The sequence below is a fragment of the Manihot esculenta genome, chromosome 8 (genome assembly GCF_001659605.2).
Source record: "Manihot esculenta cultivar AM560-2 chromosome 8, M.esculenta_v8, whole genome shotgun sequence".
NCBI classification, from domain to species: domain Eukaryota; kingdom Viridiplantae; phylum Streptophyta; class Magnoliopsida; order Malpighiales; family Euphorbiaceae; genus Manihot; species Manihot esculenta.
The window spans coordinates 1,652,881-1,710,564 of NC_035168.2; the positions used below are offsets into that span (position 1 = coordinate 1,652,881).

Consider the following 57,684-nt stretch of genomic DNA (forward strand, 5'->3'; position numbering starts at 1 on the left):
TTGAACCTAAACACTCGACATTTTTAGCCACCAACGCGAATATTTTTAAAGTAAGTTTTTTTAGAGATTTTTAAAATTTTTTAAAAATTTCAATTTCAATCCATCAGGTCGAGAAATTTTTCCAAAATGGAATTGTTGTTTCAATTGAGTAAAAGTTTTCCAAAATAGATCTAAATAATCATTCAGGAATTGAATAAATCAAAGTTATTCAATAATTGAATAAATGAAAGTTATGTAATGCCTTCCAAGTAAAATAAAGCTAAACTTATCTTTTCATTCTTCCTCATTTATAGATGACAAAAAAAATGCTCATAATAAGTTAATCAACCAAGGGGATTTTCTTGCTCATTGAGTGGTGGTGAATTTAGGGAGCATAGGAGTGCTACTGGATGAATCAAATCCTGCACAAATTGAATTGGCTGCTCCTCTTGATTTTGAAACTCGATTTTGAGTACTATCATCTAAGTTACTAGCAACAGCTATTGTGAGGTTCTGAGGTTCTCAAATTTTGCATCTAGTTCTTCCTGTTAGGATTCATTGGCAACTTCTTTTTCAAGAAATCGAGTTCTTCCTGTCAGGATTCATTGGCAACTTCTTCTTCAAGAAATAAGACTAAAATTCTATCTAGTTGTTATTAGATTGAATTCCTAGTAATTCCGTTAATACCAAATTATTATGGTTCCTAGAATGGGATTTGGATATGGGAGGTTTGAGTGGAAAAATAGAGTTAATGGATGATGTGAAATCAAGTTTTTCTTTTTTGGACTATGATGAAAATTTGTACAAACTCGTTAAGAGGGAACTTGAAAATTTCTTAAGTACCCAAACAACTTTTGCTAAAATTCTATCATTTCTTTGTTATTAATTTACTTCACTTAAATAACAAAAAGAAAGATCTACAAAGAAGGAAACTCTAAAGTATGAACTAAACATGGAGGATAATCCTTCTACAATTAAGGAATTGAAAGCAGCAACTAATTGAGTGGAGAATATTGAGATTGCTAATAATACCATTAGTAGTTTAGTATTATTACAATAAAAAATATAATTCTATAAAAAAATAGTTTGAAAATTATAAATTAATTTTTAAAAATTGTCATTTTCTTTTCTTTTAAAAAAAATCCAATCTTTATATTAAAAAACATTGAAAAAGATAAAACCATATGTTAAAAGAAGTATTCATCAATTTTTAGGAAAAATTTAGTTAAAAATAAGACATTTTTGAAGTTGTTTATTATTGATATTAATAAATAAAATAATATAATTCTATTTGTTATTTATAAAATTAATAACTTAACTATAAATTTATATTAATTTAATAAATATTATTATTCCATTAATTGATTTGTAATGCTATATTACAATTCATATAAATATCTATAATTTTTAATTAATATATAAAGTGAATAACATTATAAAAAATTATTAATGAAACTCAATATATTTGTAATTATATTTTTGTTTTTATTTTGACATAATTTTTATGGTCTATAATTCATACCCATTATATTTTTATATTTATTAAAACAAAGAATAAATTTAATTAATTGATTTCAAATATCTATTATTAAAATTATTTATAAAATTTATAAAAATTTAACATTCATAATCTTCTTTTACTTAATTTACTTTAATTAAATGTTTATTTTATTATAATTCAATTAAAGTAAAAAAAGGTTCTTTGACATTATACTGAAAAATTAAAATAATAATTTTAATATGTGATACAACATAAATGTATTTTTAAAAATAAATAAAAATCTTTTTTTTTTCCTTTTAAATTGATTTGCATTAAAATTAATTTAAAAAAATTATAAAAATTGTAAAAATTTCTTTTCACATTGTAAATCCAAAAAGTTAAAATAATGATTTTAATATGTGATGTAATGTTATATAAATTTTTAAAAAAATTAAAAAAAAGCTATTTTCCTTTAAATTTATTTTTATACATTTGATTTAAAATTTAAAAAAATTAAAACTAATAAAATATTTAACTCTATTTAATTTTTTTAGAATTATAATATATCAGATTTAGAATTATAAAAATTTTTAATGAGAAAAAATAAATTCAATATCATTTATATATATATATATATATATATATATATATATATATATATATATATATATATATATATATATATATATATATATTGTTAATAGTGGTATAAAAAGATGGGTTAAATATTAGAATCAAGATAATTGTTTTTTTAAAAAAACAATTTAATAAATATTCAAATTTTTTCATAGGGTTAAGATGATAAAGTAATTTTCATGGCAATAGAAATAAACAGAAAATAAAAAATAATGTGATAATTTGTCATAATTGCAATAAATTATCTCAATAAAACAAATCTAAGTAAAGCAACAATTTAAAACTCTTGAAGAATCAATCTAACAGAATTTTAAAGATTATATTAACGATAATAAAAATCATTAAGTTTTTAAAAATCAAAATATTGTTAAATCCTCTGACAAGACAAGTAAGTTTACCTCATATATATACAAGTGATCTTGAAAGATTTTTTGAAAAAATAAAAAATAAAAGTAAAAAATTTAGTTGCTTGGATATATGTAGGAAGTTTTTAATTTTTAATATTTTTTTTTTTAGTTTTATTAGTTAGATTATGAAAGATTTTATTTGTTTTTTTAGTTTATTAGTTATTGAAAATTAATTATTTTATATACGAAAATTCATATAAAATTATATGTGTAAATAAAAGAAGTAGTAATTGTAAAAATATTGTAATACATTTTCTTATTGTAAATAAGATATTAATCAATATGCTTTGATGTGGAATAATGATGTTCAGTTACAAGTTTCTTATTTTTCTTCGAATTTTATTGACTGCACTATTGGTACTGGCTCTGCTCAATAGCGTTTTACAGGGTTCTATGGTTGTCCTGAACCAACTCGCCGCCACACTTCTTGGAACATGTTGCGTGAGCTATCTTCACGTAATGATTTACCTTGGTTATGTTGTGGGGATTACAATGATATTGCAGCGCCTGAAGAGAAGAGTGGGGTCCTCTTCGAGCTTCTCATCTTGTTTCTGGTTTTCGGAGGGCGTTGTTAGATTCTGGTTTGTCTGATATACAATATAATGGCTCATTTCTTTCTTATACTTATAGAGAGGGGACTCCATTTTGTTCTAAAGAAAGGTTGGATCGTGTCTGTTCTAATACAACTTGGAGTGATATTTTTCCAGATGCTTTATCTTCACTTTTGGTTGCTCCCGTGTCTGATCACAACCCTTTGTTAGTTGAAACTACTGCTCCTACTTGTCATATAGGGAGTAGACGTTTCCGTTTTGATAATTCATGGCTCGAGGATCCTGAGTTGGGTGAGGTTGTTTCAAAAGCATGGACAGAGGGGGTTCGGTTGGACTTTCTTGCTAGAAAGGATTTTATTGCCAATCGTATTGTGCAGTGGGGTCGGAACAGAAATAAATTGAAACGGGCTCAAAAAGATAATATTTCAAATACTTTGCTTGTGTTGATCCCTAAATGTGATAATCCGATGTTGGTGAAGGATTTTAGGCTTATCGCTCTGTACAATATGGTGTATAAAACTTTATCTAAAGTTTTGGCTAACCGTTTTAAGAGAGTATTGGATAAGATCATTTCCCCTAATCAGTCGGCATTTGTCCCCGGTCGTCTGATAACTGATAATTTTATTGTTGCTTTTGAAACAATACATGGTTTAAAGCAACAAACTAGGGGATCTAATGGTTTTTGCGCTTTGAAAATTGATATTGCTAAGGCATATGATAGGGTTGATTGGGCCTATTTAAGTGCAATGTTGTCTGCTTTGGGGTTCTCTACTACCTGGATAGGTTGGATGCGCATGTGTTTTTCAGATATTATTTACAAAATTGCTCTTAATGGTTCAGAGATTGGGCCAGTTATTCCAACGAGGGGGTTGCGTCAAGGTGACCCGATTTCACCTTACCTTTTTTTGATTGTTGCTAAGGGCTTGTCTTTGCTTATTCATAACAGAGAGAGTCAGGGGCTTATTCAGGGTTGTCCAGCAAAACAGGGTTGTCCCAGAATTTCTCACTTGTTTTTTGCTGATGATTCTCTGCTCTTTTTTAAGGGCACAGTCATGGAGGCCTCACAGGTGAAATCTCTTTTAGCAGTTTATGGAAAGGCGTTTGGGCAGTCTATTAATTTTGACAAGTCTGCTATCATGTTCAGTCCTTGCATTCGTGATGATATTTGCATTGCAGTTTCTACGGTTCTCAGTGTTCATCAACCTAAGGGTACTAGTACTTATTTGGGATTGCCTTTGCTGGTTGGAAGGAGTAAAATGCAAATCTTCAGTTTTCTGAAAGATCGGATATGGAAACGTATTAATAGCTGGAACAACAGATTTCTCTCACGGGCTGGACGTGAGGTCCTTATTAAAGCAGTTCTTCAGGCTATCCCTGCATACTGTATGAATGTGTTTTTACTCCCATTGACTACGTGTAATCAATTGCAGGTGATGTTGAACAAATTCTGGTGGAGGGGTGGTATGGATGATCGGAGAGGTATTAATTGGCTGGCGTGGGACCGTATGTGTGTTCAGAAAGGGGATGGTGGTATGGGTTTCCGTGATCTGCGGTGCTTCAATGCTGCGTTGTTGGGTAAGCAGGGGTAGAGGATTTTATCCGACACAAACTCTCTTCTATATAATGTGCTCAGAGCAAAATATTTCCCATCGGGGGATTTTATGTCAGCTTCGTTAGGTTCTAACTATAGCTATGTTTGGAAGAGTATTCACTCATCTCAACAACTGTTGGTGCGGGGTACTCGTTGGAGAGTGGGAGATGGTAGAAGCATTTTTGTTAAGAATAATCCTTGGTTGCCAAGTGATTCAAATTTTGTGCCGAATGATCCTATGTTCATTGATGATGCCATGCATGTTAGTGATTTGTTTGTGCCTGGAGAGTTGCGGTGGGATTTGGAGAAGGTGTTGAATATTTTTTCCATGGATGATGTGCAATCTATTCTAGCTATTCCTTTGCCACTTAATCCTAGACCGGATAAGCTTATTTGGCATTTCGAGAAGAGGGGCTTTTATACGGTCAAAACAGCATATTATTGTGCGCTTTCTATGCTTAGTCGGCATCTAAGGGTGGATACATCGGACTTGTGGAAGAAGGTGTGGGCTCTTGATGTCCCTCCAAAGGTTCGGGACTTTATATGGAGATTGTTTCGTGGTGTTTTGCCTACTCGCGATAATTTGGCTAGGAAAGGTGTCGACGTTCCATTGGGGTGCTTGTTTTGTGATGCGAATGAGTCTATTGACCACTTTTTCTTTTCTTGTCCCATGGTCGGAGAGGTCTGGAGACTAGTGGGTGTTGCCTTATCCAATTCTTGGTTGTCATTTCAAGACTTATTCCTTCATATCCATGTGAGTTTTGGCAGGGAACGTGCTTCAAGATTGGCAGTTCATGCATGGAAAGTTTGGCATGCAAGGAATGAGTTAGTGTGGAATAATAAGGTGTTGACACCTCAGGCTATCCATAGTGCTGCCAATACTTTTTATACAGATTATCTTGATTGTGGTCTTGATAAGCAACGTGCACCAGGTTCAGGTTTTCCCTCTAATAATGCAGGTTCGGCTTCTAGTGCATCGGATTGGCTAACTTATGTGGATTATGCCACTTTCTCAACTTCGAATTTGTTTGGATTTGGTGCTGTGTTCGAAGATGCTGAAGGAGTTTTTTCAATTGCAATTTCTGATTATACTGAGGGTCGTGGTTCTCCTACTATTGCTGAGGTATTGGCCTTGCGTCAATGTTTAATGTATACTTGTGATGCGTTCCTGCTGGCTGGAAGTATTTTCATTGATAGTCAGGTTTTATTTTTCGACATTCGCTCTAATTTGAAGGACTTTTCTGAGTTTGGCGTCATTATTTTAGATTGTAAAGATATTCTGCTTCTTTGTCCAATTATTTCGTTATGCTGGATTAGACATAGTGCGAATAAGGTTGCTCATATGTTAGCAAGACAGTCTATTCGTTTTGATCGTTTTAAACTATATGTCTGAGTGTCTGTTTGAGCATTATAGTTTAAGATAATAATATTTATTTTTTTAATTTAAAAAAAAAAACTAAAGATTATAAAATTAAAATAAATAAAAATGTATATTATATGATATTTAACCTGTGAACAATAAATCACTCCGTTTTTAGATTTTCCATCTGTAAAAGTGTGACTCCAGTATGATACTAGTGGCATGTTTTTTTTTTTTTAAATTAAATTCTGGTCACATGGAACACTCGTGTTTCCTATCCTTTCGCGGAGCTTTTCAATATCTAACCGTCCAATCAAACAACACTTCAAGTCTTCACACTAGAGACTCCACCGAAATTACGAAAAACACCTCCCCCATTTCTCTAAATTTCTTTTACGTATCCACGCCTTATCAGAGCCCTCTTACTTGTTCTCCCTCACCAGTCGCAATTACTCTTCCAAAATCAAACAAACAATGGAAGACGAGAGCTCAGAGACCAGAAAGCGAGCGAGGGTAGCCATTCTCGAGCTAGCCAACATGATCAGCGTTCCCATGTCTCTCAACGCCGTCGTGCGTCTCAACGTCGCCGACGCAATCTGGCAAGGCGGAACTAACTCTCCGCTTTCTGCCTCTGAGATCCTCGCACGTATCCATCCCTCTGGTGGCGATCCTGAAAATCTTCAACGCATCCTACGTATGCTCACCAGCTACGGCGTCTTTGCGGAGCATCTTAATGCCGATGCTATTGAGAGGAAATACTCTTTGACCGAGATCGGAAAAACGCTTGTCACCGACGGTGAGGGCCTCTCATATGCGCCTTACGTTCTGCAGCACCACCAGGTATCATTATTTGCTGTTTAGCCTACTGGTGTGTTATCTTCTTCCCTTTATTTTTTTTCGTTTTCTTTAAAAATCAGCAGATAAATTAAATTTTAAAAATAACAACACATTTTTATAATAAAAATGATGGATGCTTAATTAAGCTTAGTTACATGATAAATCCTATACTGAAATGAATTTAACACCATTATATTAGATATTTGCATATAGAAATGTATATTTATCTTTTGTGTTTTAATTGATTTTATATAAATTTTAATATAATTATTTAATTTAATAGTTATTACTTTTATTATTATATGAAGTGAAATTAATTATACTATATGTAACTTTACAAAACAGGGTAATATAAACTCAATTTAATTTAGTGACAATTTTTTTATAACTATTAAACTATATATATATATATAAATTTAAATATTGTAATCCAATAATAATTAAATTTATTCGAGATTATAGTAACAATAACTTGATTAATTATTTGTTTATAGGATGCATTAATGAGGGCATGGCCATTAGTGCACGAGGCAGTGCTGGACTCCACAACAGAGCCATTCGTGAAGGCAAATGACGAGCCTGCCTACGATTACTACGGGAAACGGCCAGAAATGAATGGTTTGATGCTGAAGGCCATGTCAGGTGTATCTGTGCCTTTCATGAAGGCGGTGTTGAAGGGCTATAGTGGATTTCAAGGGTTGGAGAGATTGGTTGATGTAGGTGGGAGTGCAGGGGATTGCCTTAGGATGATTCTCCACAAATATCCTATTGTTCAAGGGATAAACTTCGATTTGCCTGAAGTAGTTGCCAAGGCACCAAATATTCCTGGTATACCACTTTAACTAATCAAATATGAAAGTAGATTAAAAAATATATCATTATATCAACCTCTGTTTGTAATTGTTTTGTATGTTAAGAAGAAGAAACATATCGTTTGTTCGATGTAGCAAAATGTAAAACCATGTATTATTGCAGGTGTTACACATGTTGGTGGTGACATGTTCAAATCGATTCCTTCAGCTGATGGTATCTTTATGAAGGTGAGACTCATTTCATTCCCTAAAATATATTTCACCTAATTAGCTAATATTCGAATAAAATAAGGGGCAGTCTGGCCTATATTTGATCCATAACTGAATTATACATGATATATAGTTGAATCAAGGTATAAATAAATGATTGAATATGCATTTTTTATTATGTGGGATCTATTATTTATATTTTTAAAAAAATTATATTTTATGAGAGAATGTCTACTGTGGTTTAAAGGTGTGGTACCTTTCAGATTATATAGTAAAAGATATTGGTTCTATTATATTTCATTATCGCCTAGAATCTTTAAATAAGGAAGCTCCACATGCCTTTTGTTTGGCGAATCTGAAGAATGACCTACACAAAATAAACATGGGAAAAGGGAATTGTATCCTTTTTTATTCTACAGGTCGGTCAGTAGAACCTTTTTTTTTAATGATTTTGATGATGGTGGATTGTTACATGCATGCCACATATACCGATTACTCCCATAGTTGTATATATTCAACTTGAGATGATCCGCATCGCACGAGCTGCCTTATGGGCGATTTTCTATGTACTATGTGAATTAAACAGGGTTATGATGGGGATTCACAGCTTTGTAGCCATTGGGACCTTATAACTTTTTATAATCATCCTGTTAGTCTTTAAAAAAACAATTCGCCTTTAAATAGTTATTCATTTATTTTCTTTTATAATAATTATGTGTACTGAGTTATACCTATTCCAATTAGTTTGTGACATATACATGTGATTATTGGGCAGTGGGTATTGACGACATGGACAGACTATGAATGCAAGCAGATAATGGAAAATTGTTACAACGCACTTCCTGTAGGAGGGAAACTGATAGCTTGTGAGCCAGTGCTGCCAAAAGATTCCGATGACAGCCATAGGACAAGAGCTCTCTTGGAAGGTGACATATTTGTCATGACAATTTATAGGGCTAAGGGCAAGCATAGGACTGAAGAAGAATTCAAGCAACTGGGTCACTCGGTTGGTTTCTCTCATTTCCAAGCATTTTATGTAGACTATTTCTACTCTATCTTAGAGTTTCAAAAATAATTAATGACTTTTGCCTTAATTAGGACAAAATAAACGTATTAATTAAGTACTACTGGATTGTTTCTTAATTAAATATTTCTTGAACTACAATAAACTCCCTAATTGTTTAATGCATCACAGCTTGAATTGCAGAATTTTCAACTTCAATTCTTGGATTCCATATTAATCATGGTTTGTTGCTTATTTAAATATACAACTTTTTTGTTGTAATAACTTGTATTAGGTGCAAAAACAGAGATCCCCACATTCTTAAACTAAGGATTCAAGTAGAATTGGTTATTGGAGAAAAGAAGTGGAAGGAAAGTAAAGGTGTATATTTAATTTCAACAGATATCTTTTCTAAAGGAAAATCTTCAAAATTGTTATTTGTAAATTTCGGTAGAGAGATATATTGCTTCAACCTTGCATTAATCTAATGAAATGATTATTATCTTAAAAATAAGAATTTATCATGCCTGAGAGTCTAAATTACACCACTGTCATAACATTCGTTGGGGTTAATTAAATACGATGATTTATTATTAATACAAAATCAATAACAATTTATTATATTTAATGCACTCATTGAAGAAACCAATATATCATATCTAGTTGTAAGAATGCCTCGTTATCTGACATAAGAGAATCTCAGTAACTTTTATGCACTAGAGACGCTGCCCAGTTGCCCTGTGGTCTGATATGTCTGCCAGTAAAACTTTGTCATGGATTTTTCTTGTGGATCGATTGCAACTCAATATATAAATATAAGTTTCATCATATATTTTGTACTTTAATAAATTGTGTAAATTAAAAAAAAATCTAGTTTCTGACTTTCCTTATTTTGAATAGGTGAAAATGACTTGAAAACTGATTATCATGAATGGTAGTTAAGGATGAGGTTAATTCTTTTTATTGGTTTTTTAGGGTTGTTAGAATAAATTATTTGATTAGACACAAAATTATTAGTAAACCTCTAAATATTTTAACCTAGAATATTATTTGGATAGCTCGTGAATGAAAGATTTCTTCAGTTGGAAGTCACCAAATAAATCAGTGGAAATCTTAGCCAGGAAATGTAACAGTAAAGTTTTACCTCTCCATCAATTACAAATCTCAGTTATTTGAAAAATTGATAAGTAAAAAATATATATATTATATAGTTTTATTATAACGGTTAATTAGAATTAGATAGATGTTATTTATTCAATAATCATAACAAATTCATTTTATACGCAATAATTTATTTTTTTAACTTTTTTAATAGCTATTATTTAAAATTTTATTAATATTTAATCAAACGCTATGAAGTAATTTTTCGTAATTTACTCATTTAATACTTAAATACTAAGAGTTTTGGCTATATTAAAATACTAAACAGTAACAAAATTTTTTGAGTGGAAATTCTGCTAGGAAAGGACAAATTTATTATTCTGCCAAATTTCTTAGTTTATTATTCTTCTATTTACTGTAGACTGCATAGAAAGGATAGTTTATACTTGGGAATCTGAAACTAGGGACGCCTTTCAAAAATGGTCAGTTGAGAAATGAGAATTTATCGCTTAGTTTTATGTCTATCTAAACTAATGACTCTTCTGTCTCTTTATCTCACATGCATCGGAACTGGTGAATAGACATACTATTAATCAGAAAGTGTGTATAAATTCTGGAAGCCCATCATCATAGTCATCCTCATGAGAGAATATGGAAATAGGGTTTTGAAGATGAAGCCACTGATCTCCATCTATGTATGATATATTCATGTAGGGAGATGCTTCATATTCTGTTAGCTGCTTCCCATAAGATACTCTATATGCGTAGTTTGCTCCATCTCCATAACACTCGTACTCTCCAAAGAATACTGTCCTGCAATTCGACACAACCATTTGTATAAGATTTATAGAGCGAGAGAAATTAGGAAATGTATATATGTTAAATTTCATTTTGGTTTGAGATAGGAGTGTTATTATAAACCCTTGTCCACTATTTTTCTTTAAACTAATTTTAGAAATGAGTTAGATTCGGCCTATTTTTTAATATGATATCGAAATTTTTCATATTCATATGTGTATTCATATATGTTTCATATTTTAATTATTTAATTTTAAACAAGAATGAAGTGTGTTAAATTTTATATTGATTTAAAATAGGAGTAATGTTCCTATAAAATTTTAAACTCTCATTATTAAATTAAATTTTAGAGTGAATTAAATTCAATTTATTTTTTTAAGGTAGTAATAGAGTTTTCGCAGTATTTTATTCCCCAATTGTTTGATTGAAAGGAGTTATTAAATTGCATACTCCTTTCGAATAGGGGTAGTGTGGTTAGACTATACATATATATAAAGAGGGATGAATGAGTAGGATCAACCACAGACTGATCTCTAGAAGGGTCTCGCCAATCGTTCCAACCATCTGGGGAAACAACATTGGACATGTAAGATTTAGAAAAGACAACAGTAGCATATGCACCCCAAGCTCGACCAAGCCATACTTTCCCACTTCCAACTACGATGCATTTCACAAACGAAAACCCAGTTTGCTCGCTCATGGATTGCCTTGCTTGAGCTGTAACTGATCCACTTACTCCTGCTACTGGAGGTTTTGCTATTGAGTTGATGATGCAGCCCTGAGATGATAACTGCATGGTCATGTGCTGGAAGAAAATAAAAACAACGAAATAGAATTTTAACTGTTTTCTCACGTAATTATGATTTTCTAACCACTGAATTGATAGCTCCTCTTCGGAAAAAGAAAAAAGAAAAAAGATAGCTACTTTTTCTCCCTTTTCTTGAAAGAGACGCATCAAATCAACTTTTTAAAGTAAAGGAGAGAAAAAAATTAAATAATTTTTTGAAGGAAAAACAATTCATTAGTTTATTTTTATGTCAAACTCATTTGATTAAAATGAGTATATTTTATAAAACAAAACTATTAGTTATTCTATTAAAAAAATTATTAATCAATTTATTTTAGTATAGTTTATTCAATTAAATAAGATATATTTAAAATTATAAAAATTAAATAATATGTATAATTAAAATTAAAGAATCACATAATATAAATATTTAAGATAACTAACGGTTTCTTTAACTTAATGAATAAATGGCTTAATTTTATAAAATATATAATTATTTTAATTGAATAATTTCAGAAAAAAAAAATAATGATAGTGATTCTTGGTTTGTTCAAAATCATATAAATTTGCCACATAATCTCCAAATATTCAATGCCTTAACCTTTTTTTCTGTAAAAAATATTATTAACTGAACTTACTGGTAATTATTTACTTTGTAAAAAGAATAGTTAAATGTTTTGTTGACTTTGTACATGCAAATTTCACAAAAGAAAACAAGCTTCCACTTAAAGCTAAATGCCTAAACAAGAAGATAAATAAATTTATAAATATGGGTGCCACTCTATATAAAGATAAATTTAGTAAATTTAAATTAAATATTTATATCAATAATTATTACTTCAACCATATATACAACTCAATTGATCTTGCAAGAAATATTATACTATTTTTAATATAAGTTGGAGTTTGTATTAAATGCATTTTATAAACTAAAACTAAATATAATTGTATTAAAAAAAAATCTACCTCAAAAAGTGATCTAGCATTTCCAAAAATGAAATCAATAGATCCTTGGATGAAGCATTCTCTAAAATAATGCCTTCCACGATCATCATGAAGAGTGTCTTGAGCTCCATAAAATCCACACCCATAAAAAGCAGCTTGATCACCTGCTATTCTAAGTGCTACTGCCTGCCCTCCCACTTCCCCTGGAGACGGCGAAGGAGCTGTGTTCTTTTCATATATTTAACCCACAAACCAAAACTTGATTCAGCACCATAATCAAATCATTTGGCAGCTAATTGTTAATGGGGAAGAAGAAGAAGAAAAGCTACCTTAAAGCTGATATTGTATGCTCTGAAGTTGAGTGCAAAGATGGCAACTGAAGCACTGTAGACAGTTCCTCCAGTTGAATTTGCAGTGTCATTCCATTCTATGGCAGTGTTTTGATAACTCTGACCTTGAAATATTAAGTTTGTTTTACTATTATGCACAGTCACCTTCTCCCTGCCACCATGTGATCAACTTCAGTCACCTTTATATTTTGGAAAGAAGAAACTCGCTTCAAACAATTACTGGAATAATTCCTAGTGAAGAACCTTCTGAGTTTGAAAATCAGATTTTTCTAAAGAATCAGTACATGAGAAAGAGAGAAGAAAATAACCTGTAAGTGCCAGAATCAATTATGATAAGAGTTGGGAAGGGGCTAAAATCTGGGGCAACATCAACTGCCTTCTGAACACTGCTAAAATTTGCACAACCTTTCAAGTCTACAGTCAAGACACTAGACACTTTATAATGGTATATCACCCTTCCATAACGGTACATAATCCTAGACTTCCATGAATTTCTATCGCATTTAGGCTTCTTCCGGTGATGGTGGTGGTGGTGGTGATGGTGGTGGTGGTGATGTCTAGACAAGATCCTCGATATGGTGTCCTCTAAACCAGTTTCTTTAAAAACCCTTCTGAGAATGAGAAGTTGAAAGCTATCTGGAACCTTTATGGGAGCGGTTGTCAAAGAGGAAGGAAGGATTGCAGAGATGGAAATGATAATAGAAATAAGAGCAATGGCAAAGGCAAAGAGCCAAAAGGAGAAAGTTCTGATTCTCATACTTGAAAGTCTTAAGGTGTTTGTTAGAGGCTCTAAGTGCAAAGAGAGTAATGTAGCTGTTTGATTTTATGCGAAGGAGAGAGTGATGATTGACGTGGGAGGCAAGGAATGTAAAGTTTCTTTAACTGATGTTTGTGGTGATGATGATTACACCGTCCTGCTTTAGAAAACAAAGAGGTTTGAAGTTTGGAAGATGCATACGCTAACTGAAAGATAAAACAGAAATTATGGTAATGATGAAAGCAATGAAATTGCATGTGTATTAGAACTTTAGATGGGGGGAATGGTGGCCCTCTTAAGGGTGTTATAATTATGATTAAAGCTATTTGAAGGGCTAAAAATAAATGGTGTGTCCTGCTCATTATGCTCATGGTAACGGATGTGCATTAGTTTACGCCATCTTAAGAATAATTTATTCGATACCCATTATTGTATACATAAGAGATATATTTTGATCTTTTAGTACAGTAAGACTCGCAAGAAAACTATCATATGATTAATCTTCACAACAAAACTATTGCATATACAGCAATTTTTTATTCTAAAATTTCTGCAGTAAATGGACGGTGGCACTGCCTAAAAGGGACATTGCTTATAAGATGGAGCACAAACGTACAGGCCTTGCATTAGAAGAACAATTAAAGACCAAGATATAATTGTTTGCGTAAAACTTGTGGCGCATTGGGCGACAAAGCAGAATGGGTATCTGATCTTCATACATCACGAGAATTAAGAGGCAAGGACTTCATTATTAGATTTAAAAGTTTATGATTCAATTTATATAAAAATAATATTTTATATATTTTTTGTAATATTACAATCGCGGCAATTTTTAAAAATATTGATATAGAAATTTTATTACAAAATAAGTATTTTAACATAAATTGGACAAAACAAAAGTAAGAGGTGAAAGAAAAGCTTGTCACAACCTTTAAACACAATTAAATTAACCTCCTAAAAATACTTATAAAATATAGAAACTTTAATGTTCCATATTAATAAAATAAATTTAGTGTAAGCTTAATCAATGCACTTTTTGAGTAAATCCCGGTTGACGGTCTACTGTAAATCAGATGAGATGAATATTTTACATTGTGATCTGACAAGTTTGAGAAAATGGTCAGCACAAGTGAGTAGCATTTGCTTCTTCTGGAGATCAGAACGGTAAAAGACCAGTCACATATTACAAGGATGATAATATACACCTCTCCCTTGAACACCTAAGTCTGTACGCACATTGCCAAAAAATAATAATAATAATAACAGGAAAATAAAATAAAATAAAAATTCAAATAAAACACTAAGCTTCTTTCCTTTAACAACAAAAAATTGCTCGTACCACTTCTTTACAATACTCCTACAGAGTCGGCATTTTGATTAACAATTCTGCAAGCAGGAACCAGTTTCTGCAGCATGGACGTCCCTTTGAAGTTTACCATTTGACAGCAGCTTTTTCTATATTTGCTAAGCTGCATCAGAAGGCAGCCAATTTCAATGCGGAGGGAGGAGATGGTGCACAGACTAAAAGTATAGATACACATACCTGGTCTGGTTTTATCTTCTGAAAACCAAATTTATCGATCCATATAGATTCTGCTTCTTCAGCAGCTGGGAGCACAAGGCTCTGAACATTTAAGAAGGCCAGCAACTTTTCGATGCAGGAGAACAACAATTGGAAATAACCCTGAGAATAATTAGCTTCTGTAAATAAAACTTCATACCGACAAACATAGATGGGCTAAGTGAAAAATAAGCAAGCTCTTGAATTAAAAACCTAAAATTCCTGCTTGGTGAAATGGTTGACAGGTCAAAATAAATTTCAAAAGTAAATGAAATTAACTAGGTGTGACGCACGTATATACATGCTGCTCTCACCTTTCCATGGTTACCATTACTTGTTGCAACCAAAGGAAGTTCAGCAACTTCTTGCCCAAAAATTCTAAGTATTCCAGCTGACACAACAAATGAGCTGCAAAATCAGAAATATAGACTGTCAACCTTCTGATGTTGATGTTAGAACTAGCTTAGAAATGCAAGTCCATCTCTTACTTGACAACTAATACTGCACAATACATTCCCCCATAATCTTGGCCCTTAGAATTCTTCCTGAAAGAAAGAGTTTTATGACAATTCTGTGCTAGAATAGGTAAAGAATACAAAAATAAGCAACATAACTTTTGCGCACATGCCCATGCATGTGTATCGGCTTACCCATAAACCATCAAAGGAATAAGGTCACGACCAGTTGCATCTACTATTGGATCAAAACATTCCTGAAACATAATTATACTGATTTCAGTGAAATAAAGCTCATCATGACTCTTCCATTAGCTTTGATCAAAGAGATGGAAATAAAAAACAAATGCTACTGAAATCTTTAGCTGCATTAGCAGGTATGAGTAATTGATTATCGTATTCATTGCCTCAATGCATAGATTACTCAATGACCATTGCAGACAGCCAGGAAAATGGTATACAACAGTCACAACGTGAAGTAACTATTCAACTTTACATCAGAATGAGCATTCTCTACATACAGAAAGGAAAAGGGGAAAAGGAAAAAGAAAGGATGCATCAAACAATTAGGTTCAGAAGCACAGAAACATTTGTCTGCACACATCTAAACCCACAACAAATATCTTCTGCACTAATTGCTGTCAGTAGCATCATGCTATAGGCAACTGGTGGGATGCATTTTATTTACATGGTCAGTACTTACTTGGAAGATAGCAAGAGCTTGTGAAAGTAACAATTTACTTTCAGGAGAAACGAGTTTTCCACTAAGAAGCCTCCATCTCACATCATCATTAGTGGCTTCGAAACCTTTTTCCTCATTCTTCTTCTTCATAACATTCAAAAGAGAGACTGGGAGTTTTTCAGCTTCGCGGACTAGCAACTTCTGCAAAGTAGAATGTATCCTACCACAATCCAGGCAACAAAACCACTTCCCTTTTGGCAATTCCTGTCAAACAAGTACATGAAACTAAGTTGATAAAAAAATAAAATATAAAATAAAATCTTGAAAGGGAAAATTAGGAATCGTATAAGCACAAACCTTTAGGTTTGCCATTTTATGACTCCTCAAACAGCCCACATGAAATTCCTTCTCACACTGTCATAAGATGTCAATACAAAATGAGCAATGACTGGTTAGCTCTGAATTGACACATGTAATTGTATATAGCACTTGACAGCTTAACACATAAGAAGATGCAACGAAAAATAGGAAGAATACATATTGATAGCAAACTCCATTTACTTTTACAGATGGACGCAACTGACAACTGAAATTATGTACAAAGCATTTGCATTCAAAAGCATAAGACATCGATAGGAAAGATGATTACCTGATCACAGAGTATAATTGTGCGTGGACCAAATCCAGATCTGCTAAAATCATAACCTCTGCATGGAAATTAAATTAAAGGCAAAACAAAGATATCTACATCAAAAAGGTCTTAATAGAAAGAATGAGATATCAATAGCAATAATACATCAATTCAAATTGCCAAAAAGGAGTTAATGACTCATGCCATAATCCATATGCTTCAATCTTTTCAGTCCAGCGCAATGTAACTTTTACCTGCATAGCACACATCCACTGAGTTCTGCTTCTATGTTTTTAACAATGCGTATGCACCTCTTGGTTATCTGTTCTATAGGATCAACTCCAGCAACTCTTCCAGCTGCAACAGCATTGACATTATGTTCTACGAACTTTTCCCTTTGGAACATATTCTCGCAAAATTGGCAAAACCATTTACCGCGGGGAATACTTGGTAGAGATGCACAACCTACACAGGCCAATGAATTTGCTTATCAAGATTACCGTTTTGAAACTTAGCTGAAAAGACCAAATAGTGTTTTCAGAGTTCATACAGATCATTCTGAGAAAACGTAAAACCTTTGCCTGTATGTGTATACAGAAGAGAGAGGGGGGGGGGGGGGGGGGAGGGAGGGAGAGAGAGTGTAGGAAGGGAAAGATAAAAAAAAAAGACACATTGTTCATATGAAAAAAAAAACACAACATAATTTGCATGAAATGACGTGATCATAGCCCCTTGAATTCTAACTTATTTAGTAACCGTTATAAAATAATTTACCAGAAACTACTATTAAAGAAGACATAGAAATAACTGCATGCCAACATTAATGGAAAATTTACATTTCAGAATCTAATGATTGATATAAAAGAGTTACCTGGTCATGCAGTGACAACTATATTCAAAATGGAGGATTTAGCATGTTATAAAGACCAACAGCAAACGATGTTTACTGGATCTTGAGATTAACACTTTCAATTTATACCCATGAAGTATAATTTCACTAAATGCATGCATTAACCAACCATACCTGTACCTGACCCAAGAGAGAGAAGAAGAGAAACAAAATTTGAGCATTTTCAATGATTTTAGGGATTTCATTCACCTTTATGGAAGGCCCTTGGGCATCCATCACAAAGCACAAGACTCCCACCATCTGCACAAACAATGCATAGGTCATCATTGTCCTGGGCAGAATACTTGCGGCCTTTTGATAGTGATATTGCCAGTTCATGGAGTGAAACACCATTAGAAGTGTAAATATATGCATACCTGTCAAAAAAAATATGAATTTATAGAGCTATAATAGGGGCGCTTATTGTCAAAACCTATCAGATATTTAATCATAAGCTTACGGCTTTTTGCGAGTAGCCCACCCTGCATGAGCTTCAAATGTTGAGGGACTGACCTGCACATCAGTTATAAATAATGCCAGCATGTCTGGTGAAAGATAAGGACCTGTGAAGATCAAATGAGAAGTACCTCACAGTTGCAGCAACAACAAAGTATTCCAAAGCCCCTTTTGTAACCCAGAAGCAATTTCTGTGAAGAAGAATTAATTATATTACATAATAAGATCTTAATCTTGTAAACAAATATATGGGTAAATGATATTTATTTCAACCACCTGCCCACGAGCATAGTATGCTACTTCAGTCCCATCAGGCAATCCACCTTCCTCAAAAACCAATCTATGTAACCTCTGATATCTTGAGAAAATAAGGTAGAAAACACAAGATTAGTTCCAAAAAAGAAACTAATAATTAAATCATGCTACAATAGGAACCAAACGGGTAAAAGGGAAAGGGCTGGGGGATGGATGGAAGAAAGAACCAACTTTGTTGTTATTCTCCACTGGCACTTATTTTGTGAAGAGACACCTGCTAATGCACTTTTCAAGGACTTTGTCACTGTAGCAGGTTTTGATGTCCTGGGGGGAAAAAGTAATTGCCTTATGAAAAGGAAAAATAGGAATTCATGTTAAGCAAACTATATATCACAATGATTATCCTTCGGGCTTAAATCCTATTTGAGAAACCAAGCATGTTATTTACTCCATAGAAAGATGGAGAATGACTAAAACTGAAACATGGTAAGCCAAAAACACATCTACATCACATGATGAAAAGAAATTCAACCTTGGTGTTATCTTCCATTGCTTCCTCTTCCGGGAGGAAAGATGCAGAGAAGCATTTTTTGAGGATTTTATGATGATTTCTGGTTCTGACGACCTGAATCAACATATTTGAGTTCTTAAAGTGATATCTCTAAACGATGTATCACCAACTAAATGCACAGGGAAACATCATCTAACATATATCGTGTCTTCCACATGGTTTAGAACAAAGGGAAGAAAGATTAATTACTAGAACAAAATGGAACCCAAAACTTACAGTCACAACTATGCTATAACTAGCTAGACAACTAGATAAATAAGATACCAACTTTGTTATTATTTTCCATTCATTCTTGTTCCTTGAAGACATGCGCACTGGAGCACTCCTTGACAACTTCGTGTTTAAATAGGGTTTTGATGACCTGAAATAATGCAGAATGAAAGAAATATAAAAATGGAAGGACTGTCAGACCATAAACCCATGAAGCAACCAAAAAGTAATAGAATGAAACGTCACAACCATACATTATTGAGAGGAAACCACTCCCTCCATCTCACAAGGATAGACTTACTTTTCATCCTTTCTAAATTATAGGGCACTTTCTTCTTCTAGAAGGCAGTTTATTTGTTAGTTTATTAATCTACCCCTCTTTAATATGTATTGAAAAAGTAAAATTCATCAGTTCCAACAATAATACATTAACATTAGTTATTTAATATTTAATGGACCAACATGAGTGGAAGGTATACTAGAAATGGCAAAACTAAATTTATTGCTTATAACTATATTAACTATATTTTCTTTTCTTCAAAAAAAAAAAACTAGATTTTCTTAATCTAAGTAAAAATAGAAGTAAGCCCATCTTTGTGAGAAGAAGGGAGTAATATTTAATATCCAAATTTGAGAAGCACAATTTAAGAACAAAAATGCAAACAGAGTTTTTTTTTTTAAAACAAAAAAATTGAGAGGTAAAAGGATACTGACTTTCTAGTTATCATCCTTAGAGTATTATCTTGAGAAAGGGTGGACAAAGAAGCACTTCCAGAAGACTCAACAGACAGAACTGGCTCTTCTAAGCTGAAATAACATAAATAGAAGAGAATTAGCATAACTATATATCATTTTAGTCATATTCTTGCCTCATTTTCATGAGGTGAAAAAGCAGCTTTGCCAAGGATGCAGAAAGACTTTCCAGGTTAAGCAAACAATATCATTCAATATACACAAAAGCCACATTTTGCCCAGTCATTAATAAAATTATTTCATTTGCATACCATTCAAATGCAAATTAACATTATGACATTTAGGGAATAAAAAAGCTGGCAGTCAATAACAATTTATCCACAGTAAAAACATCTATTTTACATGATTTGTTGGAGTGCTCAACGACATGAAATTATAGTCACAACTACTTTGGCTCTTCATTAATAACAATCTATCCACGAAAAGAATTTTGCATTGAAGTGCTTAACCAGATATAATGATAAGACCAATTCTTCAATATTCCAAGTACCTGTTAAATTTGGGCCAGGCCTAACTCACCCCAAAAGCTAGCTCAAGGGGAGGAGTGCCTATGGCCCATATAAGGGGCACATTACCCCTTTCCACAACCGATGTGGGATTCAACACACCCCTCACGCCCAGAATTTTACTGGTGCGTGACACATTTATGGAAGGCCCAACATTGGATGGGGAGGCTCTGATACCATGTTAAATTTGGCCCAGGCCTAACTAACCCCCAAAAGCTAGCTCAAGGGGGAGGAATGCCTATGGCCCATATAAGGGGCATATTACCCCTTTACACAACCGATGTGGGATTCAACAGTACACATATTAGAAAAGATACCTAGATAAGTTAGCAGTTTAGCACCTCAACTTAGAAAATAAAAAAGCAAAATTTGAGAAGTTGGCAAGATCAACACAAATTGGCATGGGATGCTCAGTCCCTGAGACCAAAGTAAAATAGAAAATAAATGAAGAAAATCCAGCAACAACAAGTGAGGTGATCAAGCACAATTTAGCCACATTTTTATTATCTCTTTTATTGCTTATTTACACATTTTCTAGCTTAATTTATGGTTTTTATCTTGTTTTTACAGAAAAGGAAGAATCTGGAAAATGGGAGAAAAAGTGCAGAAAATTTGCAAAAGGATGATTTGCCCAGTGATTTGCCCAAAAATCTGCTCCAATCACTGCCCAGATCAAGCTAAAACAGATACCCAGAGGCAACAGACAGCAGTGACATGGGCAAGCGATTTGACCAAGACAATCGAGAATCACTGGCCAAATCACTCGCAGAGGCATAGAGGACTGACTCACAGAGAAGCGATTTGCCCAGTGATTTGCCCAAGAAACTGGTCAAATCGCCGGGCAAATCACTTTGATAGCAGAAAATTACAGCAGAGCGGGAAAATGGACAGCAAACAGAAATCCGAATTTTCAGAAGTCCAAATCCAATCCAATCACTACCAACACTTATCCAAGAGCCACGAAAGAACTTCTCATCCAAGGAAATCCAATTGCAATCAAATTCAACATCAAAAGAGGAGTCCAACATCAAATCAAAAAGGGATTTCAAAACCCTAGACAATTCTTCAGCTATAAAAGGGTAGTCTCAAAACCAGCAAGGGCATTATCATCTGATCAGCTATTGAGCTTCCTCTTCCTCACGCCAGAAATTCTGCAGCTCTTCTATTTTCTTTTCTTTTCCATCTTTTGTGTATTTAGTCCACCATGAGTGGCTAATTTCCTTATTTTCTAGTTGAAGTTGAGAATATTCAGATTTGTGATGAATTGGGAGGTTTAATACTCCATTGTTGAACTCTTGTTTGTTTCAATATTTATGCAATCTGATCTTTTTTATAAACATTACTTTGCTTTTAGAATCAATAAGGGCCCATTGCTTTTAAATTGCTTAAGTAATATTGTTTGAATGGTTTAGGTCCGTAATTGCTTAGATTGTTCAAATACACTTTTAATCAGTTTGTATAATCTAAACTTGACCACGCGGTTGGCAAGGATAGAATTGGGTTTCTCTAAGTCTTAATGCAATCAACAGTTGTTCGATGCTACAATGCCCCAAGGACGTTCCTTGGCAACTTGTTGATTAGTGTTTGATTAGCGAACGTTTCCTAATCAAACTAGAACTAAGGAGAAATTTGGATTGTGAGAAGCGTCTTCCACAACCAAAACTAATTTATTGAAATCAAATAGGAGTCTTTAATAATCAATGATCAATTCTGAACAAGCTGAATTAGACTCACACTTCAACTAGAATCTCTTTCTCATTGAAATTCTCATCTATTTAAATTATTGCTTTCTTTTGCTATTTAATCATCAAATCAAAACCCCCCCTCTTTTAATTACTTGTTATTTACTTGACCTAGTCATTATTAGGAAAATCATTGGTGTCAATTCCCTGTGGTTCGACCCTATTGCCACTATCTACAAGTTTATTGTTGATTGTTTAATAGGTTTATTTTTGACGGCTTCGACAACCGCCTATCAAAAATTGGCGCCGTTGCCGGGGATTTTGATTTAAACTAACGTATTTTCCCTTTATGACCAGGGCTGGCCGTAAAGACACTCTTCTTTACGATCCGGAGATTGAAAAAACTGCCAAGAGCTTAAGGAAGCAAGCAAATTTGAGGAACCAAGCCTCAAGACCATCTTCATCAACAACTCCACCTCACAAACCACCTACTGCCCCTGCTGAAGAAATTTCTGCACCAGCAGAAACTTCCACCACCGCACCTGCTACAGCAGAATTTTTACCCGAAACTGAATTTCTGGTCATGGCAGAAAATCCAGCAATGGCAGCACCACCTGCTGCACATGTAGAAGCTGAAATTCAAGCTGGAAACGTGCCCATCCAAGCACCTCAGCCACGGGAAAGAACTCTTGGAGAGTTAGCTGAACCAGCAGGAGATCAAGCACCCTTGTGCATTGAATATCCCCTATTGACAGCACCATTCGAGCTAAGGACAGGTCTGATTCATCTCCTTCCTAAATTCAGAGGCCTAGAAAATGAAGATCCTCACAAGCATTTGAAGGCATTCCACGTTGTGTGCTCAACCATGAGACCTCAAGGCATTCCAGAAGATGATATCAAGCTTAGAGCCTTCCCTTTTTCCCTTGAAGACTATGCCAAAGAATGGCTATTCTACTTGCCACCCGGATCCATCACATCATGGGCTGATATGGTAAGAGCATTCTTGAGAAAATTCTTTCCAACCTCAAAAGCCATAGGCATCCGTCGAGAAATAAGTGGCATAAAGCAAAAGCACTCTGAAGGCTTGTATGAGTATTGGGAGAGGTTCAAAAAGTTGTGCACAAGCTGCCCTCGGCATGATATTTCTGACCAATCTCTCATTGAGTACTTCTATGGAGGTTTGCTACCCTCGGAGAGAAAATTTATTGACGCAGCCTGTGGAGGAACGATTGAAAAAAAATCACCTCGAGAGATGAGGGACTTGATTTCCTCCATGGCTGCAGCTTCTCAACAATTTGGAGACCAAGAGCTACCAACAAGGAATGTAAACGAGGTGAGTAATTCCACTTTATCATCCCAACTTTCTGAACTCACCAATGCTGTCCGTAGCCTTGTTGTAAGTCAAGCCCAACAAGTCCAGCAGATTCAGCAGCCCAAGACATGTGGAATATGTGCCAACAACCACCCAACTGATCTATGTCCTTCCCTTCAAGAGGAGGACCAGCAAGTCAATGCGGTTGGAGGCTTTAATGGGCAAAGAAGGTATGATCCCTATGCAAATACTTATAATCCAGGTTGGAGGGACCATCCAAATTTCAGTTATGCAAGGGGACAGCAATATCCAAGCCACCAGCAAAGAAACCAAGCACAAGCTGCACCTCAGAATTCTAATGCATCTCTTGAAGAGATTGTGAAAAATTTGGCAAATACTGTGCAGAATCTTGAGAAACAAATGGGACAAATGGCTTCATCCTTAAACAAAATTGAATCACAAGGAAAGCTACCCTCCCAAACTGAGATAAATCCAAGGCAAAATGCTAGTGCCATCACATTGAGGAGTGGAAAGGAGTTGCAAGACAAAAGGGCTGAAAAAGTGCAAAAACAGGGCATGGAAGAAATTCTGCCAGAAAGTGATCAGGGCAGTGATTTGCCCAGTTCCCTGATAGGAACTGACCCGATCGCTGGGCAAACTGAGCTGCCCAGCAGTGATTTGCCCAATTCTCCAGGGAAGGCAGAAAGTGATCTGCCCAAATCAACAGACCAGGCAGAATCCAGTCACAGGCAGAAACAGCAACCTATGGAGAAATTCAAGGTACCTCCTCCCTTCCCAAAGAGATTTGCAAGGTCCCAAAAGGAGAAAGAAGAAAAAGAGATATTGGAGACACTTCGCAAAGTGGAAATCAACATTCCCCTACTTGATGCTGTGAAGCAAATTCCAAGGTATGCCAAGTTTCTCAAAGAGCTATGTACCAACCGAAGGAAACTTGCTGAACGTGAAAAGGTAAGTGTGGGGGAGTGCGTTTCAGCTGTCATCCAAAGGAAACTACCAGTCAAATGCAAAGATAGAGGAATGTTTGCGGTTTCATGCAAAATAGGCAATGTGGGAATAAAGAAGGCCATGTGTGACCTTGGAGCTTCAATCAATGTCATGCCTCTGTCTATTTTTAACTTGTTGAATGCAGGAACACTCAAGGGCACCAGCATTGTGATCCAATTAGCTGACCGATCCATTGTCTATCCCAAAGGAGTGCTAGAAGATGTGTTGGTGCAAGTGGACCAATTAGTCTTTCCAGCAGACTTTTATGTTATTGACATGGAGGAAGACAAGAGCAATACCACCTCTGATATCTTACTTGGGAGACCATTCTTGAGCACAGCAAGAACAAAAATTGATGTGCATGATGGCACATTGACTATGGAGTTTGAAGGGGAAGTTATCAAATTTAATGTTTATGATGCCATGAAATTCCCCAATGATGTTTCTCATGTTTATGGCCTTGATATTATTGATAATTTAAGTCAAGAAGTTTTTGATTTTGATCAGGAAAACTTACTTTATGAAGGTCTTTGCAGGAGAGAAGAAGTGGACATCAACATCTTTGAAACAGACAAAACAGCAGACTGCTGTAACTTGCTGGGTATGGGTGATTTGCCCAGTGATTTGCCCAGTACATCAGAAAATCTGCTCAAATCACAGCTCAAATCGGACAGCAGGCAGACAGAAAACCAGCAGACAGAAAAGGCACCAGAACTGAAACCCTTGCCTAACCACCTCAAATATGCCTACTTGGGAGCTGGAAATACACTTCCAGTAATCATCTCCAACCAGCTCAGCCAAGAAGAAGAGGACAAGCTCCTGGATGTGTTGAGGAGACACAAGAAGGCAATTGGGTGGACATTGGAGGACATAAAGGGTATCTCACCCTCAACATGCATGCATCGGATACTTATGGAGGATGAGTGCAAACCTGTTCGTGAGGCACAAAGAAGGCTGAATCCACCTATGATGGAGGTTGTAAAGAAGGAGATTGTGAAGCTCCTAGACATTGGGGTAATCTACCCCATTTCTGACAGTAAATGGGTGAGTCCCATCCATGTGGTACCAAAGAAGACCGGGATTACCATTGTCCCTAATTCTGAAGGAGAGCTAGTACCCACTCGTGTACAAAATGGGTGGAGAGTTTGCATGGACTACAGGAAGCTCAACACAGCCACAAGGAAGGACCACTTTCCTTTGCCATTTATGGATCAAATGCTTGAAAGACTTGCTGGAAAAAGTCATTACTGCCTCCTAGATGGATATTCGGGGTTTTATCAAATCCCCGTTGCACCTGAAGACCAAGAGAAGACCACTTTCACATGCCCATTTGGCACATTCGCATTTAGGAGGATGCCCTTCGGTCTTTGCAATGCACCAGCCACCTTCCAAAGGTGCATGATGAGCATTTTTTCTGACTATGTGGAGAAGATCATTGAAGTCTTCATGGATGACTTTACGGTATATGGCAACTCATTCCATGAATGCCTAACCAACTTGGAGAAGATACTTCAAAGGTGTTTGGAGACAAACTTGGTTCTCAACTATGAGAAGTGCCACTTCATGGTCAGCCATGGCTTAATCTTAGGCCATATTGTTTCAGCAAAAGGGATTGAGGTAGACAAAGCCAAAATCGACACCATCAAAAATCTGCCCTATCCAACCAGCATTAGGGAGATTCGATCATTCCTTGGACATGCTGGTTTTTACAGGAGGTTTATCAAGGATTTTTCTAAAATAACTCAGCCTCTTTGCAGATTGTTACAGCAGGATGTACCATTCAACTTTGATGACAGCTGCAAATCAGCCTTTGATTTGATCAAATCACTCCTAATTTCTGCCCCAGTCATCCAGCCACCTGATTGGACCCTTCCATTTGAGATCATGTGTGATGCCAGCAACTTTGCTGTAGGTGCAGTATTGGGACAGCGCATAGGTAACTCTCCTCATGTCATTCACTATGCCTCACGCACCCTAGATGCTGCACAATGCAATTATTCCACCACGGAAAAAGAGTTGCTGGCTGTTGTGTTTGCATTGGAGAAGTTTAGATCCTACTTACTTGGTACAAAGGTGATTATATACTCAGATCATGCTGCACTAAGGTATTTAATCAAGAAAAAGGAGTCCAAACCAAGGCTGGTGAGATGGATATTGCTGTTACAAGAGTTTGACTTGGAGATCCGTGACAAGAAAGGCAAGGAGAACCTCGTGGCTGATCACCTTAGCAGAATTCTGACCGAGATGGAGACATGCCCCATCAATGAGACCTTCCCTGATGAGCACCTCTTTGCTGTCCAAGAAGAGGAACCATGGTATGCTGATATTGTTAACTTCCTTGCCACAGGTGATTTGCCCACTGATTTGCCCAAACACATAAGAGACAAGATCAAGAAAGAGGCAAGGTATTATGTGTGGGATGAGCCTTACCTATGGAAGCATTGTGCAGACCAAGTCATAAGGAGATGCATCCCAAACCATGAGATCACATCTGTCCTAACTTTCTGCCACTCTTACAGCTGTGGAGGTCACTTTGGGCCACGCAAGACAGCCTTGAAAGTCCTTGAAAGTGGATTATTTTGGCCTAACATATTTAGAGATGCTTATTTATTTTGTAGGTCATGTGCAAGATGCCAACAAACGGGAAACCTTGGCAAAAGAAGTGAAATGCCACAAGCACCCATTATGGTGTGTGAAATCTTTGACATATGGGGCATTGACTTCATGGGACCATTCCCACCTTCCTTTGGCAACACCTACATACTACTTGCTGTGGATTATGTGTCCAAGTGGATTGAGGCCAAAGCAACAAGAGCTGATGATGCAAAAACAGTGGGTGATTTTGTAAAATCCCACATTTTCTCAAGATTTGGACTGCCCAAGGCCATAATCAGTGACCGAGGCACCCATTTTTGCAACAAGGTAGTAGAAACTCTCCTCAAGAAGCACCATGTCATCCATAGAACCTCTACTGCCTATCACCCTCAAACAAATGGGCTGGCTGAAGTGTCAAATAGGGAGATCAAGTCCATCTTGGAGAAAACGGTCTGCCCAAATCGCAAGGATTGGAGTACACGCCTCAATGATGCCTTATGGGCATATAGGACAGCATATAAAACCCCAATTGGAATGTCTCCATATAGGCTGATTTATGGGAAAGCCTGCCATCTACCGGTGGAACTTGAACATAAGGCCTATTGGGCTGTGAAGAGCTGTAATCTTGATGAAAAAGAGGCTGGAGTTCACAGAAAATTACAGATTCAAGAGCTTGAGGAGATTAGGCGTGATGCATATGAAGCTTCATGGGATTATAAAGCAAGGACCAAAGCCTTCCATGACAAGAACATCTCCAGAAAACACTTCCAGGTTGGTGATAAGGTTTTGCTCTTTGATTCCAGGTTCAAATTATTCCCTGGAAAACTTCGGTCTAGGTGGATTGGACCATTTTTGGTTGAGCATGTTTATCCACATGGAGCTGTTGACATTAGAAGCCCACAAACAAGCAAAGTTTTCAAAGTTAATGGGCATCGTTTGAAGAGATTCTATGAAGGTTTTACTGTCCATGTTGTGGAGGAGGTTCCCTTGGATCCCCCTTCCCAAGACTGCTGAGCAAGACACTGAAGTCCAGCCCAAGACGGAAAACAGGGCGCTACTGGGAGGCAGCCCAGATGTAGTGATTTGCCCAGTGATTTGCCCACTGCTTGCCCAAATCCCCGGGCAAATCGACTGAATGTACCATAGTCACAAGCGATCGGGGCAGTGATTTGCCCAATTGCCCAGATAATTTGACCAAGATCACCGGTCCAATCGCAAAATCAAGCATCAGCAGAAAAAGGCGTGAACAGTACCAGCCCAGCAAACTACAAAGGAGAAGCGATTTGGCCAAGTGATTTGCCCACTGCTTACCCAAATCACTGGTCAAATCACACTGTCAAGAATCCAGAGGGCCAGCAATAAATGATCAGGGCAGATCACATACCCTAATTACTTTAAGTAGTCTTTTCTTTTATTTTTAATTCTTACGCTAAACTACTGTTTTTATCTCTTCTACTCCTTCAAGCTTCCTCTTCTCCGACCACCGCCCACCCACCGGCGAACCCAAGACCACCATGGTTCGGATCAAGATGATGGCCAAAGGCGGACCATTCATGTGGAAGAAACTAGGGTTACCGAAACCCATCCCTTCCGACAGCGATGACGAGGCGCAAGATGCCCCTCCACCAGCCACCGCCAGCGCCGAAACACCACCGGCCACAAGCACAGGAACAGGACGCACCGATTCACCGGCCGTCCAGATATATCGCCGGCAAAAGAAACGGCCAAGAACGCCGCCATCCACATTAGCCCCGACGGCAGGCCCTGAGGGCAAAAAGTTTCCCGAAACCACCACTCCCACCGACCACAGCCAGAAACGGCCAAGAACTCAGTCGCCACCGAGGTTCGAGCCAGAACCGGAACCTACCATCGCCAAAGACACTGATGCGCCAACTGATTCCACCAGCGATGTGCCCAACGCTGTGCCCAGCCATATGCCAAGCAATGTGCCTAGCGATGCGCCTACTAACTTCACCAGCGCTATGCCCAGCGATGCGCCCAGGGACTTACCAAGTGATGTGCCTAGCGATGTGCCCACAGACACACTCAGTGATATGCCCAGCAATTTGCCCAGCGATTTGCCCAGGCCAACACACCCAGATCACATCGTCAAAGCACTGACATTCAACAAAATTTCTGAACGCACCAGGCTGCTTAAAATTTCATCCTTACCATATCATCCAGGTAAGTATATCCATCATGCCACTCTTGGAGCACTGAAACTACATTCCCAGGTACGTTCTCTAATTTCTGCTATTGGCTGGGACACTTTCTTCCTCCTGCACATGCCATCCTTCCTGGAACTCACACAGGAGTTTTTCACCACATTTTATTTTGATAAACCTGCCATGCACAACATACACACACCTGGCACCATTGGATTTAGATTGTTGGGGAAGCGATTTCGCTTATCCCTGCAGGAGTTCGCCATAGCCATGGGCTGTGAATGCCCACAGTCAACCTGGGACTTCCCTGCTGAGTTTGATCAAAACTCTGCGTACTTGGAACTCAGTGATAATCCACCTGACTCATACTCACCCACTAGGTCCAAGGACCTATACCTCAGCAACCCCAGTCTGAAATACCTTCACAGATACCTGGCCTACACATTCTCTGGGAGGAAGGATGCCTCCAACATCCTGACCAGAACTGAGTTGTATTTCCTTTGGTGCATGCACAGGGGCAGGAAAATACATCTTGGATATTGGGTTGCCACCCAACTATCCAGCATTATACAATATAATAGGCCCTTGATTTTTGGTCCTTTGATCACTGCCATTGCAGTGAATCTCAAGCTATTGCACCCCGCATATACTGACCTCTCCCCCACCCCCAAAACAACCCCCTTGGACTTACGCACATTGGATGATATGGGGTTGCTTTGTAAGGTGGGGGATGTTTTTTCTATTGCACCTGCAGGTCCAGTAACGCCACGCCATGAGCGTGTTTTCAGAAGGAAGAAAGCCACCATAAGCACCACCACCCAGCAGCCAGCCACTATAGCAGATACTGCAGATCAGGCAACACAAGCAATAGGGCAGGAACCAGCAAATGAGCCACCTCCAGCAGCCCACCAGCAGGATGCTCCTCAGCCACCTGCAGACGAAGCCCCCAACCAGACAGTAGAGGCTCGTCTCAGAAGGATTGAAGATCGAATGCAAAGGATGGAGCACTTGTTGGACCTGCTGGTGGACCATTTTCTGCCCCAGCACCGTGACAGATAGCAATTTGCCCAGTGATTTGCCCAGTGCTTGCCCAAGTCACTGGTCAAATCACCCCCAGGCCAGGAAATATCTTTCCCTTTTCTCCTTCATTTTTCTATATGTTTATCCACACATTGAGGACAATATGTGGGATAGGTGTGGGGGTACGAGAGAGTCTTCATTCCATTTTTTTTATCTTTCCATCTTTTTGATTTATTTTTGTTTCTTTTTATTTTCTTTTTGCATTATTCTTACCCCTTTTTGCACACACCAGAAATTTTTTTCACACTCCTGGCACACACACACAGAATTTTGTAGCTAATTGCTCTACTCAACATAGATAACAAGGTTGAAAGAGTGCCCTTATCTCATGACCCCATTGATTTGCCACCCTTTAAGCCTAAATTGAATCATTCACAGTATGTTACCTTCACTTAGGGAGTTTTTTTTCTCTTGAATTGAATCCTTAAATGTGCTAAGGTCAAGGGAAATAAAAATACAAATACATGCAAACACAAAGCTAGTGTAACTCCCTATGAGCTGATTTGCCCAAATTATCATGAAAAACCAGCACAAAGCACAAATCACAAACTTGTTCCAATGGTCTAAGACTATGAACTGAGCCTAATAGCCACTTGGATAAGTAACTGACTGAGTAACCGGGGGTGTATCACCCATGTACACAATCGCGTAAAAAGGTCAGTAACTTTTTCAAGCAAATAAGTTTCGATGGTCTAGACTATGAACAGAGCTAGTAGCCACTTGAACAAGTGACTAACTGAGTAACCGGGGGTGTATCACCCATGTACACAATCGCGTAAAAAGGTTAGTGACTTTTTCAGGCAAGGATAAGAATAAGTGCTGCTGAAAATAAAAATATAAATTAAATAAAAAGGAGAAAGAGAGAAGGTGGCAAGTCACTCCTAGGGGTTACATTAAACCTAACATAAAAGAATAAGCATGATTGAATCAAAAACCTTTCTCTTGACCATGGTAGGTGAAAGGAAACAAGGAAAGGAGAGGATGACCTTAGTGCATGTACTCTATACTGTGATAATTCAGATTAGGAGTCTAGGGGGAGCTGATTAAGTGGTACTTAGGCTCTAAGGAAAAGGGGCTTGATTGGCTAAGTTATTTGTTGCTTGAGGACAAGCAAAAAGCTAGGTGTGGGGGTATTTGATCAAGCACAATTTAGCCACATTTTTATTATCTCTTTTATTGCTTATTTACACATTTTCTAGCTTAATTTATGGTTTTTATCTTGTTTTTACAGAAAAGGAAGAATCTGGAAAATGGGAGAAAAAGTGCAGAAAATTTGCAAAAGGATGATTTGCCCAGTGATTTGCCCAAAAATCTGCTCCAATCACTGCCCAGATCAAGCTAAAACAGATACCCAGAGGCAACAGACAGCAGTGACATGGGCAAGCGATTTGACCAAGACAATCGAGAATCACTGGCCAAATCACTCGCAGAGGCATAGAGGACTGACTCACAGAGAAGCGATTTGCCCAGTGATTTGCCCAAGAAACTGGTCAAATCGCCGGGCAAATCACTTTGATAGCAGAAAATTACAGCAGAGCGGGAAAATGGACAGCAAACAGAAATCCGAATTTTCAGAAGTCCAAATCCAATCCAATCACTACCAACACTTATCCAAGAGCCACGAAAGAACTTCTCATCCAAGGAAATCCAATTGCAATCAAATTCAACATCAAAAGAGGAGTCCAACATCAAATCAAAAAGGGATTTCAAAACCCTAGACAATTCTTCAGCTATAAAAGGGTAGTCTCAAAACCAGCAAGGGCATTATCATCTGATCAGCTATTGAGCTTCCTCTTCCTCACGCCAGAAATTCTGCAGCTCTTCTATTTTCTTTTCTTTTCCATCTTTTGTGTATTTAGTCCACCATGAGTGGCTAATTTCCTTATTTTCTAGTTGAAGTTGAGAATATTCAGATTTGTGATGAATTGGGAGGTTTAATACTCCATTGTTGAACTCTTGTTTGTTTCAATATTTATGCAATCTGATCTTTTTTATAAACATTACTTTGCTTTTAGAATCAATAAGGGCCCATTGCTTTTAAATTGCTTAAGTAATATTGTTTGAATGGTTTAGGTCCGTAATTGCTTAGATTGTTCAAATACACTTTTAATCAGTTTGTATAATCTAAACTTGACCACGCGGTTGGCAAGGATAGAATTGGGTTTCTCTAAGTCTTAATGCAATCAACAGTTGTTCGATGCTACAATGCCCCAAGGACGTTCCTTGGCAACTTGTTGATTAGTGTTTGATTAGCGAACGTTTCCTAATCAAACTAGAACTAAGGAGAAATTTGGATTGTGAGAAGCGTCTTCCACAACCAAAACTAATTTATTGAAATCAAATAGGAGTCTTTAATAATCAATGATCAATTCTGAACAAGCTGAATTAGACTCACACTTCAACTAGAATCTCTTTCTCATTGAAATTCTCATCTATTTAAATTATTGCTTTCTTTTGCTATTTAATCATCAAATCAAAACCCCCCTCTTTTAATTACTTGTTATTTACTTGACCTAGTCATTATTAGGAAAATCATTGGTGTCAATTCCCTGTGGTTCGACCCTATTGCCACTATCTACAAGTTTATTGTTGATTGTTTAATAGGTTTATTTTTGACGGCTTCGACAACCGCCTATCATGAGGTCATCTAAACCTATTCCAATGGTAAGCAGCTAAATAATCAGCAATTATCACATGTGTGGAATCACAGGTTTGGGCCTTTCATATGTACCTCAGTGAAGCTATAGTTTACACAAAATTATGCAACATGTATTACTGAAAGGGAAAAAAAAAACTGAATTGCTACCTGTTAAAAATTTCACAAATAAGTTAAAAAAAACTTGAAAATTGGAGGTCATCAGCTCCTCTATCTGATGCAGCCAAGGACCAGTAGATTAAGGAATTATTTTGATTCAATTGTAAAATTAAGATATTTAGTTTAGATTTTCTAATACAATTGATAATTTAGATTTCTATTTAGGAATAGTTAATCTACTACTATTCATTTTCTATAGTGTACTACGGCGCTAAGGGGTCCTGGAGCCTAGGTGCAAGGTGCAAGGTGCAGATACACATCCGAGTGAAGTGAGGCACAAAAATTTTTCAGGGAAAAAAAAAAGAATTATTCCCTCCATCCCACAAAGACAAGCTTATAATTATATTTATACATACTAAGAAAATGTAACTAGTACAGTTAAAGTAATATATTTTACATTGTATCTCCTAACATACCTTTCACTCATCCAATTATCAAATTATTCTTAGAACTAATAAATTTTAGCTTTGAATACATGTTAAATAGGGATATATTAAGAAAAAAATGAATACATTACCAATAAAAAAGGAAAGTGGTCTATAATTTGGGATGAAAGAAAAAGGACAGTAAGCCTATGTTTGTGTGACAGACTAAACAAATATCAATGATATATCATAATTCAAATAGCATAAGATAATTATTAAATTTATTTACTTTCATGGTCACATAATTTTACTAATACAATAAAATTTCATCACAAATCATATACACTTCATTGAGTTATCTTTATTAAACAATGTGATAGTGAGAAAGTTAAAAAGACAATCATACACTTAATTCATGTTAATTTTAGATGAAAAAAAAGAAGAAATTAATTCTGTTTTTATCTTATCACTTATTGAAAGAATTAATTTTATATTTATTAACAGAAAACATCTTAGCGTGAAGAATTGGGTACAACATTATACCCAGCCTGGGACGAAGGTGATGTTAAAAATGGTGGGAAATGCAAATACCCACACGTCAAGTTGATGTTTGAACTTTAAAAGCCATGGAATTGGATCGAAATCCATTACAGAGGCATTGATTTTTATTACAAAATCGGTTGCAGAACTTGCAAAAAACTTATGGTGCCAATTTAACCAAGATAAATTCATTCATACAATGAGGCTAATAGCCAAGGCTAACCACATTCTTGAATGTGAGAGTCCATTTTTTACTATAAACTAGAACCAAGATTGCATAGTCAATATGGATACAACTTCAAACTTTAGTATTTCAAACAGCATCCTCTCACGTCAGCATAGTCATAATACTATGGAAGAAAAGCAAATAAAGACAATTTTCCTTTCAAACTAGAGCCATTTTGTTTATCCACCATGTCACAAATTAAAAATAAAATAAATCCACAAGAACTGCAAAGCAAAAAAGCACATAACAATGTAATTCCATACCTAGCCTTTATACCCGTTTCACAAGCAGGGCTGCCATTAGATTCCTTTGACTCAACGCATAAATTGCATAGAGGCCCTATTTTGCCAACACAAATAGTAGGATATCTACCTACAATATTTAGCATCAAAAGAATTCAGGAGAAGATTCCAATATCATCAAGAAGCTCTGAATATTTGACACAATTTGAAACAAAAAGATTAAATTTTTTTTTAAAAAAAAAGCTAACCTTTGCATCTCTTACAGGTGAAAGTTTTTTCTTTTGGTGAACCACTGATAGCATTATGAATTGTTGCTTCTAAAGAATCCAAAGGAGAAGACCTGCATGCATTCAGTACGTCAAGCAGGCTCTTCCCATTCTCAAAGCAAATGTACTGTGCTGCGCGCCTGTATTGTTTGATGGCATGAATCTCAAATTGGGAAGGCGGAATAACCTAAATTAATGAAATAAAATAAAGATGAGACAAATTAATAAAGAAATCATCCATTCATAAAAATAAATTTGCATGTTAACTACAAAGCAGCAAAATAGAATACTCACTCTACATCCTTTGCAGAGAGAGCATGAACACAGAATCCCAACATCTTTGATCTTACCTCGTAGACAAAATGCCTGAAACTAATAGTCCCAAAAAGAATAAAACAAATTGAAAAACAAAATGCAACCTACAAACCGAAGAGAACTAAGTGAAAAAAAAAAAAAAAAAAAAAAATCTAAACAACACCAGAATAGACGTAAAGAAATGAAACCTTCTTGCCGCCCATGTAAACAACTGGAACCCCCTCAAGCAAACCAGTCTCAAAGAGCTCCTTGACGGTCATCGGCACATTATCCAACGCAATCTTTTTCGACATTTTCAATTCTAAATTCTTCTTAGGTGGGGTCAACGCACTTCCTTCAGCTATCATCTCCACATCTACTTTTGAAAACATTTCACTATCAATCGCTTCTAATCCATCAACTTTTACCTCCACAGGCTCTACCTTAAACTTCAAAGTTGACCGTGTCAACCGTCTCATCTTGTTGGTCTTCACCTCAGCACCCTCAGCAACCCATTTTTGCACCCCCTCTATTGGCCTAGGCACACTAATTGGTTCATCTTTATAGACAGGCAATTCAACATTGCAAAAACATTGGTCTCCGCTTACATCTTCGGCAGCTCGGCTTACAGTTCCAACCACCGCTTGGTTCTCTTCAATCGTAGTTTCAACTAGTCGGCACTTCAGATCCTCATCAAATGAAGTATTTATTCCATTGATTACATCTAGTTTGGCATCCACTTGACTATTAATCCGTTTAATTTTCACATCCTCACTGGTTTTATCACATTCACTAGCTCTATTCTTCTTAGCTCTAGAATAAACAATGAAACCATTTACCTTAGCAACTTTGAATCTCTTACAGTTAACATCCTCAGACGTTTCCGGCTGCGATTGTGTATCAATTGGGACACCACGGCTAAGACCAAGAGAGCCAGCAAGCTGGGACTGAACTGCAACCACATAAGCTAGCTCTCTCTTCATGTTGACCAAAAACAAACAAGATCACTGCAAAAACGAAACAAAGAAACCGAAGAATCAAGAGAGGAACAGGAAAATGGGAAGGAAAAAGATTTGATTCTAGGGTTTGGAGTGGAAATACCTGAATATCAGACGAGAGGCATGAGGAACTGGAAATTGAGCTAATCGAGGTCGAATTTCGGTGATTTTTTGGGGGTTTGATTTGAATTTTATTGAAGAGAGTGAGATGATATTGGAGAGGAAACGAAGAGGGTATAATTGGGAGGCGAACAGAGCAAACTAGAGATAGTGATAGAGCACAGAAGGAGAGTGGTGAAAATGGCAGCAACTGTAAATAACTACTGGAATTAATGCTGTTATATATTTACCTTAATACCCCCCACAAAACTCCTTTTTCATGCTTCCCAAACTACCCTCCTTTCTTTTTCTTTATCTTTTTGTTTGAATATCACTCTCATAACTTTCAGGATATTTAAAAAATTTATTAATTTATTTCTATTTTAAAATCCTTTTATTAAAATATTTTTATATTTATTAAATTAAATTTTTTAATTTTTTTATAAAAAACATTAATAAATTTATTTTAATTTTAATCAAATAAATTCAATATAAATATTTAAAAGTATATTAACTAAATAATATATATAATTAAAAATTATAAAAATTAAATAGTATATATATTTAAAGCAATTAATAATTTTTTAATAAAATAATTAGAGTTAAATTTTATAATTTTAATTAAATAATTTTAAAATAAAAATAAACTAATAAATTATCCTTACTCTATATATATATACATTTAATTATTTTTATCATAGATAAATACTATAGGATATAGAAAATTAAAATGGCAAATATTAAAATCTCTCTCATTTTTTCTTCATTTCCACTTTATATTTTTTCTCTAAAATATTTCCTCATTGGTTGCTTTCATTTTTTCTTATTTTTTATAACTTTTTTTTATTTTTCTCAAATAAATATCATAATGTTTCTAATAAATTTGATTTCTGTTTTCAAATGACGAAGTTTTTTTTTTCCTCTATTGGCTAGAGTTATTTTCTACCTTTGTGGGTTTTATTTTTCTCCCTTTTATGGAATTTTGCTTCTCCCTTTGTCGTGTTGTACTTACATGAAAAAGTTTTTTGATAGTTAAAAATACAATATTGAATTTTTTTTTTTTTAAATTTCATATTTACAGTCATGAATCAATAAAATTGCAACTCGTTTTCCTCTATTCAGGCTAAATTATAGAGATAACCAACTCCATAAAAAGGACAATGTTATCTAACCATGTTTTAATCGTTCAAAATGAAAATGAACTTAATATTATTGGAAAGATTATTTCTTTTGACTTAAACTAACTCTAAATAAAAGTTTTTAATTTTCTATATTTATATTTTTTTATTAAAATAAATTTTACTGTACTTATTTTCTGCCAAATTTTGTATAAAATGAAAAGGCAAGTATTATTTCATTTCTAGTGTGGAATATATTTTTCACTTTGGTTTGTCTCATTAGAGGCATTATTCAACATTGACAGAGAGGCATTATTCAACATTGACAGCTGACCTTTAGACACTTTAAAGAGGCTCAAGTTGTCTAGGAGTTGCTTTTGGTAACTAGGCAAAACAAGAGAAAGGATAAGAGCAACCAAAAAACGAAAGGACCGTCAAAATTTTGATCGATATCGCAGCAAAGAAAAGAGAAGAAGTGAGAAGAAGATTGAAACGTGAGTGTGCGTGAAGCGGTTGGAATTGTTCCGACTATTGTTGGAGGGAGTTTCTACAGAATTTTGGTTTGGTGGTCTTTGTATGATTGTAGTGCGAAGGTAAGAGGCAGTTTATTTTATTTGAATTTATTTGGATCCTCGGCATCTTATTCCTCCCTCGTCGGTGCTGATTCAGGTTTAATTTTTGAGTTTCGATTTGTTTGGTGCTGTAGTGGTTTAGGTTTGATTTTTGAATTTCAGTTTATTTTTCTTGTCATGTAGGTTATATGGTTTTATTGTGAGGGATTTGTTGATGAATCTGGGTTCAATGATGGCTCCGATTGGCTTTTGAAAAGAGTATTTTTTGTATTGATGTAGCATTTGGGAACCATATTGCTACGTCCAGCCAATAACACTCCCGCACGCCACGCCGTTGACAAGTTGAACTTTACTACGTCTTTTTTCTTTTTTAGCTGGTTGGACGATCATCTCTGATGGCTTTATTTTAATTTGGTCTTTTATTGCATGTACTTTTACATTTTCTTCTCGTGGTTTGCTTTTGGCTGTGTGTCTGTTGCTTGTGTACCACTATTTTTCTGACCCCGACACTCTTTGTGATGGTGTATCGATGGAAATATCGGTGCGACAGTAATAAGGTCAGTGTTGATGTGAGTGGTATTTCGGTGTATTTGAATTTAGTTACATATTTTTTATTTCTTTAATTTAATTTATGTATTTAATTGGATTTTATCAATGCTTTAATTTATTTTATTTTGATTGAATCAGGCTCTTTGTATTTTATTTTTGTACACACCCATTTGAAATTGTTAAGTATAATTTACTATGTATTGATAAAAAAAACTTGGGGGTAAGGTAAATTATTTTGGAATGTGATAATATTAAAGATTAATTCGATTTTTTAAAAAAAAAGTCAAAGTTTAAATTTTTTAAATTTTGATTTAAATATTTCAATTGAATGTAGCTAAAGTGTGCAAGTTAAAGTTAAATTTTGAATTTGAATTTTTGCGCACATGAGATGGTATGTACAACATTTCTCTATTTTTTTTTAAATATAAGCAAAATACACATGTGAAAATAAACTAATTTTAGTAAACTAAAATTGACCTTATATGATTGTGCTCTTCGGGCAATGACTATAATTGATGATGGATCATGTTCATACTAAATAGATTTAACTCCTATCATGTATTATACATATATGCGCAAGGTTTTAAATTTATATATTAATTTTAATTATATATATATATAGATTTAATATAAATCCACCACTATTTTATATTACGGATCCGTATAAACTCGATGTGATCTATAAAATTTTATTTTATCTATGTCTATATTTTTTGATTTTTTTTTTAAATTGATTAAAAATTTTTATATTTCATTTCTTTTAATTTTTTGCTAATTTAATATTTTAATTGTGTCGTATGATTCAATCTCTTTATTTATTTTTTATTTTGATTCTGATTATATCTCCATGATTTATATTTTGTGGAAATTGGTTGGAGTGTGTTCTTATCTATTAATAGGTATTTGGTTCACACGACCTATTGCATCGAATACTTGTTAAAAAATATTTGTAATTAATTGCGTTGGAAATTTTGATTTATTATTAGAGATTTTAGGTCTTTATTAGATAACGAGCAGAATTATACTCTTTTCATAAATAATAAAAAAAGTTTATTCGCTTTTGATTTAGATGAAGAATTTTCATATTTTATAAATTTTGCTGATATATATATATATATATATATATATTATATTTATAAAGTTTAATTTTAAATATTAAATTTAATTTAGTATATAAATATATTAATTAAAAATTAAAAAATTAAAATAATAAATATAAAAATGTTTAAATGAAAATTAAATTAAAATTTTTTGTCTTAATAGATTTTTTTTTTTCAAATTATAAAATATTTGTGAAAAATAAAAGTAGATTCTTGTGATATTATGTATTATAAGGGAGAGAATTGATAGAGAAAAATGAAGTGAAGCACAAGTAATGCTTTGAAAATTAGATATGGGGAATGGTGGGTAGATTCCATTATCTAATAAATAGCTTATTATTGATCACTATTTACCAACCAAACCATATTCCAAATGGCTATCAATTTGTGGAGTTTGAAAGAGACTCCTTGGTGGTGATCAGTTTTTATCATTACGCAATATTCTGACTACTAATTGATCTAGGACATCTTTCTCTCTCGTCTCATTTTACAGCCCACTCTTTTTTTCATGTCGATCGGTCTGAAAATCAGGCTATTGATTCGCTGGCTACTAGAATTCTCCAAGATGATAATTTTGTTTATAATTTGGTAATTCAGTCAAGTTTTGTTTGGGACTGCATCCCACCTATACAGTTTCTTTTACATTTCTGACCAAGAAAAAAAAAACGGTACCTGCATACTTGAGAATCAAACCTAACTTCTGAAACTCACATGCCAGGTTTGCCTATAGAAAACTCCATTGTGAATATACAATTTTCAATAGGAAAAGTTATAGAAAGAGCTTGATAGAGGATAATAATAATAATGACGATATGGTCTACTGATTCCTTAATCATGGAGAATATTTGGTATTGAAAATTGTTTTAAAACAGAAAATTGATAAGCTCTAGCTCTAACATGGATTGATTTTAATGGCTATCGATTTTCATGCCAAGTTATTTTTTTTCTAAAAAAAAAGGAAATAGTAAACATTTCATTAAGCATAATAGAAGGATGAAGCCCAGTACAAACATCCAGTAGGTTATTGGCCTTAAAATGAAAATGCAACTGGGGGCTCAAATAGAAGACCCACGAAGCTATTTGGAAGAAAAGGGATCGACAGGCCAGGAGCCGTCGCTCGACTCATCTCATGAAAGCGTTTGACAATGCTTTCTTAAGGCCAAATACTAGAATATATAAACAATTTAAGGCACACCACCAAGGCAAATCCTCAAACCCTCAAAATCACCTTATTCTTAAGGTTGCGCCAATAAACGAACCAAATTATTCGTAAGTTATTTGAAACTCGACTCGATAAAAACTCGATCAAACTCAATTCGATTTTTAAACGAATCGAGTTCGAACTTAATTTTTAGACTCGTTTATTAAACGAGCTAAATTTGAGCTCCGTAGTATTTCGCTCGTTAAGATTCGTGAGCTGACTCGTTAAGAGACTCACGAACAGGCTCGTTAAGAGACTCGTAAACGGACTCGTTAAGAGACTCTTGAACGGACTCGTTAAGAGGCTCTTGAACGGACTCGTTAAGAGGCTCTTGAACGGACTCGTTAAGAGGCTCGTGAACAGGCTCATTAAAAGACTCGTAAACATACTCGTTAAAATACTCGTCGAGCACACTCATTAGAAGACTCAGTTCGATTCGATTACACCCCTTACCACTCGATCTATTTATCATATATATTGTTAATTTTTATATTTCTATCCCTTAATTATATAACTATATCATTAATTTATATATTTATTCTTCATTATATGTGTAGACACTCTTTTTAAACTATTAAATCTTTTAATAAACTATCGTTATTATTATTATTTTCATATATTTATATATGTATTTGTATGTGTTGGACCTAAATGTCCTAATCCTTGTTTTGATGATTAATAAACGATTGGTGTGCTACTAATTATTTCCAAAAGTGTTTGTATTGAGCTTGCAGGTCCCTTATTGAAACAAATGATATTGCTTCAGTCACAAAAGTGAAAAGTGCCAATTTTGGAAGCATACTACAAGAAAGGGATCAAAAAGTATTTTTATTTATTATGCTTGTCATTTTATTCATTGTGAATTTCAAGTAATTAAGTGTGATGGCTCAAGGGTTCTTTCATTTCTAAAAGTTCTTTTAGATATGGCCACTTTTTTGAAGTACTTGACTTTCAGGGACCAAAATGAAATTTTCCAAAAGAAGTGATTTTGAAAATATTTTTCATCAAAATGAAAGATCTAAAAATATAGGTTACAAATATTCAAACGGATTGAAAAATGAATTTTTATAGCCTAAGTTATGATTTTTCAAAGTTTTAAAGAAGGGATTTTGTGCCCCCTAAACACAACTTTCGGCTTCCGAAAGTCAGGGACAGAAACGAAAGTCCCATATGTTCGGCCGCCGAACATTGACTTTTGGCCGCCGAAAGTGGGTTTTCAACCAGCCCCCTAAGTATAACCTTCGGCTTCCGAAAGTGAGAGACAGAGACGAAAGTCCCACACTTTCGGCCGCCGAACATTTAACCTTCGGCCGCCGAAAGTGTGTTTTGGGTCTGCCTCCGAAACCTAAAGTTTGGCTTCCGAAAGTGAGGAACAGAAACGAAAGTCCACCATGTTCGGCCGCCGAACATTGAGTTTAGGCCGCCGAAAGTTCAGTTTTAAAGGAATAGTTTCTTCACCCCAAATGGTTCGGCCGCCGAACTCTAAGCTTAGGCCGCCGAACCTGAGTTTTTCTGAACGCGATGTAACGGTTATTTCTGAACATAAACGGCTCTATTTGCATTTAATGCACCCCCAACGGCCATATTTATGAATGAACTATAAATACAACTTGTTTTTGTTGTTGTAAGGTTACAACAACCATCTAAGCAAATATTTATTGAGATTACAGCATTTTTTATTCTCTCTCTCTCAAAACCTTAAGCCAAAGCATTGATTTCTTGAAAGTTTGTTTTGAGTTGTAATTGATTGGCTTTTCTGAGTGAGTAAAGGTTGATTGAGAGATTCTGTTGTTGTGAGTGTGGCTTTGAGCAAAGAATTGCTCTTGAGTGGAAAAAGAGATTTGTAAAGAGCAAAGGCTTGCTCTAAGATTGTAAGGGTTTTGATCTTCACCCAAAGAAGATTTGATAGTGGAGTTGAACTCTCAAGTGGACCTTGAGGAGAGGACGTAGGCTTGGATAGCTGAACCTCTATAAATCTTTCTGTTGATTTTTCTCTTCCTTATTCTCTTCTAATTTCTTGTTTTTGCCATTAAATTTTTTATAAACCCAATTCACCCCCCTCTTGGGTTGCCTCAAGGGACAACAAGTGGTATCAGAGCTAAGTCTCCCTTTCTTGAAGATATAATTATCTTGGAGTAAAGATCAAATGGCAGCCCTCAACTCTCAAGAAGGTCAATCGGTTGTGAGACCACCTTTCTTTGATGGAAATGACTTTCTATATTGGAAAAATAGAATGTATTATTTCCTTAAATCGGAAGGAGTTGATTTGTGGGACATTGTAGAGAATGGGCCTTTCTTTCCCACAAGATTCATTGATGGAAACCAATAGCAAAAACCTAAGAGTGAATGGAGTGAGCTAGAGAAGAGAAGGGTAGCCCTCAATGACAAAGCCATTCACATCTTGTTTTGTGCTCTTAGTAGAAGTGAGTACAACAAAGTATGCATGAAGTCCACCGCCAAGGAAATTTGGGATGCTTTGGTTGTCACTCATGAAGGTACCAATCAAGTCAAGGAAAACAAGATGGAATCCCTCATCTATCAATATGAGTTGTTCAAGATGAAATCCGATGAAACTATTAGCCAAATGTATGATAGGTTCATTGAGATCATTGGAGGGATGAAATCTCTTGGGAAGACATTCACAAATGAAGAGTTGGTGAAGAAAATCCTTAGATGTCTACCTAAAGAATGGCTACCAAAGGTAACTTCCTTAAAGGATGCCAAAGACTTGACCAAAGTGCAATTGGATGAACTCTTGGGGAATCTCATTGACTATGAGATGACTCTAAAGAGAGAGCAAGTGGAGGAACCTAGCAAGATGAAAAAGAACATTGCTCTAAGGGTAGCCTCCGAAGATACTAGTGAGGAAGAAGAAGAGATAAGTGAGGAAGAATTGGCTTTGGTAACTAGGAGAATAAGGAAGTTGCTTCTCCAAAATAAAAGGTTCATCCCAAGGAAGAATTTTAGAAAGGAAAAGGGTGAATCAAGCAAAAAAGAAGTAGTCATTTGCTATGAATGTAATAAGCCGGGTCACTACAAAGTGGATTGTCCCAAGTTGAAGAAGCCTATCAAGAAGTTCAAGAAGAAGGCCTTCAAAGCAACATGGGATGAGTCAAGTGATTCCGAAGAAGAGGAGGTTGGTGATGAAATTGCCAACATGTGCTTCATGGCTCTAGAGGAAAGCTCCGATGAGGTAACTACTCTTGATGACTTTACTTTAAATGATGATGATGTTGAGTTTTCATATGATGAACTTGTAGGTGCTTTAAAATTGATGAATGATGAGCTTGAAAAGAGTCATAGGAAAAATAAAATTTTGAAATGTGAGTTAGCTAGCTTTAAAAAGGAAAGTGAGAACTCACCTAAGGAACCTTTACCCTCAAATGATTCTTTACAAAAATCCTTAGATGAGCTCTCACTAGAAAATAAAAATTTGAAAAATGAAATCCTTGAGTTGAAAAATTCTCTTTCAAAATTTTTAAAAGGCAAGGACAAACTTGATGAGATTTTAGACTCTCAAATGTCTCCTAGCATCAAGTATGCCCTTGGCTATGATAAATCAACTCAAGCAAATTTTACTAAAACCGTTTTTGTTAAAGCTACCAACTCACATGAACCTAAGGTTTCTAGCTCAAATGGAAATATGCCTAAAGATTCTAGTAGTGATTTGTCTATGAGGAATGCACCTACAAGGAATGCACATGTACACCAATCCACTAGTTACAACACTCATATAAGACACACACCTAGGCAAGCTGCATATAAGAGAAATGATCATTATGGAACACACACTTATAGTTCACAAAATCACCACTCCAATCATATCTCTTGCTCACATGCTTTTAATAAGCAAAGGAGAAATGGCCACATGAGAACTCAAACATACTCACTCACCTATGGACCTAGAGTAAGAAGGTTCAATGGTCATTGTCACTACTGTGGCAAGTTTGGTCATACCAACTATAAGTGCTCTATTAGAAAAGTGCATCTTGGATATGGTAGCATATGGAAATTGGATAGTGGAATGACTAACCCCCAAGGACCCAAGTACATTTGGGTACCTAAAAGTGTTTGAATTCTTTCTTTTAGGTGTGCTTGAAATCCTCAAAAATTGAAAGCAAATGGTATCTAGATAGTGGATGTTCAAGGCACATGACCGGAAACTCAAATCACTTCATCTCTCTTGAAAAGAAAGACGGAAGTTGACAAGTAACCTTTGGAGACAATGGAAAAGGTAAAATTGTTGGTATAGGTAAAGTCGGTAAGGAAAACTCTCCTATTCTTGATAAAGTTCTCTTAGTTGATGGTTTGAAGCATAATTTATTAAGTGTAAGTCAATTATGTGATAAAGGTTGTAGAGTTATCTTTGAACCAAAATCATGTTTTGTTTCTAGAATGTCGGATAACAAAATATTATTTGTTGGTGAAAGAGTTGAAAATATTTATCTTATTGACTTACAAGCTATGACTAACCAAGATATGAAGTGCTTTGTGTCTATTAGTGATAACTCTTGGATTTGGCATAGAAGGCTTTCTCATGCTAGCATGGATCTCCTCAAAAATTTGAGCAAAGACGAGCTAGTTGATGGTCTTCCAAAGATCAAATATGAAAAGGACAAAGTATGTGATGCATGTCAAATGGGTAAGCAAGTTAAGAGTTCCTTTAAAGCTATTAATAAGGTAATCTCTTCTAGACCTTTGCAACTCTTGCATATGGATTTATTTGGTCCAACTAGAGTAGCTAGTCTTGGTGGCATGCATTATGGGTTTGTTATAGTTGATGACTACTCTAGGTATACTTGGGTTGTGTTCCTTGCTCATAAGGATGATTGTTTTGATGCTTTTAAAAGTTTTACAAAGAAAGTTCAAAATGAAAAGGGTTTTCAAATTTCTTCTATAAGGAGTGATCATGGTAGAGAATTTGAAAATGAAAAATTTGAAACTTTTTGCAATAAGTTAGGGATCACTCATAATTTTTCATCTCCTAGGACTCCCCAACAAAATGGTGTTGTTGAAAGAAAAAATAGAACTCTTTTAGATATGGGGAGGACTATGTTAAGAGAGTATAATTTACCTACTTATTTTTGGGCGGAAGCCATAAATACGGCTTGTTATGTTTCAAATAGAGTTTTTATTAGACCTCTCTTAAATAAAACTCCTTATGAGCTTTGGAATAGAAGGAAACCTAGAGTTAGTTATTTTAGAGTTTTTGGTTGTAAATGCTTCATATTAAACAATAAGGATAATCTAGGCAAATTTGACTCCAAAACCGATGAAGGCATCTTCTTAGGATACTCTATATCTAGTAAATCATATAGAGTATTCAATAAAAGAACCTTGATAGTTGAAGAGTCAATGCATGTTGTTTTTGATGAATCTAATCCCTTTGCTCCTAGAAATGAGGTATCTTGTGATGATGATCTTGTAGGTAACCTTGATGAGTTGACTATTGAAGATCCTCAACCTCATGGAGATCAAAGTCAACCCAAGGAGGATTCAATAGAGGCAAAGGAAGATGAAGTTGGACTTCAAGAGTAACAAATGCAAATTACACAAAGTCAAGGAGTCCAACATGACTTGCCAAAGGATTGGGCCTACAAGAAGGATCACCCCAAGGATCAAATAATTGGTGATACATCATAAAGGGTAACTACTAGATCCTCTCTTAGACATGTATGTAATAATATTGCATTCATATCTCATATAGAGCCTAAATCTATAGATGAGGCTATTGGTGATGAGAGTTGGGTTCTTGCTATGCAAGAAGAACTCAACCAATTTGAAAGGAACAAGGTTTGGACCTTAGTGTCTAGACCAAAACATCACCCCACCATAGGCACCAAATGGGTGTTTAGAAATAAACTTGATGAAGATGGCAATATCATTAGAAACAAAGCTAGGTTGGTAGCTAAAGGCTATAACCAAGAGGAGGACATAGACTATGATGAGACTTTTGCCCCCGTAGCTAGATTAGAAGCCATTAGAATCTTGCTTGCATATGCATCATACATGAATTTTAATCTCTTTCAAATGGATGTGAAAAGTGCTTTTTTAAATGGTTTTATTGAGGAGGAGGTTTATGTTGAGCAACCTCCGGGGTTTGAAAATCATAACTTTCCAAATCATGTTTTTAAATTGTCCAAAGCTTTATATGGTTTAAAACAAGCTCCTAGAGCTTGGTATGAAAGACTAAGTAATTTTCTTTTGCAAAATGGTTTTTCAAAAGGCAAAGTGGATACAACTCTTTTTGTCAAAAATCATGGAAATGATATCCTTGTAGTGCAAATATATGTTGATGATATTATATTTGGTGCTACTAATGTATGTTTGTGTGAAGAGTTTTCAAAAGTTATGAAAAGTGAGTTTGAGATGAGCATGATGGGAGAACTCAAATTCTTCCTTGGGCTTCAAATCAAACAAGCTAAGGATGGCATCTTCATCAACCAAGCCAAATACACAAAGGAGCTAATCAAAAGGTTTGGAATGGAGAGTAGCAAGCCAAGTAGAACTCCAATGAGCACAAACACCAAGCTTGACAAGGATGAAAAGGGTAAGCCTATTGATGAAAAGCTCTATAGAGGTATGATCGGAAGCCTTTTATATCTCACCGCATCTAGACCGGATATCATGTTTTCCGTATGTTTATGTGCACGTTTTTAATCATATCCTAAAGAGTCTCATTTGCATGCCGTTAAACGCATTCTTAGATATTTACATGGCACATTGCATTTGGGGTTATGGTATCCTAGAAGTTCATCCTTTACTTTATGTTCCTACTCGGATGCCGACTTTGCCGGAAGCATTCTTGATAGGAAGAGTACCTCGGGTACTTGTCAACTTCTAGGACAATCTCTTGTTTCTTGGTGTAGCAAGAAACAAAATTCGGTTGCACTATCAACCGCCGAAGCCGAATATGTGGCGGCGGGTCTTTGTTGTAGTCAAATCCTTTGGATTAAACAACAATTAAGAGATTTTGAAGTATCTCTTGATCACATTCCTATTAAATGTGATAATATAAGTGCAATCAATCTAACCAAGAACCCCATTCAACATTCTAGAACTAAGCATATTGACATTAGACATCATTTCATTCGTGATCATGTGTTAAATGGTGATGTTGTTCTTGAGTTTGTGGATACAAACAACCAACTAGCTGATATTTTCACTAAACCTTTAAATGAAGAAAGATTTAACTTCATTAAAAGGGAATTGGGAATGCTAGATGGTGGTTGTTGAGTGTATATATATATATATTTTTTTGTATCTTTTTGAAAGCATGTCAAAATTGTTTGTTATAGTTTCATTTTTTTAAACAAAAAGGGGGAGGGGAAGCCCAAAAATTTCAGGTTCGGAGGCACTTTCGGCCCCCTAACCTTCAATTTCAAGGGCAATATGAAAAGCGGGAAATTTTATGTCTTTCTGTCTTTTATCCTTTTCGGCCGCCTAACATTCTATTCGGCCGCCGAACATTGTGAAGTTCGGCCGCCGAAGTTTAAGTTCGGCCTCCTAAACCTGCCCAGGTTCGGCCGCCGAATATTAGTTCGGCCGCCGAAACTGCGCGTCCCTTAAAAACCCCCGCGACAGCTCATCATCTTCTCCACGCGACTCTTTTCCCTCTCGCCGAAGCTCTCTCTCTCCCCGAAGTCCCTTCGTCTCCCTCTCCCAAAATCGACTTTTGTTGAGCATTTTTTCCTTCAAAAATTTCTTTTTTTTCCCTCTTTTTCTTCTCCTAAACTCACAAAAACACTTCCTTTTCTCCAAAAATTAACCCATTTTCGAACTCTTCTCTTTTGGGTAAGTTCTGTTTTCTCTCTCTATTTTTCTTTATTTTTGCTTATTATTTTCTGTTGATCTGATATCTAGAGTTGTGTTTTGTTGAAGTTTTGTTGATATATATATATATATATAAAATCTGTTGGTTATTTTTTTTGTTGTTTTATTGATCTATGTTAACTTGATAGCTGGGTTATTTTATTGATAGCTGTATATTTATAAAACTGCCTGATATTTTTTTTATTACTCTGTTAAAATGTACATACCGTTAGCTGGGTTGTTGATCACTGTGTATATATATATATCTTTTAAACTGTTTTTTTTTTGTGTTGTTTGCTGCTCTCTGTTAGCTGGGTATATATATATATATATATACATATAAAATTTCTTTTTGGTCTCTTTATAATGCATTTTGTTAGCTGGATTTGTTGGTTGGTTTTGTCTTAGATACTTGTTTATGTTTTTGCAAATGATGGAGCATCAGAATTTTTCTCTAGGTTTTGAACATGGCCTTGGCTCTGAATATGGCCTTGGTGCAGTAACTGATTAGCTGGGTTGTTGTGATTAGCTGTGTTATCTTGTTAGCTGAGTTTTTTATATATCAAGTTTTAAATATAAGACTGTGATACTTATTGGTTGGCTTTTGTGTGTTTATGGGCTGAGTTTTTGTGGCAATGTTGCTTATTTTTTTTCTTTTTCTTTTTCTTCATATGCCTCTGTAGCTGCTGTTTGGGTAAAATGGGTAGAAAATCCACAGCCCGTAGACACCCATACTTTAGAGGTCAGTCTAGTAGGCAGTCTGAGCCTCCTAGGTCCCCCTCTACAGACCCTCCTGCCTCTCCACCCTTTGAGTTTCCTGTTGTTAGAGAGGGTGATCCTGCTTTTCAGCCTTTTTCTCTCAGGTTTGTTCATCCTGGGAGAACAGTTCATCCCAACAGTGTTCAGCTTTTTCGTACTCAGGGTTTCCTACAGCCCTTCATTGTTCAGGGATGGGAGCACCTTCTTATCACTCCATCCGACACCCATCCTAGGATTGTTAGGGAGTTCTATACAAACCTACACACCTTCACCCGTCACACTCCCCCTCACCTCGTCAGTTTTGTAAATGGTCAGAGGGTTTACCTCACTCCTGACATCATTGCTCGTCACCTAGGTATCCCTAACTCTGGGGCTGTTGTATCCACCACTCATAAGTGGATCACTGGTGAGGTCTCTTCCCTTCACCAGACTAGGGTTGTTTCAGGAGATGCAGACCGTGAGGCGCCCTCTAGGTTTATGGCCTGTGACCTCAACACTCTCCCTAAAGTTGTTCACCATATTGTCACATATGAGGTTCTCCCTAGAGCGGGTCATAGGACTGCTCTCACCTACTCTGACATGTTTGTAGTGTCCTGCCTGCTAGAGGGTCGTGCTCTTAACCTTCCCTATATCATGATTCACACTATAGCTGACTCCCTCAGGCTGAGTAGGGGCTGTCTTCCTTTTGGTCGTCATCTTACTCTTCTTCTCCGAGCCCTAGGGGTTGACCCAGGCACAGAGTCTGCCTTACCATTGTCTAGTGAGTACATCCCCTACACTGAGGCTACCCTCCACCATATGGGTCTGGTTAGAAGAGGCAATGAATTTTATAATTCTAGGAGAGATTTTGCAGCTCGCAGAGCAGCACATGCAGCAGCACAGGCACATGCTGGTTCTGATGAGGAGTCAGATGATGCTTCTCCTGCTGATCTTGAGACAGAACGAGCTCCCCGAGGCGATGCTAGTACCGGGCGGTCCACCGAGCAGGGTACATCTTCTCGGACTGCATCTGATCTGTATGATGCCATGGGTCGTCTGGAGTTGCAGGTTGCTCAGATGTCTGATCGCCAGACTCAGATGTCTGATAGCCAGACTCAGATGGAGCAGCAGTTAGCACTCCTTACAGACCAGCAGCAGACCATGATCGAGCAGCAGAGACAGATTTTGCACTTCATTCAGCAGTCATCTGGAGTGCCACCTCCTCAGCCGCCTCAGTGATATTTTTTTGTTGTTTATCTAGTTGCTGTTGTTCTTTCCCTTCTGATATTGTGGTATTTTTTTTGATGATGTCAAAAGGGGGAGAGATGGTATTACTTATGTATACATTTGATAATTTTTATGGATATTGGCTATTTTTATTTGACTCGTTTGGATTAAATATTTTTCTCTCTTGGTTTGTGGATATTGTGTGTATTCATTTGAGATGCATTTTTGTTGGGACTCATTCATTCACATAGGATCCATTACATCTCATAGCATTGCATTGAGTCAAAACCTCCCTTATGTGCCTTCTCACTTTTTAAATATGGCATAAAGTATTTTTAACAGGGGGAGCACATTAAGGGGGAGAATTTTTTTTTAAAATGCACACACTACACTTATGATTATTATCCTAATATTTACCAATTGTTTGTCATCATCAAAAAGGGGGAGATTGTTGGACCTAAATGTCCTAATCCTTGTTTTAATGATTAATAAACGATTGGTGTGCTACTAATTATTTCCAAAAGTGTTTGTATTGAGCTTGCAGGTCCCTTATTGAAACAAATGATATTGCTTCAGTCACAAAAGTGAAAAGTGCCAATTTTGGAAGCATACTACAAGAAAGGGATCAAAAGGTATTTTTATTTATTATGCTTGTCATTTTATTCATTGTGAATTTCAAGTAATTAAGTGTGATGGCTCAAGGGTTCTTTCATTTCTAAAAGTTCTTTTAGATATGGCCACTTTTTTGAAGTACTTGACTTTCAGGGACCAAAATGAAATTTTCCAAAAGAAGTTATTTTGAAAATATTTTTCATCAAAATGAAAGATCTAAAAATATAGGTTACAAATATTCAAACGGATTGAAAAATGAATTTTTATAGCCTAAGTTATGATTTTTCAAAGTTTTAAAGAAGGGATTTTGTGCCCCCTAAACACAACTTTCGGCTTCCGAAAGTCAGGGACAGAAACGAAAGTCCCATATGTTCGGCCGCCGAACATTGACTTTCGGCCGCCGAAAGTGGGTTTTCAACTAGCCCCCTAAGTATAACCTTCGGCTTCCGAAAGTGAGGGACAGAGACGAAAGTCCCACACTTTCGGCCGCCGAACATTTGACCTTCGGCCGCCGAAAGTGTGTTTTGGGTCTGCCTCCGAAACCTAAAGTTTGGCTTCCGAAAGTGAGGAACAGAAACGAAAGTCCACCATGTTCGGCCGCCGAACATTGAGTTTAGGCCGCCGAAAGTTCAGTTTTAAAGGAATAGTTTCTTCACCCCAAATGGTTCGGCCGCCGAACTCTAAGCTTAGGCCGCCGAACCTGAGTTTTTCTGAACGCGATGTAACGGTTATTTCTGAACATAAACGGCTCTATTTGCATTTAATGCACCCCCAACGGCCATATTTATGAATGAACTATAAATACAACTTGTTTTTGTTGTTGTAAGGTTACAACAACCATCTAAGCAAATATTTATTGAGATTACAGCATTTTTTATTCTCTCTCTCTCAAAACCTTGAGCCAAAACATTGATTTCTTGAAAGATTGTTTTGAGTTGTAATTGATTGGCTTTTCTGAGTGAGTAAAGGTTGATTGAGAGATTCTGTTGTTGTGAGTGTGGCTTTGAGCAAAGAATTGCTCTTGAGTGGAAAAAGAGATTTGTAAAGAGCAAAGGCTTGCTCTAAGATTGTAAGGGTTTTGATCTTCACCCAAAGAAGATTTGATAGTGGAGTTGAACTCTCAAGTGGACCTTGAGGAGAGGACGTAGGCTTGGATAGCTGAACCTCTATAAACCTTTGTGTTGATTTTTCTCTTCCTTATTCTCTTCTAATTTCTTGTCTTTGCCATTAAATTTTTTATAAACCCAATTCACCCCTCTTAGGTTGCCTCAAGAGACAACAGTATGATTATTTTTCTATTTAATATTATTCGTTTAATTTTATAAATCAAAATTTTTATATAATTTAAATATAAATCAATATAATTCAATCAATAAAATTTGAGTATAATATATATATATAATTTAAATTAATTATACTAGTATTAATATATTTATTTTATGTAATATTTTATATTTATATTATAAGTATAATATTTTTTATACAATAAAATAATTTAATATAAATTATATATTTAAATAAAAATAAATAATGATATATAAATAATGAAATGATAATGTATAAATAATCAATGATAATATATTAATAAATTTTATATAATAATATATTGATACTAATAATAAAATTATACAAATTTAATTACAATTATATAATTTAAAAAAAATTATATAATTTAAAAAAAAAAACTCTCTCCCTCACTTGTTTATATATAGATTTATATATTTATTATATATATTTCAATTAATTTTTTATTTAATATAAATATTTAAATAAATAATTATTAAATTTAGTATTATATTGTTAATCTTATATTAAATATATTTTATATAATTAATTAAAGTTTATAATTAGTATTTGAGTAATAATAAATATTATTTGATATTATAAATAAATAAATAAATAAATATTTAAATATTAAAATCTAAATAATAAAAAATAAGAAATTTAAATATTAAAAATTAAATAATAAAAAAATAATCATCTATTATTGATAAAACATAATCTAAAATTTTTGAAAAATCACGTTGTATTAACTACGGGATCACAAACCCACTTTCATAAAATCATTATACATTATTTTATATATAAAGTAGTGAAGGTTATTGAAATAATATCCCTATCTGATATCGGAAATTTATAGAGATGGTGAGGTAAAATTTTTCTATAAATAAAAATTTTATTTTTTATTATATTTTAAATTAAGAATTTAATTATAATAGATTTTAATTAAATTATTCAATTTTATTAAAGTTTTTTTTTACTTTTAATTTAAAATTTTAATATTTAAAAATTTAAATTAATTAAGTTTTGTTAACGTGTTTTTTAATCGAGTTTTTGAATTTGAGTTTAAATTAGACTCATTATTAGTTTAAACAAATTTTTTAATTGGATTTTTGAGTTCAAGTTTCAATTAGATTCGTCATTAGTTTAAATGAATTTTTCACGAATCGAGCTCGAATTGAACTCAATTATAATATTTAATTTTTAAGTCGAGGTCGAGTTCGAACTTATAAAAATTTTTAATAAACGAATCTAAACTTTACAAAACTCGCCTCGATGCGATTCGATTACCTCCTTGCCGTGAACAATAAATCGATAAAAAGATGGAGCTCCACCTCAAATAAAAATAATAAGATATTACCGGAATTCAATAAATAAAATATTTAATAACCACGCTTTATTTAATAACTTTAAATAAGTATATTAAAATATAAAAAATTGCTAGCGATCCACTTAAAATAAGTGAATAATATTAAATAATTATTTAAAAATCAACCGTTGCTTAGTGTTTCTCATTGAAATAGTGAGAGTATAAAAGATGAAGCAGCAAAAATTCTATGGCCTTAGGAGTCAACGAAAGACACTAAAGCTCTAGCTTGGACACCCTAGAGTGTCACTATTCTCAATCAAGCTAATAAATCCTCCCCTGCAAACTTGCAAAACCTAACTTAGAAGAAAACACAAAATAAAAATACAATCAATATATGCATACTTAAATCTATCAAAATAACCCTTATATTAATCTCCAATCTTAAACATAAAAAATAAGAGGATATATATTAATCCACTTAGAAGTGGAGAGAGCAAAATCTACTTTTTCATTTAAGAGGAGACTTATCTCCACTCAAAAAGATAATGAGAAATTTTTTAGCGACCACTCGAATATGGTAATTTAGAAAAAAAAAAATATATGGTATTTTTTGTCTTTAAAGATATTAAAAGAAATTTATATATTTTAGTTAATTCTTAATTAATTAACACGTTCAAGTGTGAAAATCATAATATAATGTTGAGACATGTTCTCTAAAAGAAAGGTTATAGAAGTCATAGTCATTTTCTATCATTCCTTTGCACTTATCTTTAAATGAAACAGAAAAAATTGAAGCCATTCTATTGGACTTTCCTCCATTGTAGGGACAAGATTCTGAGGCTTCTGGGGTCAATTTGATGTGAGGTTTAACTATTCCAGAAAAAAACTATGGATAAGGCCATGTATATATACTCTTTCTTCTCATTTTTCTTCTTCATCGATCCTTTTTTTTTCTGGACTAAACTCATCCCACACTCCCCAGGAAGTAATTAATTAACTGCTGAATTGCTCCATGAACACACTTGCAAGCAATGAATAAAGAAAGAAGCAAAAATAAAACATACACAAGCAGATAAATTCAGTAGCAAAACTACTTATAATAATAAACTTCAGCCATCGGCGGCCGAAACACACAATTGCATATGATAGATGCCGAGCTAGCAGCAGGCGGCACTAATCATTTATACAACACACCATCACAAAAATACAAAAAAAAATAAATATAAGAGGTAATATATAGTCTGACTCGCCCTTGTAAGAGTTTCCTCCAAGCCCAACTCGCTTGAAGCCAGCTAGCCAAGAGAGATTTTTCTAGAGGAACAGATAATGCCAAAGGATCGAAGTTGCCCTATAAGAGACAAACCGCCCTTGAGAAGGCGATTCAGGTTCATTCTTCAACGTCCACCTCCCATAATTACTTCCACAGTTCTCGACAAGAATCAATGGAAATCAAAGGGGTAGACATAGATAACACCAACCAAAACACTTTCTTGACGACCACCCCATATCACTTTGAGCAACCATAAGAGGGGTGGCCGGCCGGAGACTGAAAGAGTCACATAATGGGTGGTGAGGCTGAGAGGGATTGGACAGAAAGCTTGTGCTGGTTGTTATAGGTTTTAGTTTTGTGTCTGAGTCGGGATTGTAATAAAAGGTTGAGATGACTGAAGTAGTAGTGTGTGGTCACTTTTGGTTAAAAAGAAAAAGAAAGGTAGGGAGAGTGCAATGGAGGTTTCATGTTTTAGCATCTTCCATGGGATATGCCATTGCCACTTCATCATTTCCTCTAAAATCCAATGACAACATCTGCTAGTTCCTTCCGTTAATTATTTCTCCATTATATTTTTTCCTTTAGGACTATTGATTTTATATTCCCTACTTGGAATTTCTTCTTATTTCTTATATGAGAATAGGTTTCTTCTCATATAAAAATAATCTTTTATTAATTTTTTAATTATATTTATTTAAAATATATTAAATTTTATTAAATTCTAAGAGATGTTTTGATAATTAATAAAATAAATATAAAAAAAAAATGAATAAAAATGATGAGACTGAATTATTACGTTTAAAAAAAAAAAATCATAGTGGCATGTGCATGGAAGCAATACCACAGCAAAAGGTCACCTATTATTCAATGTAAAGGAGGGATTTTCTTAAATATTGTTTACTCTTTTTTTCCAATTTGAGTGAGATTTCATATTCCCGGTGACACCAGCAGCATAATTCTTTTGTTCTCTCAAACAAAATAGTGAGATACCCTTTTGATTGCGTAATACCTTTGAAGGAGGGGCTTGCCCTTTTGATGAATCATGCATCCAATTAAGGGCTAGCACACTCTTATTTTATATATATATATTTATATTTTTAAAAATTTTCTTACAAGATTAATTCTTACAACAAATATATTTGCTTTAATATATATATGTATTTCATTGTAATGTTTCAAATTATTAATATCATGTAGAACTTTCTAAATATAATTAATTTTATTTTTAGATAAAATTTACAATAGTATAATATATAATCTATTAATTTATAAATAATAATTATTTAATTAAAAATTGAAATTAATATTGTTAACAACTAAAATTTTTTAAATTTTGATAATAATAGTTCTTTTGTTATTAGGTTTTGTTACTCATAATACTATTAATAATTTCGACTTAAACTTTCTATTTTTATATAATAATATTATTATAAATAAAAAAATACCCAATTCACATAAAAAAATTAGTTTGTTTTATACTATAGTGCATTCTTCTCAGTTGGTTATGGATCTTCAGGGTCTCAAACTCCAACTACGTTTCTTTGTTTTTTTTAATTTTTCTTGGATTTTGGCCTTGTAACAGTTTTTTAGACTTCAATATCAAGCGTTGAACATAATAAATGAATTACATTTTGATGAATTGAGATTTAGTAGGATGTTCAGATATAGATACTTAGCAACAGCTCGATTCAATGGATTCACCGTTAATTCATACTTGATTTTGTTAGATCTTTTCATATAAAAGATGGTCAGGGATCCATTGAATATGTTTCGATAGAGACCCTTGATATTCAAATTAAATCAAGTATTATCTAATATTCGTTAATATAAAAAAAATAAAAAAATAGAATAATAAAACATCTTCAAGAAATTTTTGGAGGCCTTTATTTTGAGAGTTCTTTTGAGAGTATATGAGAGAGAGATTTCGAAGAGAGATAAACCCTTCTAAGTGAATTCGAGAGAGTGGGAGATAGAACTAGATCCAGCGAGAGATTACTCCTGGAGCCGCTAGCTTTTGGTCCCCCATTCTCTAAGGGAGAGAGATAGCTTATTCGAATCTGTCCTTTTTTTTTGAGCTAAATCAATGATATATATTATGGAGAGTCATTCTGATGGCATCCAATGCCAAGTTCTACCAGATTAGACATGAACAATTTTCGGTAAATGTGTCAAGCGATTAATAAATGAAGTATAAGTTCAATCCATATTTATGTCTACAGTGTTCGTCACATTAGTCAGGCTTTATGCACACACATTAAATATTTCGGAGGGGACTAGAGAGGCTTATTAGAAGTCGGTGCTTCACTCTGATTTCATCAGGTCGTACTTGGTTTATATGGCTTTTATGGAGGTCGATAGTCTTCGTATGTAATTCGCGAGTATTGAAGAGGTTGGTCAGCTCATTCTGGATATTGAAAAAATTAGGAGTGTTTATAGTATGATCTTTGGACCCTATAAGTTGGACTTTTTATTATCTGGTAAGATTAAGTTAAAAGACTAGCATATCTCTTCTAAATCACGTATACACATATCACGATTTTAATGGATTTTACTTTTTGTACGCTATCATATCTTTGATTGAAAAACAAAGCTAGAGAAAAAGTGCGGTATCCGGCGATAGTCTCTTCGAAATCTATAC

At 35.0% G+C, this 57,684-nt stretch overlaps 3 protein-coding genes and 1 long non-coding RNA gene across 11 annotated transcripts; 2 read left to right on the forward strand and 2 right to left on the reverse strand.

The window, feature by feature from the left end:
- The first annotated feature begins 6,391 nt into the window (after window positions 1-6,391).
- LOC110619951 (nicotinate N-methyltransferase 1) lies at window positions 6,392-9,085 on the forward strand. Its single transcript, XM_021763472.2, has 4 exons — window positions 6,392-6,844; window positions 7,336-7,669; window positions 7,817-7,881; window positions 8,639-9,085. Exons 1-4 carry the CDS (start codon window positions 6,479-6,481, stop codon window positions 8,936-8,938), a joined length of 1,065 nt encoding a protein of 354 aa, XP_021619164.1. The 5' UTR covers window positions 6,392-6,478; the 3' UTR covers window positions 8,939-9,085.
- Window positions 9,086-10,286: 1,201 nt separating this feature from the next.
- LOC110620714 (probable pectinesterase 15) lies at window positions 10,287-14,376 on the reverse strand. 5 transcript variants are annotated; one of them, XM_021764535.2, is made up of 5 exons: window positions 13,156-14,376; window positions 12,827-12,998; window positions 12,519-12,725; window positions 11,293-11,570; window positions 10,287-10,780 (listed from the first exon to the last, which is right to left on the reverse strand). In XM_021764535.2, the coding sequence occupies exons 1-5, from the start codon at window positions 13,602-13,604 to the stop codon at window positions 10,561-10,563; spliced, it is 1,326 nt and encodes a 441-aa protein (XP_021620227.1). In that variant the 5' UTR covers window positions 13,605-14,376; the 3' UTR covers window positions 10,287-10,560. The 5 variants fall into 5 exon arrangements, with proteins under 5 accessions (XP_021620227.1, XP_021620225.1, XP_021620228.1 ...); XM_021764533.2 differs by having other exon boundaries at window positions 11,251-11,570; XM_021764536.2 differs by having other exon boundaries at window positions 10,289-10,780; window positions 11,293-11,543.
- A 345-nt stretch (window positions 14,377-14,721) lies between these two features.
- Window positions 14,722-36,463, reverse strand: LOC110620863. Of its 4 annotated transcripts, none has more exons than XM_043959430.1 (23): window positions 36,262-36,463; window positions 35,370-36,167; window positions 35,161-35,238; window positions 34,849-35,053; window positions 34,622-34,730; window positions 20,029-20,121; window positions 19,373-19,465; window positions 19,066-19,158; window positions 18,765-18,857; window positions 18,555-18,636; window positions 18,410-18,469; window positions 18,283-18,335; window positions 18,033-18,199; window positions 17,369-17,398; window positions 17,188-17,290; window positions 16,952-17,009; window positions 16,660-16,716; window positions 16,324-16,566; window positions 15,816-15,877; window positions 15,654-15,710; window positions 15,480-15,573; window positions 15,148-15,288; window positions 14,722-15,073 (listed from the first exon to the last, which is right to left on the reverse strand). In XM_043959430.1, the coding sequence occupies exons 2-23, from the start codon at window positions 36,141-36,143 to the stop codon at window positions 14,951-14,953; spliced, it is 2,868 nt and encodes a 955-aa protein (XP_043815365.1). In that variant the 5' UTR covers window positions 36,144-36,167; window positions 36,262-36,463; the 3' UTR covers window positions 14,722-14,950. The 4 variants fall into 4 exon arrangements, with proteins under 4 accessions (XP_043815365.1, XP_043815364.1, XP_043815363.1 ...); XM_043959429.1 differs by having other exon boundaries at window positions 14,722-14,830; window positions 14,944-15,073; window positions 17,188-17,398; XM_043959428.1 differs by having other exon boundaries at window positions 17,188-17,398.
- Window positions 36,464-37,686: 1,223 nt separating this feature from the next.
- Window positions 37,687-38,588, forward strand: LOC122724401. Its single transcript, XR_006351771.1, has 2 exons — window positions 37,687-37,968; window positions 38,131-38,588. It is a non-coding gene; the product is annotated as an uncharacterized LOC122724401 (long non-coding RNA).
- The last annotated feature ends 19,096 nt before the right edge of the window (window positions 38,589-57,684 follow it).

What these genes read in the sequence shown, in the direction of transcription:
- LOC110619951 (XM_021763472.2), top strand. Translation starts at nt 6,479, where the DNA reads ATGGAAGACGAGAGCTCAGAGACCAGAAAGCGAGCGAGGGTAGCCATT. An exon ending in CAAGGCACCAAATATTCCTG is followed by an intron (nt 7,670 to 7,816) that starts GTATACCACTTT and finishes GTATTATTGCAG; the next exon opens with GTGTTACACATGTTGGTGGT. An exon ending in CTGATGGTATCTTTATGAAG is followed by an intron (nt 7,882 to 8,638) that starts GTGAGACTCATT and finishes ATTATTGGGCAG; the next exon opens with TGGGTATTGACGACATGGAC.
- LOC110620714 (XM_021764533.2), bottom strand. Translation starts at nt 13,604, where the DNA reads ATGAGAATCAGAACTTTCTCCTTTTGGCTCTTTGCCTTTGCCATTGCT. An exon ending in CATACAATATCAGCTTTAAG is followed by an intron (nt 12,726 to 12,826) that starts GTAGCTTTTCTT and finishes ATATATGAAAAG; the next exon opens with AACACAGCTCCTTCGCCGTC. An exon ending in TCATCCCTCTTTATATATAT is followed by an intron (nt 10,781 to 11,250) that starts GTATAGTCTAAC and finishes GTCGAATTGCAG; the next exon opens with GACAGTATTCTTTGGAGAGT.
- LOC110620863 (XM_043959429.1), bottom strand. Translation starts at nt 36,143, where the DNA reads ATGAAGAGAGAGCTAGCTTATGTGGTTGCAGTTCAGTCCCAGCTTGCT. An exon ending in CTCTCTGCAAAGGATGTAGA is followed by an intron (nt 35,054 to 35,160) that starts GTGAGTATTCTA and finishes TCATTAATTTAG; the next exon opens with GTTATTCCGCCTTCCCAATT. An exon ending in CAGTGGAGAATAACAACAAA is followed by an intron (nt 18,637 to 18,764) that starts GTTGGTTCTTTC and finishes TATTTTCTCAAG; the next exon opens with ATATCAGAGGTTACATAGAT.